General features: G+C 43.1%; 1 protein-coding gene across 1 annotated transcript; it reads right to left on the reverse strand.

The window, feature by feature from the left end:
* Positions 1–39,321: 39,321 nt before the first annotated feature.
* Positions 39,322–56,449, reverse strand: SLC22A17 (solute carrier family 22 member 17). Its single transcript, XM_033924276.1, has 10 exons — positions 56,190–56,449; positions 54,923–55,427; positions 54,152–54,255; positions 48,870–49,024; positions 48,527–48,692; positions 47,244–47,398; positions 43,646–43,751; positions 42,987–43,210; positions 41,994–42,105; positions 39,322–40,166 (listed from the first exon to the last, which is right to left on the reverse strand). The coding sequence occupies exons 1-10, from the start codon at positions 56,261–56,263 to the stop codon at positions 39,881–39,883; spliced, it is 1,887 nt and encodes a 628-aa protein (XP_033780167.1). The 5' UTR covers positions 56,264–56,449; the 3' UTR covers positions 39,322–39,880.
* Positions 56,450–60,948: the final 4,499 nt, after the last annotated feature.

A 60,948-nucleotide genomic window follows, 5' to 3' on the forward strand; every position in this document is an offset into this window, starting at 1 on the left:
GTAGCCCATTCTCATGGTAGCCAATCCAGGACACTAATACCTGGTCAAAACCCAAAGAGTAGCAACATTCCATGCTACCGATTCAGGGCAAGCAGACACTTCCCCCATGTCTTAATAACAGATTATGGACTTTTCCTCCAGGAATTTGTCCAAATCTTTCTTAAAACCAGCTACACTATCTGCTTTTACCATAACTTCTGGCCACTTCATTTTTAAGTTTAGATCTTTCCTTTCAAACAGAGACCTTGCTAGATGTCAAATACAGCACAAGGTAACTTCACATGGACTTAGCTGTGCAGGAAATGTGAATCTCCTCATACACCCACCATATAGTGCAAAAATGTGCAAAGGTCTGTTTTTTTCTTTCGATCACTACATAGCCTAATGCCACACAAGCAGCGCTGTTACAAACATATTCTGTAGGTCAATGCTAAGGATAACAAAGTTTCCTTCCTTGGACCAGAAGGAGATAAACCACTGGAAGAGATCCCAAAACAACACCCAAAGACCCACTCAGTGTGTGAATCAGTTGAGTGGAGTGGACTAACTGGGGGGTGGAAATGGGCCCGGAGTTTGCTCAGCAGAATTTCCCAGACCACCTCTTCCTCTCAACACATTGACACGCTGCCACCATCACCACTAGAAACACCTCACTGGGTAGGCCAGCTATGCTATAAACTTTATAAAACACATTATTATATTTTCTTATAAAGCACATATTTTAACTGACCTCTCTGACATCCTCAGCCTTTCCATTCACAAAAATAGAAGGAAGAAAAGTTCCCATTTCCTGCTGTCTCATGTCCCCGGCCTATACAATATTTTTTTTCTGCAGACCCTTCAAAAGTCTGACCAAATCCTCGTTTCACTTGCATTATAAAGTACTGAGGATGCCATCTCTCCCCAATCCCAGGTCCTAAAGTCTAAGACAGTAGCGCAAACTAATGCTGCCAGATACAGGAAAAAAAAATTTTGATTCGATTCAGCCCTATTGAATTGGTTTTTCAATTCGATTTTCCTGCCCAGTTGGGTGATTTTTTTCAAAACTCCTGGTGGGTTTTATAGCTTTTTCACCCCCTTTGGCTTCTCCTAACCACACTGGCGCTGTGGTGTAAATAAAATAAAGAAACAAAAAGGACTTTTCCTCTTTCTGTTAAATCCTAGCTCACGTTTGCAGTCCAACACCAGCTCTGGCAGGATACACATTTCAAATCTGACATGTTATAATCACAAAACAGAAAATAAAATTAATTTTTCTACCTTTTGTTGTCTGGTTATATTTCAAATCTTGTTGGTCCAAGGCTCTGGTTTTCTTCTGATAACTTGCTTGCCAGGGTCTCCTTCTTTCTGCATGCTAACCATCCATCTGCCAACTCTGTCCTCCCTTTCCATTTCCCTTCCCTTCCCAGGAAGTCTGGTATCTTTCCTTTTTTTCATCTCCCTCCACAGATCCACCTTTTCTTAAATACCCTTTCATCCGGCATCTCTCCCTCCTTCCCCACCATCCCAGAGTCCACCATCTCTCCGTTTCTTTTCCTAATTACCCTCCTATCCAGTATCTCTATCCCTCCTCCACACCATCCCTTGTGTCCAATTTCTCTCCCTTTCTGTTCCTTCCCTCCCTAAATCCCATGGTCCATCATCTCCCTCCCTCTCCTCTATTTTCAGACCCATTTTTTCTTCCCCCCCCCAAAGTTTGGCATATGCATGTCTCTTTGAACACCCCTTCCCTCCGTGTACTTCTAAATCATGGTCCCCCCCCAAAGGCCTGTCCCCCCTTAAAGGTCTGCCTGTCCCACCTTGAAGGCCTGCACCCCCCTTGAAGGCCTGTCCCTTCCACTTGTAGGCCTGTCCCCCCCCTTGAAGGCCTGCCTGCCTGTCCCCCCCCTTGAAGGTCTGCACCCCCCGAAGGCCTGCACCCCCCCAAAGGCCTGCCCCCCACTTGAAGGCCTGTCCCACCCCCTTGTAGCTTCTCCCCCCCCCTTGTAGGCCTGTCCCTCCTTGAAGGCCTGCCTGCCTGCCTTTCCCCCCTTGAAGGCCTGTCCCCCCTTGAAGGCCTGCACCACCCCCCTCGAAGGCCTGCACTCCCTTGAAGGTCTGCACCCCCCCCCGAAGGCCTGTCTCCCACTTGAAGGCTTGTACCACCCCCTTGTAGCTTCTCCCCCCCCTTGTAGGCCTGTCCCCCCCTTGAAGGCCTGCCTGCCTGCCTTTCCCCCCCTTGAAGGCCTGCACCCCCTTGAAAGACTGCACCCCCCCGAAGGCCTGCCCTCCCTTGAAGGTCTGCACCCCCCCGAAGGCCTATCCCCCCCTTGAAGGCCTGTCCCACCCCCTTGTAGGCCTGTCCCCCCCTTGTAGGCCTGTCCCCCCTTTAAGGCCTGCCTGCCTGCCTTTCCCCCCCTTGAAGGCCTGTCTCCCCCTTGAAGGCCTGCACCCCCCTTGAAGGCCTGCACCCCCCCTTGAAGGCCTGTCCCCCCCCTTGTAGGCCTGTCCCCCCCCTTGTAGGCCTGTCCCCCCCCCTTGTAGGCCTGTCCCCCCCTTGAAGGCCTGCCTGCCTTTCCCCCCTTGAAGGCCTGTTCCCCCCCTTGAAGGCCTGCACCCCCTTGAAGGCCTGCACCCCCCCAAAGGCCTACACCCCCCCCGAAGGCCTGCACCCCCCTGAAGGCCTGCCTGCCCCCCCCTTGAAGGTCTGCACCCCCCCCCCGAAGGCCTGTCCCCCCCTTGAAGGCCTGCCTGCCTGCCTGTCACCCCCTCCCCCTTGAAAGCCTGCTTGCCTGCCCGCCCGCCCCACCCTGAAGGCCTGATGCCCCGACCCACCCCGAAGGACCGCTCGCCCCCCTGGCCTCCCCGCACCACCTATGAACAGCCGCAGCAGGATCGCGAAGTCAGCGTCAGCGATCCCTGCGCTGCTTCCTGCGCCACGGTCCCGCCCCTCCTCTGACGTCAGAGGAGGGGCGGGATCGCGGCGCAGGAAGCAGCGCAGGGATGCTGACGCTGACTTCGCGATCCTGCTGCGGGCTGCTTCACAGGTGGTGCAGGAAGGTCAGTGGGGCGGGCGGTCCTTCGGGGGTGGCGGGGTACTGAACGGCAAGGCCGGGAACACCCCCTTAGGGCTGGTACCCGGGGCGGTCCGCCCCCCCGCCCCCCCCCTAGGTACGCCACTGACTGGGGGGACCCACAACCCTAATGAAGAGATTATGATCACCTGGGTCATCCCCATTCTGACCAGTAAAAAGCTGGTGGCAGGGCAGGCGACTCATTCAGATACGGAGGAGGCTCACAGATGTGGTTTAAAGCATTGAAGGAGGAGTTGATTGGGGTCCACGTCGATGTTAAAGCGTAGAACTCACTCTGATGTTAGTGAGTTGGGTGCATGAGTTTCCACCTCTGAAGACCACATGGAAACCCTTTCTACATCGGTGTCTGGGATTAAAGAATCTACCGATCGTATATCTACTGAACTGCAAGACCTATAAGCAAAGGCGGAGGATCTTGAAAATCGATCCCGGCACAGTAATCTGCATTTTAAAGGCATACCAGAGGTGGAGGCCTATCAGGACTGCAAAATGGTGGTGCAGGAGTATTACGAACAATTGTTGTGGGCTGATGGAGCAGACGTGCTGGATCTCATGCTTTTACTAAGGGCACATCGTAGCCTGGGGCCAACTAGAGGTCTGGGCACTAAGGATATTATCGCTTGCTTTGGCAATTACAATTTAAAGGAGCGTGTTTTGCAGGCGACTTTTCATTGGCAAGATCTGGCTGTGGGAGTATTTCAGGATCTAGCATGGTCTACGCTACAGAAACGCAAGGTCTTTAAAGAAGTCACCCAGGCTTCTTTGCGTGCAGGTGGACATAGATTTCGCTGGCTATTTCCCTTTGGGGTGTGGTTGACTGTGAATGGAAGATCTAAGCGAGTGAGCACCATTGCAGAAGCGTGGTCGGAGATGCAAGATCTGGGCTGCTCGAACCTTCCTGAGATAGCAGTGACGTCTAGGCCGAGCGGGACATGGACTACAGTGTTGAGATCTGGAAAGAAACCTGTCAGATCTGCCACTTGATTTTTTTTTTTGGGGGGGGAGGGGTGCTGTTCATGGGCTTTTCTAGCTATTTGTGAGCCAGCAAAGCCACTGTGTGGTTGTCTGTTGCCTTTGGCTCTCATCTTTTGTTCTAATATTAGACGATTTTATAGAATGTCTGTACTTTTAACCTGTTTGGCTTGAAGGGGGATGTTTATGTTGCTGACAGTCTGTTGGGGATTCTGGGGTGCAGTTTGTTTTCCATCAGTTTGGGAAGGGTTGGACTTCCCCGGGATTTGTTGCTCTCCTCTACACTACCTTGGGTAGGTAGAGGGCTGGGTACAGGTGCTGGGAGGGGAGTAACCCTGGTGTGTTTTTGAAGGGTTTTGGGAAGCATTTGGTTGTACAATTTTAGAGAGTGCCCTCTCGTTCTCCCTACCTTGGAGAGGGTGAACTACCTGTCCTATATACTAAGTCTATTCCCTTCAGTATCTTGAATGTTTCGATCATGTCCCCTCTCAATCTCATCTTTTCAAGGGAGAAGAGGCCCAGTTTCGCCAATCTCTCACTGTAAGGCAACTCCTCCAGCCCCTTAACCATTTTAGCCACTCTTCTCTGGACTAGAGAGTTGCACGGGGAAAGAAATCCCATCCGTCCCCGCCCATCCCTATAAACTTCAGAATTAGTTATTTCATTTAATTATGCTAGTGAATTAAAGGCTCTGGTAGAGACCCATTTACAAATAAGCAAAGACACTTTATTAATTTGGAAATATTAATTGGGAAGAATACATACTTTGTAAATGGTTTCTACCAGAGCCTCTAATGTAAATATAAAATATAAATACTCAGCTTATGAGGACCACCCAAGCTATGTCAGCTGAGGACTTCCTCTGAAGGTGGCCAAGACTCCCTTTTACCAAGCTTGGCAGGCAGCAGTAGCGTCCCTGAGTCACAGATGCTGGCACCTCAGTGTCTCATGGATGCTGCCAGTGGCTGCTGTGCTTGGTGGAAGGGAGTTCTGGCTGTCTCTAGAAGAGGTCCTCTGCTTGCAGTGCTTGGGGATCATCAGCAGCCACAGCCAGGGGTCAGCAAGTACTTCAACTACACTGTAGAAATAAAACCAGAAATGCATTTCCTTTTCTTTTGAACACAATACAAAGACATCTGCTATATACATTTCCCAAAGCTAACATATTTTAGTCAATAAATTCTGTTTTTTACCTTTGTTGTCTGGAGACTTATTTTTCCATCAAGTTGGTCCCAGTTTCTTTTTTTCTGCTTTCCCGTCTTCTGTAAATTCTTCTGTTGCTGTCCATTGGTTCCTCCTGCCACGGTCCAGCATTTATCCCTCTCTCATGTCTCATCCCCCGGACCATGTGCAGCATATTTTGCCCCTGCCCACCAGCCCCATGCCCAACATTTCTCCTTCTATCACCCCTCTCCAGCACCATGTCACATCTCTCCCTCCATTCCCTTCACCACTATGTCCAACATTCCTCCCTTTCAATCTGTCCCACTATTCCCTTTCCACCACATTTCTCCCTCTCATCTTTCACTTCCCTATCTGTACCTCCCTCACTCCCTCCCTATGACTAAAAATTCACCACTTGCTTCCATTCCCCGTGTACACCATTTTTCTTTCCCTCTCACTGACACACATATGGCGTGCTATACTATAATAAAATACATTTTAAAAGGTAGGGTAACTCCTTATTGGAGGCAGTTGTTTTCTAAACATAGCTGTTGAATGAAATTTAGTCCTTCAGTTGTTTTCTTTCAGATTTCCATTGCCGGATATTGACCCTCATTTAGCTCCTTATTAACTCTTATATGAAAAAAAACACAATTCTAATCACACAATTATTCTATAGTGCTGTGGTCATCCCTCAACCCTTTAAATATGGTACCTCTTTCTTAACAGAAATGATAGGAAAGGGCAGCTGAGACTTGACTAGTATACTCCTGCTAGCTTGACAGTAACCTACACAAGCAAAACCGAGATAATAGGACCAGTATAGAAATACTAAGAGGTACTATATTAAGAGACCATAGTTTCTACATAAACACTCGAAAACCCCAGCTAAAAGTAACTAGTCTTTAACAACTTTCAAAAAGCATTAACGATTTAAAACATAAATAAAAAGGCACAGAAGACTGGCTATGCAGCAACGGAAGTTACCTTCTGAACTACAGAACCTAGTTAATTTAAAAATAGATAGCAAGCAGAAGAACAGCATGGTCAATATACAACTCAGAAACGATCAATTACTTCTCTTCAACAATGCTTTTGTTCCCACCTTCATTTGCTCCTTTTTTTTTTTTTTTGTATTTTTAAACCACGCTAATCTGCCCACTGTGATCAGTTCTAACCAGGATATACTACGGCAACTAATCCCTCAGGGTCCCACCAATTTAAAGATGCCGCCATCCACACCCACCTTCTCCCCTTTAATCAGTTCAAATGGATAAGGGAAGCTAAGTAGCAAGAGCTCAACCTACCTTATTAGGTGGGCTAGTTACGTCTTCAAAGAATGGCAGACAGCCAATCTGGTTCCTCTCTAAGGGAAGAGGCGGTGCCTTTCCGGTTTGAATGGACAGAATGATGCAATAGGGTGCCAGTGGGTGGATACTCGCTGAGTAACTAAGCTGCTGTGGCTGGGAGCATTGTAGAAAACAAGAGACTCTATTACCATTTCAAGGCTGGAATAGGCAAGAACAAATTAGCAGGAGTATCGGTTTCTTCCTAGTGCGCACGCAGTAAGTTCTTTTTATCAGGAGGGCAGAAAAAGAAGACGAGAGCCACTCAGCTCGAGCTGCCTCCATCCCCATGGGATCCCCGCAACCCTGAGGGACATCCTCCCAAAAGAGTACAGAATGGGTTACAAATCAGCATACATAGTATAATTAAATAACTGCATAGCACACACAGATACTCTTACAAAGAATGATGTTAATTTTCCTGGTAACAGTATTTTATGATGATGATTATTGAGAGCTTCTATACCGCTACTAATGACAGTGGAGTCAATTCAGAGCGGTCTACATGAGCTTCTGTAAAGGTGTTATGATACATTAGTTTCTCTTCATTGTCTTAATACTTATTACATTTAGAACATTTAAATGGTTTCTCTTCAGTGTCTTTATACTTATCACATTTAGAACATTTAAGTGTTTCTCTTCAGTGTCTTTATACTTTATAGGTTCAGTAACTACAGTGAAAGCAAGAAATCTAGTAGACATTTTAAGCTACTTTTTACTATGAACTAAATTTCAGTAAAACTGAAACTTGAACCTTCAACCTCTTCCCTTCACATCTTACTACCCTCTTTGCAAGAGCCACCAGCAGCAGCAGCTGGGGATTATGCAACTTTTCACTATGAAAAATGGACTAGATTTGAGTAAAACTACCCCCTTGTCTTCACATGGAGTAGTTTCAGCCCTGTTATTAATCCAGCACTCACCCCTTGAGCCAGCCAGGCATGCACATCTAGACCCTTTTGGAACTTATATTTATCCATTTCTAGGTTCAAAATAATCCTAGTAGTAGACACAAAATGACTTGAAGCCTCAACTTCAGGTTACTACCCTCTTCTCTTGGGACAGTATCATCCCTACTCCTTAGCTGAGGCTTGAACCCTCAGTCTCCTGTTACTAATCCAGCACTCCTTAGCTGAGATTTGAACCCTCAGTCTCCAGTTACTAACCCAGCACTCAACCATTGAGCCAGCCAGACTTTCACATCTAGACCTTTTTGGAACTTATATTTATCCATTTCTAGGTTCAAATCCTAGTTGTAGGCACAAAAAGATTTCAGGTTACTACCCTCTTCTCTTGGCACAGTATCATCTCTACTCCTTAGCTGAGGCTTGAACCCTCAATTCCCTGTTACTAACCCAGCACTCAACCCTTGAGCCAGCCAGGTTTTCACATTTAGACCTTTTCGGAACTTATATTTATCCATTTCTAGGTTCAAAACCTAGTAGTAAAAACAAAAAGACTTGAACCTTCAACATCAGGTTACTACCCTTTTCTCTTGAGGAAGTATTATCCCTACTCCTTAACTGAGACTTGAACCCTCAGCCTCCTGTTACTAACCCAGCACTCAACCTTTGAGCCAGCCAGGCTTTCACAGCTAGAGTTTTTTGGAACTTATATTTATCCATTTCTGGGTTAAAATCCTAGTAGTTGACACATTCATTCACGCTCTATAAATGAATCATTTAATTTAAATGGTCCTTTTCCTTAGATAATTCTTGGCCAGAAACCCAGAGCTCTGCCTGGTAATGTGCTCAGGCTCTGTCTACTGGAGTCTCTGTCAAAACTCACTCCAGTCCATCTAAACCATCCCAGCCATTGAAGCCCATCCTCAACCTTGCAAGTCTGCCCAGTACTGGCCTTAGTTCTTCAATATATAGCATTATTTTCTGATTCTAGATCCTCTGTGTTCATCCCATGCTTGTTTGAACTCTGCCATGCATGCATCAATTACCCTCTCTGTAAAGAAGAATTTCCTAACATTACTCTACCACCCCTCAACCTTAAATTTTGCCCTCTGTTTTTACCATTTTCCTTTCTCTGGAAAAGATTTTGCTCTATGTAAATACCTTTCAAGTAACATAGTAGATGACGACAGATAAAGACCTAAATTGTCCATCCGGTTTGCCCAACCTGATTCAATCTAAAAATTTGTTGTTGAGTTTTTTTTTTTCTTCTTAGCTATTTCTGGGCAAGAATACAAAGCTCTGCCCGGGACTGTTCTTAGGTTCCAACTACTGAAGTCCCTGCCAAAGCCCACTCCAGCCCACATACACCATCGCATCCACTACCCTGTCCGTAAAGTAGAATTTCCTAACATTGCTCTTGAATCTACCACCCCTCAACCTCAAATTATGTCCTCTGGTTTTACCATTTTCCTTTCTCTGGAAAAGATTTTGTTCTACGTTAATACTTTCAAGTATTTAAACTTCTGAACATATCTCCCCTGTCCCTCTTTTCTTCTAGGGCAGGGGTGTCCAACCTGTGGCCCGAGGGCCGCATGCGACACCGTGAAGTATTTTGTGCAGCCTCGGTCGAGGGCGATGCAGTGTTTTCCTCTGCTGCCCCCGGGTTTTTACCGTCTTGCTAGCTCCCTCCTTTGTCTTGCTGCAACATTTGCGCGGCCCCAGAAAAATTTTTGGGGGCCAATGCGGCCCAGGGAAGCCAAAAGGTTGGACACGTCTGCTCTAGGGTATACATATTCAGGGCTTCCAGTCTCTCCTCATACGTCTTTTGGTGCAAACCTCTTATCATTTTCGTCGCCCTCCTTTGGACCGCCTCAAGTCTTCTTATGTCCTTCGCCAGATACGATCTCCAAAACTGAACACAATACTCCAAGTGGGGCCTTACCAATGACTTGTACAGGGGCATCAACACCTTCTCTTTATACAGCCCAGCATCCTTCTGGCAGCAGCCACCGCCTTGTCACACTGTTTTTTCGTCTTTAGATCTTCGGACACTATCACCCCAAGTTCCCTCTCCACATCTGTGCATATCAGCCTCTCATCTCCCAGCATATACAGCTCCTTCCAATTATTAATCCCCAAATGCATTACTCTACATTGAATTTTAGTTGCCAGATATTAGACCATTCCTCTAACTTTTGCAGACCCTTTTTCATGTTTTCCACTCCCTCCTCGGTGTCTACTCTGTTACAAATCTTGGTATCATCCGCAAAAAGGCGAACCTTCTAACCCTTCGGCAATGTCACTCATAAACATATTGAACAGGATTGGCCCCAGCACCGATCCTTGAGGGACTCCATTACTCACCTTTCCCTCCTCCAAGCGAATTCCATTAACCACCACCCTCTGGCGTCTGTCCGTCAACGAGTTTCTAATCCAGTTCACCGTTTTAGGTCTTAACTTCAGCCCATCAGGTTTGTTCAAGGGCTTTGCTGAAATCTAAGTAAATTACATCTAGCATATGTCCTTGGTCCAATTCTCTTGTCACCTATTCAAAAAAATTCAACCAGATTTGTTTGGCACGATTTACCTTTAGTAAAGCCATGTTGCCTTGGATCCTGTAACCCATATGATTCTAGGAATTTCACTATCCTTTCTTTCAGTAACACTTCCATTATTTTTCCAATAACCGCAGTTTCCTGCTTCATCTCTTGTGACTACTTTTGTGAATTGGCACCACATCCGCTCTTCTCCAATCCCTAGGAACCACTCCCATCTCCAAAGATTTATTGACCAAATCTTTAATAGGACCACTAGAACCTCTCTGAGCTCCCTCAATATCCTGGGATGGATCCCATTCGCTTCCATTGCTTTGTCCACCTTCAATTTTTCAAGTAGTTACATACAGGTTCTGTACCCAGGGCAATGATGGATGAAAAGTCTTGTCCAAGATTGCTATTGGGGTCAGTGGGATTTAAACCCTGTCTTTCCTGGTTTGATCCTGCTGTTGTAACTCTGGGCTTTGCAGGGAACTCCCCTGGGCAAGTCCTGAACTGTTTGGTACTATTTATTTGCTGTGGCTTGTGTGTGCACACTCGTGTATGTGTAAATGCACAAAATCAGGAACAAAGGCCCAAATTCACTAAGCAAACCGATCGTGTACCGATGGGTTTGCGAGCCCTTTGCTTCCAAATTTCTCTACAACCCCATTCACTAAAGCCTGTAACGATCCTCCCATGCAAATTAGCAAAACCCCATGCAAAATAGCCAAGCGATTGATTCACTAACAATCGCTTGGCTATTTCGAATCGGGTTTTACTATTGGCAAACCCGACTGCTGCAGACCTGTCGGTAACTGAGTTACTGAAAACAAAAGAAAAAAATCCAAAAACAAAAACCAAAAAGGACTGCAGAGAAAATGTACAAGATGCAGACTATGTTTATTATATCAAATATAAATGCGGTCAGTGTTACCACCCTTCAAACAAACCTAAGGACCCGACATTGACCGTGTTTCAGTAAACACACCTTCCTCTGGGGTCTGAACAAATATAAATAAAGATTGCTAAGAATATAGAAACATAGAAACATAGAAGATGACGGCAGAAAAGGGCTACAGCCCATCAAGTCTGCCCACTCTGCTTACCCACAATTACAGATGTATAAAGACATGAAAAATGGACATATGGTGTGATGTTAAATGAATAAAAACAATGACATAAGTAATGTGATAGAGTGACAATGGGATGTGACGTAAGACTCCATGTGATATACATAAATCAAACATATAAATAGAGGCTTGCACTGCAGGGAACGGCGGCAGAGAGCAGGAGAGTCCATGAGCAGGAGAGTCCATGAGCAGGAGTCCAGGAGAGATCGGGGCTGAGCCCTGACAGCAGTGACAGGAGGTTGCTTCTCTTGTCACTGTCATCAGGGTGTGCGCAAGAGCAGGGATCGCTCTGGCCGTGGGTAGGGGGGCGTGTTAACGATCGTCCCATTTGCATGCAGGCCTTTAGTGAATTCGTCGGCTGGCATGCAAATGGAAATGGATCGCACACTGTTTGGAGGTTTAGTGAATTTGGGCCAAAATGCCTGGAGCTCAGAGGAGGAGGGGCTATGGGAGAGACCGTCACAGTGAACCATCCAGATGAGTGGCTGCCAGTGGAGAGAAAACTGACTCCCTAACTTTATCTACATAGTGGTGTGAATATCGCCGCTATCTCGATCGTGCAGCCTCCTGTTGCTCCTTCTGGATATCGGTTTTTCACTACCACAGGTGGTGGTGGTTGGAAAAACCAACCAACTGCAGCAGCTGGCCATTAGCCCAGTCACTTTTGAGTTTGTGTCAGCTTCTGTTCAATTTAGAATTCAGAGAAACATAACTTGGCCGGGATGTCTAAACTAAACTTGCATTTTTAATACTCACAATGCCACTTCTCTTCATCTCAGAGAGATCTGTGCAGGAAACTTCCTCTGCTCTCTCTCCCTTTCCCCATCTCTCAATCAGCAGCTAGATAACTAGAAGAAACTTACTGGAATGACCACTTTACTTGGCATGTTAATCTGGGAGTCTGTACGACTTGTGAGGTGTTACAATGCATGGGCTCTATACTGAAATACACAGAGCTCTGTGTTGATGTTACCAAGTTATTAATGCCGGCATGGTTATGCCAATAATCCATCATCCTACTTATATGCACATATTTATACCAAATCAGTTGCCCTATGTATGCACACATGTAATACCAGGTTTACTATTGCAGCTAAATACAGACTTGTTCAGGTAACAATTTAGAAGTCAGAGTCTATAATTTCAGTCCAGTTCATGTGAAAATAAAAGTTGTTACTGCTTTTCTAAAGTCTGATAATTTATAAAGAGTTACCTGGCGTATGTAGTGCCAAGATAAGAAAAACAGAAATCAAGGAGAGCCTGGGGAAGCCCAGTTCGGTGATACGCAACCACCAACTCCTATGATGGGAGAATGTTGGGGGGTGTTCTTAACAGCAGGTTAGAGAAGCATCTATCTGGGAAATTTTACATAAAGGGATCCTGCATGGAGGCAAGGGAGTACAGTAGATGAATACCCAAGGTCTCTCCCAGCCCCATCTTTAACCATCCGATTCTAGAATAATTATCCTGGAACCATAACCCTCAGAATTTTGTGATTCTGGACATGTTATGTTATGTCAGGCCTGTATTGCTATATACTGACGCTTATACATAAAAAAGATTTTGAAAAAAGTGACCAAAACATGATTTTGTATGTATGAAAACGAATGAAACAGTGACTCATATATATGTTTACGGAGTTTTTTTATAAACCCGTGATGATGAGTGGAGGGCTGGGTACTTGTGTAGTCCCAACCTCCCTCAATTGAGGTTTATTTTTTCTCCGTTTCAATTTTTGGTTTATGTGCTGTCAGCTTTGTTTCTGGTATACATGTCCTGGATGTTTCCCTGCTAATAACTGGATTTTACAAACACGTATTTTTCATATATTTATTAATTATTTGGACATTTTGACCTTAATAAATTGCTAGGCATCTTGGTTTAATGGGTTTGATATTATTATTACACCAGTTCATTCATCTGCCACTCTTGGGGAGGGTGGTGGATAGGAGATGATGCACTTATACTCCCCTTTTTCACCCCAAATATTCTGTGGCATGCTTCTTCTCAGGAAGCACCAGCCCAAGTTCCTATGCCTGGATAAGCTCCCTTCTTAATAATTACCAATGCAAACAGAAACAGGTCAGGTGTAGTGGAAAATACACAGCAAACGCCTCATCAGGACAGACTTGGCTCATTAGAGTTCCCTATATCGATTTATCTTTTATTTTTGAAATCCATTTAATCAAGGACAGCAAGATGTTCTTCAGAGGAACTGTACTCTTCTCCAAACTCCAGGAGTGTCGATTCACATTCACATTCCTTCTGCTTAGGTACCCATCGCCCTGAAGACCTGGTGCCACTGCTGTCTAGCTCAGGGAAGCTTTTAAACTCATTAGCTAAGAGACATTGATGCCCTGTATGACCCATTTCAAAAGCAGTGGAAACACAGGAATATTTGAAGTCTCCATCCCTCTCTGGATTAGTTAGTGAATGGATCCAGTCCACCTTTAATCCCCACTGAAAGCCAGGCTGATTGTCTCAGTGGACAATTAGAACAAGTCTCTGCATGGAGTAGGGTAAAATTCAGGACTGGATCAGATTAGTCGACCTGGGATGGTGTAGCAAATCCAAGGTCACATTTGAGACTTACTAGACCAGCCTTCAGGATGGCTACTGAAACAGCCTGTGCTATGCAGAAGCTGTAGAGTTTTCCCTAAAGGCTGGTAAGCAAACAAACCAGGGCTACCAAGTTGCCCAGTTCCAGGCTACCCACTGAACTTTGTGCTGAAAATCAAAGGAATCAAGAATAAGGCTGTCAGAAACCCAGAACTGACCTATGATCTCCCTTCTAAATCTTGCTTTTCTTAGGGAATGCAATGGGGAACTCAGAAGTCCAAGTCCTTACCTGCAAAGGAGTAAACCCAGCACTGGATCCAGTTGGAAGCCTTATTTCGCTGATTGTACAGCTCTTTTTAGTGTAAACCACCTAGCACTTTTGGTTATGGTGGTATAAAAGAATAAAGTTATTATTATATTTAAAAGGAGAGGAGCTTCAGCTGCACAGCCAGTTTGAGGAGGGCAGAGCAGGCAGTTGCTCTGCACAGTTGGGAAAGTCTCTATTATTAACAGATTTAAGCAATTCAATGTGCAATCTGAGGAATGACCATAGGAGGACAGCACTGAGCTATTAAAAATAGCCATCTCTATTAGGCAATGGCGCCCTCGTGTGGCACTATCTAGAATAGCACCTATAAAACTAAGATTTGAAATTCAGCATAAAATTTCTTTATATGCATTTTTTAAAAAAAATATTTATTTGGTTGCTTAGCCCATCTTCCCAAAAGAGTACAGAATGGGTTACAAATCAGCATACATAGTATAATTAAATAACTGCATAGTGCACACAGATACTCTTACAAAGAATGATTTTTTTTAAGTTCAAAAAAGTTTTATTTATTTTCAAGCATAGAATAAACAACGAGTAATGGTCATGTCACAACAGAGCATACTTCTAAATGTACTGACAGTATCATTATTACTCGCTGATAGCTTACAGCTTGTTTATGACATATTGATGCATAATCCTTTAAGCTGCTCTATATACAAAGAATGATGTTAATTTTCCTGGTAACAATATTTTATGATTATGATTATTGAGAGCTTCTATACCACTACTAATAACAGTGGAGTCAATTCAGAGCGGTCTATATGAGCTTCTGTAAAGGTGTTATGATACATTAGTTTCTTTTCCTTGTCTTAATTACATTTAGAACATTTAAATGGTTTCTGTTCAGTGTCTTTATACTTATCACATTCAGAACATTTAAATCGTTTCTCTTCAGTGTGTTTATACTTATTACATTTAGAACATTTAAAATATTTCTCTTCAGTGATAAGTTTAAAAAAATTGAGAGAAACGTTTTAAATGTTCTAAATGTGATAAGTATAAAGACATTGAAGAGATACCTTTTAAATGTGTTCTATAGTTGGGGAAGAGGGCATTCTCTAAATATAATGTGATAGAATATGAACCTAATCCATCGGGAGTGATGCTTAAACTCTGATCAGGTAGGGGGGATAAATGGTTCAGCCTTTATGCTAGACATTTGCCACAGGAGGGTAGCACTGAGCATCTCTGCAGTACTGATTCCTAAAACTGTTCAGGTAGGGGGATAAAAGGTTCAGCCTTTATGCTATATATTTGCCACAGGAGGGCAGCACTAAGCATCTCTGCAGTATAAAGACACTGAAGAGACACCGTTTAAATGTTCTGAATGTCATATGTATAAAAATAACGTACTGAACAGATACATTTTAAATGTTCTAAATGTGATAAGTTTAAAGACATTGAAGAGAAACATTTTAAATGTTCTAAATGTGGTAAGTATAAAGACACTGAAGAGAAACCGTTTAAACATTCTGAATGTGATATGTATTTTAAGCATGATTTGTCTCTAATAAAATATAAAACACATACTGAACAAATACCATGTATATGTTCTGAATGTGATATGTATTATAGGTATGCTTTGTCTCTGCACTATCATATAAAGACACATACTGAAGAAATCCATTTAAATATTCTGCATGTCATAAGTATAAAGACACTGAAGAGAAACCATTTAAATGTTCTGAATATGATATGTATTATAGGTATGCTTTTTCTCTGCAATATCATATAGACACATACTGAGAGATACCTTTTAAATGTTATAAATGTGATGTTTACAAACACTTAAGAGAAACATTTAAATGTTCTGAATGTGATAAGCATAAAACACATACTGAGCAAATACATTTTAAATGTTTTGAATGTGATAAGCATAACAACAATGAAGAGATACAATTTGAATGTTCTGAATGTGATAAGTAAAAAACAATAAAGAGATACCTTAAAGATATTCTGAATGTGATAAGCATAGAAACAATGAAAAGATACCTTTTAAATGTTCTGAACGTGATAATCATAAAATCAGTAAAGAGATACCTTTTAAATGTTCTGAATGTGATAATCATAAAAACAATAAAGAGATACTTTTTAAATGTTTTGAACGTGATAATCATAAGAACAATAAATAGATAACTTTTAAATGTTCTGACTGTGATAAGCATAAAACAATGAAAAGATACCTTTTAAATGATCCAAATATTGTAAGTATAAAGACACATATTGAACAGATACTTTTAAAATGTTCTAAATGTGATGTGTTTTTATAGTTATCATATTCAGAACATTTAAAAGGTATCTTTTCATTGTTTTATGCTTATCACATTTAGAACATTTAGAAGGTATCTCTTCAGTGTTTTTATACTTATCACATTTAGAACATTTAAAAGGTATCTTTATTGTTTCTATGCTTGTGACATTCAGAACATTTTAAAGGTATCCCTTCAGTATGTTACTGAATACTTATCACATTCGGGACATTTAAAAGGTATCTTTTCATTATTTTTATGCTTATCACATTCAGAACATTTAAAAGGTCTTTATACTCATCACATTTAGAACATTGAAAAGGTATCTCTTTGTTGTTTATATGTGACATTCAGAATATTTAAAAGGTATCTCTTCAGTATGTGTCTGTATACTTATCACATTCGAGACATTTAAAAAGTATCTTTTCATTGTTTTTATGATTATCACATTCAGAACATTTAAAAGGTATCACTTTATTGATTTTATACTTATCACATTTAGAACATTGAAAAGGTATCTCTTCAGTATATGTCTTTATACTTATCATATTCAGAACATTTAAAAGATATCTCTTCATTGTTTTTATGCTTATCACATTAAGAACATTTAAAAGGTATCCCTTTAGTATGTTACTGTATACTACTGTATACTTATCACATTCGGGACTTTTAAAAGGTATCTTTTCATTATTTTTATGCTTATCACATTCAGAACATTTAAAAGGTATCTCTTTATTTTTTATACTTGTGACATTCAGAACGTTTAGAAGGTATCTCCTCAGTGTCTTTATACTTATCACATTTAGAACGTTTAAAAGGTATATCTTCAGTATTTTTATACTTATCACATTTAGAATATTTAAAAGGTATCCCTTCAGTATTTGTCTGTATACTTATCACATTCGAGACATTTAAAAGGTATCTTTTCATTGTTTTTATGATTATCACATTCAGAACATTTAAAAGGTATCACTTTATTGATTTTATACTTATCACATTTAGAACATTGAAAAGGTATCTCTTCAGTATATGTCTTTATACTTATCATATTCAGAACATTTAAAAGATATCTCTTCATTGTTTTTATGCTTATCACATTAAGAACATTTAAAAGGTATCCCTTTAGTATGTTACTGTATACTACTGTATACTTATCACATTCGGGACTTTTAAAAGGTATCTTTTCATTATTTTTATGCTTATCACATTCAGAACATTTAAAAGGTATCTCTTTATTTTTTATACTTGTGACATTCAGAACGTTTAGAAGGTATCTCCTCAGTGTCTTTATACTTATCACATTTAGAACATTTAAAATGTATCTGTTCAGTGTCTTTATACTTATCACATTTAGAACGTTTAAAAGGTATCTCTTCAGTATATGTCTTTATACTTATCATATTCAGAACATTTAAAAGATATCTCTTCATTGTTTTTATGCTTATCACATTAAGAACATTTAGAAGGTATCTTCTCATTGTTTGTATACTTATCACATTTAGAACATTGAAAAGGTATCTCTTTATTGTTTATATGCGACATTCAGAATATTTAAAAGGTATCTCTTCAGTATGTGTCTGTATACTTATCACATTCAGGACATTTAAAAGGTATCTATTCAGTGTCTTTATACTTATCACATTTAGAACATTGAAAATGTTTCTCTTTATTGGTTTTATACTTGTCACATTCAGAACATTTAAAAAGGTATCTCTTCAGTGTCTTTATACTTATCACATTTAGAACATTGAAAATGTATCTTTATTGTTTCTAAGCTTGTGACATTCAGAACATTTATAAGGTATCCCTTCAGTATGTTACTGTGTACTTATCACATTCGGGACATTTAAAAGGTATCTTTTCATTATTTTTATGCTTATCACATTCAGAACATTTAAAAGGTCTTTATACTCATCACATTTAGAACATTGAAAAGGTATCTCTTTGTTGTTTATATGTGACATTCAGAATATTTAAAAGGTATCTCTTCAGTATGTGTCTGTATACTTATCACATTCGAGACATTTAAAAAGTATCTTTTCATTGTTTTTATGATTATCACATTCAGAACATTTAAAAGGTATCTCTTTATTTTTTTATAGTTGCTACATTCAGAACGTTTAGAAGGTATTTCCTCAGTGTCTTTATACTTATCACATTTAGAACATTTAAAATGTATCTGTTCAGTGTCTTTATACTTATCACATTCAGAACTTTTAAAAGGTATTTCTTCAGTATCTTTATACTTATCACATTTAGAATATTTAAAAGGTATCTCTTTATTGTTTCTATGCTTGTGACATTCAGAACATTTAAAAGGTCTTTATACTTATCACATTTAGAACATTGAAAATGGTATCTCTTTATTGTTTATATGTGACATTCAGAATATTTAAAAGGTATCTCTTCAGTATGTGTCTGTATACTTATCACATTCGAGACATTTAAAAAGTATCTTTTCATTGTTTTTATGATTATCACATTCAGAACTTTTAAAAGGTATCTCTTTATTTTTTTATACTTGTGACATTCAGAACGTTTAGAAGGTATCTCCTCAGTGTCTTTATACTTATCACATTTAGAACTTTTAAAATATATCTGTTCAGTGTCTTTATACTTATCACATTCAGAACTTTTATAAGGTATTTCTTCAGTATCTTTATACTTATCACATTTAGAATATTTAAAAGGTATCTCTTTATTGGTTTTATACTTATCACATTTAGAACATTGAAAAGGTATCTCTTCAGTATATGTCTTTATACTTATCATATTCAGAACATTTAAAAGATATCTCTTCATTATTTTTATGCTTATCACATTAAGAACATTTAAAAGGTATCCCTTCAGTATGTTACTGTATACTTATCACATTCGGGACTTTTAAGAGGTATCTTTTCATTATTTTTATGCTTATCACATTCAGGACATTTAAAAGGTATCTATTCAGTGTCTTTATATTTATCACATTTAGAACATTGAAAATGTATCTCTTTATTGGTTTTATACTTGTGACATTCAGAACATTGAAAAGGTATCTCTATAGTGTCTTTATACTTATCACATTTAGAACATTTAAAAGGTATCTCTTTATTGTTTCTATGTTTGTGACATTCAGAACATTGAAAAGGTATCTATTCAGTGTCTTTATACTTATCACATTTACAACATTGAAATAGTATCTCTTCATTGATTTTATGCGTATTACATTTAGAACTTTGAAAACGTATCTCTTCATTATGTCTTTATACTTATCACATTCAGAACATTAAATCTGTTTCTCTAAAGTATCTCAGAGATGCTCAGTGCTGCCCTCCTGTGGCAAATGTATAGCATAAAGGCTGAACCTTTTTTTTTTTTAAGTTCAAAAAAGTTTTATTTATTTTCAAGCTTAGAATAAACAACCAGTAATGGTCAGGAAAGGAGAACTGAATCCAAAGGATAAGAAATTGGAAATTGCAACCCAGGACAGTGCATTATGAGAGATACGGATCGCAGCAAATACAGGAGTTAGAAAATGGAAAACCAGAAATGTAACTGGTAGGAATAGTTACCCTATTTTTAGACGCCTGCAAGGTGCTGAGGGTAGTAATTTTCAATGTAGAAAGATGCAATGAAATAACATCTCAAATCCACTGGGAAATTTGTAAACACTTTAGCATCATTGGACTGGAAGAGCACTGGGGGGACCCACAACCCTAAGAGAATGAAGAGATTATGATCACCTGGGTCATCCCCATTCTGACCAGTAAAAAGCTGGATGCAAGGAAACTGGACACATTGGTGAAAGAGAAAACTCCAGATGGGCATTAATCAGCAAAGTGCCTGCTCTTAGCGGTAACTCTATAAGATGCAGGAAAAGAAAAAAGATCCGGTCAGCGTAGTTGCCAGATTTTTACATCCCGGTGAATGGCTGCCTAAATCGAGAGCTCCATAGGGGCTGATGAGAATTGTGGAGTTAAAAGCCTCCAGCGCATAGCAATCTCTGACTCTTGGGAGGTCGAGGGTCAGTAAGGTTATGGCAAAGGGGGTGAGAAGTCCTCTGCAGACCTGCCTGGAGGTTCTCTGGAGAAAAATAAGATGGCGGCAGGGCAGGCGACTCATTCAGAGTTGGAGGATGAGGGTATCCCTGCTCAACAGTTGGAGGACGGCGAGGAGGCTCACAGATGTGGTTTAAAGCATTGAAGGAGGAGATGATTGGGGTCCACGTCGATGTTAAAGCGTAGAACTCCGCTCTGATGTTAGTGAGTTGGATGCATGAGTTTCCATCTCTGAAGACCACATTGAAACCCTTTCTACATCGGTGTCTGGGATTAAAGAATCTACCGATCGTATATCTACTGAACTACAACACCTACAAGCGCAGGCAGAGTATCTTGAAAATTAATCCCGGCGCTATAATCTGCATTTTAAAGGCATACCAGAGGTGCAGGCCTATCGGGACTGCAAAATAGTGGTGCGGGAGTTTTGTGAACAATTGCTGCAGGCTGATGGAGCAGACGTGCCAGATCTCATGCTTTTACTATGGGCACATCATAGACTGTTGCCAACTAGAGGTCCTGGCACTAAGGATATTATCACTTGCTTTGGCGATTATAATTTAAAGGAGCGTGTTTTGAAGGTGACTTTTCATTGGCAAGATCTGGCTGTGGGAGTATTTCAAGATCTAGCATGGTCTACGCTACAGAAACGCAAGACCTTTAAAGAAGTTACCCAGGCTTTGCTTGCAGGTGGACATAGGTTTCGCTGGCTATTTCCCTTTGGGGTGTGGTTGACTGTGAATGGAAGATCTAAGCGAGTGAGCACCGTTGCAGAAGCGTGGTCGGAGATGCAAGATCTGGGCTGCTCGAACCTTCCTGAGATAGCAGTGACGTCTAGGCCGAGCGGGACATGGACTACAGTGTTGAGATCTGGAAAGAAACCTGTCAGATCTGCAACTTGATTTTTTTTTTGGGGGGGGGGGGTGCTGTTCGTGGGCTTTTCTAGCTATTTGTGAGCCAGCAAAGCCACTGTGTGGTTGTCTGTTGCCTTTGGCTCTCATCTTTTGTTCTAATATTAGACGATTTTATAGAATGTCTGTACTTTTAACCTGTTTGGCTCGAAGTGGGATGTTTATGTTGCTGGCAGTCTGTTGGGGATTCTGGGGTGCAGTTTGTTTTCCATCGGTTTGGGAAGGGTTGGACTTCCCCGGGGTTTGTTGCTCTCCTCTACACTACCTTGGGTAGGTAGAGAGTGCCCTCTTGTTCTCCCTACCTTGGAGAGGGTGAACAACCTGTCCTATCCACTAAGTCTATTCCCTTTAGTACCTTGAATGTTTCGATCATATCCCCTCTCAATCTCCTCTTTTCAAGGGAGAAGAGGCCCAGTTTCTTCAATCTCTAACTGTACGGCAACTCCTCCAGCCCCTTAACCATTTTAGTCACTCTTCTCTGGACTAGAGAGTTGCACGGGGGACAGAAATCCAACCTGTCCCCGTGAGGAATCCCTCCATCCCCGCCCATCCATGTGAAGAATCCCATCCATCACCGCGAGAAATCCCTCCATCCACGTCCGTCCCTGTGAAGAATCCCATCCGTTCCTGCCCATCCCTATAAACTTCAGATTAGTCATTTCATTTAATTATGCTACTGAATTAAATACTCTGGTAGAGACCCTTTATTAATTTGGAAATATTAATTGGGAAGAATACATACTTTGTAAATGGTTTCTACCAGAGCCTCTAATGTAAATATAAAATATAAATACTCAGCTTATGAGGACCCCCCAAGGTATGTCAGCTGAGGACTTCCTCTGAAGGAGGCCAAGGCTCTCTTTTGCCAAGCTTGGCAGGCAGCAGCAGTGTCCCTGAGTCACAGATGCTGGCAACTCAGTGTCTCATGGATGCTGCCAGTGGCTGCTGCGCTTGGTGGAAGGGAGTTCTGGCTGTCTCTAGAAGAGGTCCTCTGCTTGCAGTGCTTGGGGATCATCAGCAACCACAGCCAGGGGTTAGCAAGTACTTCAACTTCACTGTAGAAATAAAACCAGAAATGCATTTCCTTTTCTTTTGAACACAATACAAAGACATCTGCTATATACATTTCCCAAAGCTAACATATTTTAGTCAATAAATTCTGTTTTTACCTTTGTTGTCTGGAGACTTATTTTTCCATCAAGTTGGTCCCAGTTTCTTTTTTTCTGCTTTACCGTCTTCTGTAAATTCTTCTGTTGCTGTCCATTGGTTCCTCCTACCAGGGTCCAGCATTTATCCCTCTCTCATGTCTCATTCCCCGGACCATGTGCAGCATCTTTTGCCCCTGCCCATCAGCCCCATGCCCAACATTTCTCTTTCTATCACCCCTCTCCAGCACCATGCCACATCTCTCCCTCCATTCCCTTCACCACTATGTCCAACATTCCTCCCTCTTGCATCCCTTTCAATCTTTCCAACTGTTCCCTTTCCACCACATTTCTCCCTCTCATCTTTCACTTCCCTATCTGTACCTCCTTCTCTCCCAATGACCAAAAATTCTCCACTTTCTTCCATTCCCCATGTACACCATCTTTCTTTCCCTCTCACTGACACACATATGGCGTGCTATACTATAATAAAAGACATTTTAAAAGGTAGGGTAACTCCTTATTGGGGCCAGTTGTTTTCTAAACATAGCTGTTGAATGAAATTTAGTCCTACAGTTATTTTCTTTCAGATTTCCATTGCCGGGTATTGACTTTCATTTAGCTCCTTATTATCTCATATGAAAAAACAACAATTCTAATCACACAATAATTCTATAGTGCTGCGGTCATCCCTCAACCCTTTAAATATGATACCTCTTTATTAACAGAAATGATAGGAAAGAGTAAAAGAGACTTGACTAGTATACTTGTTTCCCTTTCCTGTTAGCTTGACAGTAAACTACACAAGAAAACACTATATACATTTCTTTATCAGGCACAGCAACAAACGGTTCAGCATGCACAACTGAGATAATAGGACCAGTATAGAAATACAAAGATGTACTATATTAAGAGACCATAGTTTCTACATAAACACTCGAAAACCCCAGCTAAAAGTAACTAGTCTTTAACAACTTTCAAAAAGCATTAACGATTTAAAACGTAAATAAAAAGGCACAGAATACTAGCCATGCAGCAACGGAAGTTACCATCTGAACTACAGAATCTAGTTAATTTAAAAATAGGTAGCAAGCATAACAACAGTACGTTCACTATACAATGCAGAAACGATCAATTACTTCTCTTCAACAATGCTTTTGTTCCCACCTCCGTTTGCTCCTTTTTTTTTTTGTATTTTTAAAGCCACGCTAATCTGCCAACTGTGATCAGTTCTAACCAGGATATACTATGGCAACTAATCCCTTGGGGTCCCACCAATTAAAGATGCCTCCATCCACGCCCACCTTCTCCCCTTTAATCAGTTCAAATGGATAAGGGAAGCTAAGTAGCAAGAGCTCAACCTACCTTATTAGGTGGGCTAGTTACGTCTTTAAAGAATGGCAGACAGCCAATCTGGTTCCTCTCTAAGGGAAGAGGCGGTACCTTTCTGGTTTGAATGGACAGAATGATGCAATAGGGCACCAGTGGGTGGATACTCGCTGAGTAACTAAGCTGCTGTGGCTGGGAGCATTGTAGAAAACAAGAGACTGTATTACTATTTAAAAGCTGGAATGTGCAAGAACAAATTAGCAGGAGGATCGGTTTCTTCCTAGTGCGCATGCAGTAAGTTCTTTTTAGCAGGAGGGCAGAAAAAGAAGACGAGAGCCACTCGGCTTGAGCTGCCTCCAAAACGTGGGATCCCCACAACCCTGAGGGGCATCTTCCCAAAAGAAACCAGAATGGGTTACAAATCAGCATTCATAGTATAATGAAATAATTGCATAACACACACAGATACTCTTACAAGGAATGGTGTTAATTTTCCTGGTAACAGTATTTTATGATGATGATTATTGAGAGCTTCTATACCACAACTAATGACAGTGGAGTCAATTCAGAGCGGTCTACATGAGCTTCTGTAAAGGTGTTATGATACATTAGTTTCTCTTCATTGTCTTAATACTTATTACATTTAGAACATTTAAATGATTTCTCTTCAGTGTCTTTATACTTATCACATTCAGAACATTTAAAAGGTATCTCTTCATTGTCTTTATATTATCACATTCAGAACATTTAAAAGGTATCTCTTCAGTATATCTGTATACTTATCACATTCGGGATATTTAAAAGGTATCTTTTCATTGTTTTTATAAATATCACATTCAGAACAATTAGAAGGTATCTCTTCAGTGTCTTTATACTTATCACATTTAGCATATTTAAAAAGTATCTCTTCAGAATGTGTCTGTATATGATATTGCTGAGACAAAGAATGCCTAAAATACATATCACAATCGGTAGATTTAGAAGGTACCTCGTCGGTCTCTTTATACTTATCACATTTAGAACATTTAAAAGGTATCTGTTCAGTATATGTCTTTATACCTATGACACACAGACTATTTAAAGATTTCTCTTCAGTGTCTTTCTTCTTTTGACATTCAGAACATTTAAAAGGTATCTCTTCAGTATATCTGTATACTTATCATATTCGGGACATTTAAAAGGTATCTTTTCATTGTTTTTCTGCTTATCACATTCAGAACATTTAGAAGGTATTTTTTCAATGTCTTTATATTTATCACATTTAGAACATTTAAAAGGTATCTTTTTATTGTTTCTATACTTTTGACATTCAGAACATTGAGAAGGTATCTCTTCAGTGGTTTTATGATTATCACATTTAGAACTTTGAAAAGGTATCTCTTCAGTATGTCTTTATACTTATCACATTCAGAACATTTAAACCGTTTCACTTTAGTATCTTTATTCTGCAGAGATGCTCAGTGCTGCCCTCCTGTGGCAAATGTATAGCATAAAGGCTGAACCATTTTCCCCCTACCTGAGCAGAGTTTCAAAATTACCCCCACCAGCATGAAAAGAAACAGGTGGTTAATGTGGAAACAGAGTGGGAAATGTAAATCAAACAAAACTGGACACATTTAAGGAAAGGAGAACTGAAACCAAAGGATAAGAAATTGTAAATTGCAACCCAGGACAGTGCATTACGGGAGATAGGGATCGCAGCAAATACAGGAGTTAGAAAATGGAAAACCAGAAATGTAACTGCTAGGAACAGTTACCCTATTTTTAGACGCCTGCAAGGTGCTGAGGGTAGTAATTTTCAATGTAGAAAGATGCCATGAAATAACATCTCAGATCCTATGGGAACTTTGTAAACACTTTAGCATCATTAGATTGGAAGAGCCCTGGGGGGACCCACATCCCTAAGAGAATGAAGAGATTATGATCACCTGGGTCATCCCCATTCTGACCAGTAAAAAGCTGGATGCCGGGAAACTGGACACAATGGTGAAAGAGAAAAACTCCAGATGTGCATTAATCAGCAAAGTGTCTGCCCTTAGTGGTAACTCTATAAGCTGCAGGAAAAGAAAGAAGATCCTCAAGTACCAAGAGATAAGGGCAGAATAGTTGCCAGATTTTACTCTGTAGACCTGTAGACCCCCCCCCCCTCCCAGTTCCACCCAACAATTTCTGATTTTTTCATTGCTGTTGACAGTGTGTAGCCTTCTGCAAGAAAGCGCACAAGCAACGATACTGGACTACGTATCCTATGCAAAAGTGACCCATTTGGAGACACTGCTCCTGAGAGAAATTGACTTATCTGTGTGTCCTGTAACCAGAGCATTTTTTAAAAAAAATTCTAATCACAAAAACACTCTACTTTTCTATGCTCTTGGATTAAGGGCGGTTGTCACTTATTATTGCATCCCCCCACCCCATTTCTCTGTTCAGCTGTTTGATATGTATTCTTTAGTTGGGTGTCTGTTTCATCACTTAGTTTTTCCTCCAGCCATCCGTGCTGTATTCATATGGCCTCAGACTACAGGGATCTGAAATTTACAATAGCAAGGCAGTTGTGTTCTATTGGTCCTTTTTTTCATATTCCAGAAAGACGGGAAAAGTTAAAACACACCTGTCATCTAACTATAAATACTTTCTGGAATCACTATGAAATTTCCCTCCCCTGATTTTTAGGGCATCCGCTAAAAATCAGGGGAGGGAAATTTCATAGTGATTCCAGAAAGTATTTCTTCACAGAACGGGTGGTCGATTGCTGGAACGAACTCCCACTGCAGGTGATTGAGGCCAACAGTGTGTCAGAGTTTAAAAGTGAATGGGATTTTCACGTAGGATCTCTAAAGATGTAAAGGGGGTGGGTCTGTAAAATCAAAGGGGTGGGTCATGAGAGTGGGCAGAATTGATGGGCTATGGCCCTTTTCTGCTGTCATCTTCTATGTTTCTATGTTTCTAAGTATAAAATACAAATACACCTTGAATTTCTGGAAAGAATATACAAGCAATTTTAAAATTAGAGAACCTTTACCAGAACCAGAAGTATAGATGGAGCTAGGAAAACACAGTAGAAAGTGTGAATGATAAAGTGTAGGGTTACCCTATGGCTCCAGAAAAAGGAGGATGGATTAAGGCATCTGGGTTTTACTTCCAGTGAAAACAATGGAAGTAAAACTCAGATGACTCAATCTGTCCTCCTTTTTCTGGAGCCATAGGGTAACCCTAATAAAGTGTCCTAATCCCCTGAGTTTATATTGTACCCCCAAGTCTCTCTATTCTTTCCCTCCCTCACATGAAATCCTCCATAGTATCCTGATCTCTATTCACTTCCTGAACTCACTTCAAGTTTGTTTTCAGAACTATGCTGTCCAGTCAAACTCATTAGCTGGAGTCTCAGTCCCAGGTACTGAAAAGATGAGAGATTTACAGTAGAGGGGCTGGAATTAAAAGCGAGGAAATGCATTTCCTGATTCCTACCCTTACAACAGAGCTGTATCGTTACCCAGTTCCAGCAAGTCCTGGTTTTGAATTTATGTCCCAAGGTATTGTGGGACTTGTAGTCCCTGATCCTAAATCAGTACTGCAGATCCCATTGGGTCAGAAATCTAGGCCAGGCCCAAAATTTCCCTCCTGGAAATGGATATCTCAGAAACTCTGTTATAAGGAGTTTGGTTGGCTAGGGGTGGCAAACTGCAATACTGGAGGGCTGTGAACCTGTCAGGGTTTCAGGATATCCTTAGTAAATACGCTTGATTATATTTGCATATAAAAATAAGATATGCTAGTTACCAACATCATTATGAATATCCTGGAATCCTGGATACTTTGCTGCATTCCAGGACTGCAGTTTGACACCCCTAAAATCTCACCTTGGCTTCTGGGGCCAGGTTAACTGTTAATCAGCTTGGGCAATCAGGGCTGCTGAAAGCTTCACAGGAGACACATGGGGCAGGATAGGAAGGAAGTGCTTCTGTCCTAGTACTGCTCCCGCCTCCCTTTATAGCCTATTGGCTGGAATATCTGACCACTATGCTACAGGAGGAAGAGAGAGCTACTAGAAACAAGGATAAGCCACATCCTGACTGCAGCTGTCAATGGGGGTAAGTGAATCGCAAGAGGTTATTTCCCAGGACAGAGAATTCTGCAAAAAAGAAGAGTGATGAAGGGAGAGGGATAGATGGATTAGGAAGAGGCCAAAAGAGACTATGAGGAAAAAATAAACCAAGGAGGTGAAGAACTTCAAGCTGTTCTTTTGATATATTAAGGGGAAACGACCCGCGAAGGAAGCGGTGGGACCGTTGGATGACCATGGAATAAAGGGAGCGCTAAAGGAGGACAAAGCAATCGCCGACAAACTGAACACATTTTTTGCGTCTGTATTTACCGAAGAAGATGTATACAGCATACTGGAACCCACCAGGCTATATGCTGGAAATGAAGACGAACAGCTGACAGGATTGACGGTCAGTCTACAGGAGGTATGTAGGCAGCTTGATAGGCTTAAGAGCGATAAATTTCCGAGACCGGGGATCCATCTGAGACCGGCATCCATCCGAGAGTCATGAAGGAAGTGAAAGGGACCATAGCTGAACTGCTTCAACTAATAGCCAATCTGTCGATCAAATCGGGAAAGATATCGGAAGACTGGAAGGTGGCAAATGTTATGCCGATCTTCAAGAAAGGTTCGAGGGGAGATCTGAGAAACTACAGATTGGTGAGTCTGACCTCGGTACCGGGAAAGATGGTAGAGTCGCTAATAAAGGATCGCATCATTGATCACCTTGATGGACAGGGGCTGATGAGGAGCAGTCAGCACGTTTTTAGCAAAGGCAGATCGTGTTTGATGAACTTGCTGCACTTCTTTGAGGGAGTAAACAGACAGATAGACAAGGGTGACCCGGTCGACATTGTATATCTGGATTTTCAGAAGGCGTAAACGACTACTTCGGAAAATTACGAGCCATAGAATTGAGGGTGAAATACTCATGTAGATTAAAAACTGGCTGGATCATAGGAAACAGAGAGTGGGGGTAAATGGACAATACTCGGACTGGAAGGGCGTCACCAGTGGGGTGCCGCAGGGCTCGGTGCTTGGACCCGTGCTTCTCAACATCTTTATAAATGATCTAGACATTGGTGTGACGAGTGAGGTGATTAAATTTGCGAATGATACAAAGTTATTCAGAATAGTGAAGACACAGGGAGATTGCGAAGATCTGCAACGTGACATAATCAGACTTGAGGAATGGGCGTCAACATGGCAGATGAGGTTCAACGTGGATAAGTGTAAAGTGATGCATGTCAGTAACAAAAATCTCATGCACAGATACAGGATGTCCGGGTCGGTACTTGGAGAGACCTCCCAGGAAAGAGACTTGGGAGTTCTGATCGACAAGTGGATGAAGCCGTCCACGCAATGTGCGACTGCGGCAAAAAGGGTGAACAGAATGCTAGGAATGATAAAGAAGGGGATCAGAAACAGATCGGAGAAGGTTATCATGCCGCTGTACCGGGCCATGGTGTGCCCTCACCTAGAGTACTGTGTCCAGCACTGGTCACCGTATATGAAGACGGACACGGTACTACTCGAAAGGGTCCAGAAAAGAACAACTAAGATGGTTAAACGGCAGGAAGAGTTGCCGACTTGCCGTACAGTGAAAGATTAGAGAAACTGGGCCTTTTCTCCCTCGAACAGAGGAGATTGAGAGGGGACATGATTGAAACATTCAAGGTACTGAAGGGAATAGACTTAGTAGATAAAGACAGGTTGTTCCAAATCATGGAATTAGAAGTATAAGGATGAGAAAAAGTAAACCAACTTTCATGAGTCCAGTGGTGGACTAGAGGAATGCTTTGTTACCTTGCACCAAAGAGTCCTGGGTTTGACTCCCAGGATAGGATATTTGAATTTTTAAAAAATCCAAATCAAGGAATTAGAAGTATAAGGAAGAGAAAAAGTAAACCAACTTTCATGAGTCCAGTGGTGGACTAGAGGAATGCTTTGTTACTTTGCACCGAAGAGTCCTGGGTTTGACTCCCAGGACAGCATATTTGAATTTTAAAAAATCCAAATCAAGGAATTAGAAGTATAAGGAAGAGAAAAAGTAAACCAACTTTCATGAGTCCAGTGGTGGACTAGAGGAATGCTTTGTTACCTTGCACCAAAGAGTCCTGGGTTCGACTCCCAGGACAGGATGTTTGAATTTTAATCCAAATCAAAGCATGAAAGGAATAAAGGGAAGAAACCGAAAACACCTAGTACCTGCCTGACTGGTGGCTCAGTGGCTAAAGGGCTTTCCCTCAATAGAGGAGGTCACAGGTTTGAATCTAGCTTAGTCCAAAGCTAGATGGGACAATAGCAGGTAAGTGAAGGAATTAGATAGACTGGAAGAGGTGGGTGTATGGGGGGAGGAGGAAGAAGGGGCAGAGGAGGTTCAGTAACTACAGTGAAAGCAAGAAATCTAGTAGACATTTTAAGCTACTTTTTACTATGGACTAAATTTCAGTAAAACTGAGACTTGAACCTTCAACCTCTTCCCTTCACATCTTACTACCCTCTTTACAAGAGCCACCAGCAGCAGCTGGGGATTATGCTACTTTTCACTATGAAAAATGGACTAAATTTGAGTAAAACTACCCCCTTGTCTTCACATGGATTAATTTCAGCCCTGTTATTAACCCAGCACTGAACCCTTGAGCCAGCCAGGGATGCACATCTAGATCTTTTGGAACTTATATTTATCCATTTCTAGGTTCAAAATAATCCTAGTAGGATTATTAGTAGTAGACACAAAATAACTTGAACCCTCAACTTCAGGTTACTACCCTCTTCTCTTGGCACAGTATCATCACTACTCCTTAGCTGAGATTCAAACCCTCATTCTCCAGTTACTAACCCAGCACTCAACCATTGAGCCAGCCAGACTTTCACATCTAGATCTTTTCAGAACTTATATTTATCCATTTCTAGGTTCAAATCTTAGTAGTAGGCACAAAAGACTTGAACCCTCAAAATCAGGTTACTACCCTTTTCCTTAACTGAGACTTGAACCCTCAGCCTCCTGTTACTAACCCAGCACTCAACCTTTGAGCCAGCCAGGCTTTCACAGCTAAAGTTTTTCGGAACTTATATTTATCCATTTCTGGGTTAAAATCCTAGTAGTTGACACATTCATTCACGCTCTATAAATTAATCATTTAATTTAAATGGTCCTTTTCCTTAGATATTTCTTGGCCAGAAACCCAGAGCTCTGCCTGGTAATGTGCTTAGGCTCTGTCTACTGGAGTCTCTGTCAAAACTCACTCCAGTCCATCTAAACCATCCCAGCCATTGAAGCCCATCCTCAACCTTGCAAGTCTGCCCAGTACTGGCCTTAGTTCTTCAATATATACCATTATTTTCTGATTCTAGATCCTCTGTCTTCATCCCATGCTTGTTTGAACTCTGCCATGCATGCATCAATTACCCTCTCTGTAAAGAAGAATTTCCTAACATTACTCTACCACCCCTCAACCTTAAATTTTGCCCTCTGGTTTTACCATTTTCCTTTCTCTGGAAAAGATTTTGCTCTATGTTAATACCTTTCAAGTAACATAGTAGATGACGGCAGATAAAGACCTGAATTGTCCATCCGGTCTGCCCAACCTGATTCAATCTAAAAATTTGTTGTTGGGGTTTTTTTTTTCTTCTTAGCTATTTCTGGTCAAGAATCCAAAGCTCTGCCCGGGACTGTTCTTAGGTTCCAACTACTGAAGTCCCTGCCAAAGCCCACTCCAGCCCACATACACCATCCCAGCCACTGAAGTCCTCCCCAACCCATCCAGCACCAAACGGTCATATACAGACACAGACTGTGCAAGTCTGCCCAGTACTGGCCTTAGTTCTTTAATATTTACTATTATTTTCTGATTCTAGATCCTCTGTGTTCACCCCACACTTCTTTGAACTCCGTCACCGTTTTCCTCTCCACCACCTCTCTCGCGAGCGCATTCCAGGCATCCACTACCCTCTCCGTAAAGTAGAATTTCCTAACATTGCTCTTGAATCTACCACCCCTCAACCTCAAATTATGTCCTCTGGTTTTACCATTTTCCTTTCTCTGGAAAAGATTTTGTTCTACGTTAATACCTTCAAGTATTTAAACGTCTGAACATATCTCCCCTGTCCCTCTTTTCTTCTAGGGCAAGGGTGTCCAACCTGTGGCCCGAGGGCTGCATGCGACACCGTGAAATATTTTGTGCAGCCCCGGTCGAGGGCGATGCAGTGTTTTCCTCTGCTGCCCCCGGGTGTTTACCGTCTTGCCAGCTCCCTCCTCTGTCTTGCTGCAACATTTGCGCGGCCCCAGAAAAAATTTTGGGGGCCAATGCGGCCCAGGGAAGCCAAAAGGTTGGACACTTCTGCTCTAGGGTATACATATTCAGGGCTTCCAGTCTCTCCTCATACGTCTTTTGGTGCAAACCTCTTATCATTTCCATCGTCCTTCTTTGGACCGCCTCAAGTCTTCTTACGTCCTTCGCCAGATACGGTCTCCAAAACTGAACACAATACTCCAAGTGGGGCCTTACCAATGACTTGTACAGGGGCATCAACACCTTCTCTTTATGCAGCCCAGCATCCTTCTGGCAGCAGCCACCCCCTTGTCACACTGTTTTTTCGTCTTTAGATCTTCGGACACTATCACCCCAAGTTCCCTCTCCACATCTGTGCATATCAGCCTCTCATCTCCCAGCATATACAGCTCCTTCCGATTATTAATCCCCAAATGCATTACTCTGCATTGAATTTTAGTTGCCAGATATTAGACCATTCCTCTAACTTTTGCAGACCCTTTTTCATGTTTTCCACTCCCTCCTCGGTGTCTACTCTGTTACAAATCTTGGTATCATCCGCAAAAAGGCGAACCTTCTAACCCTTCGGCAATGTCACTCATAAACATATTGAACACGATTGGCCCCAGCACCGATCCTTGAGGGACTCCATTACTCACCTTTCCCTCCTCCAAGCGAATTCCATTAACCACCATCCTCTGGCGTCTGTCCGTCAACGAGTTTCTAATCCAGTTCACCGTTTTAGGTCTTAACTTCAGCCCATCAGGTTTGTTCAAGGGCTTTGCTGAAATCTAAGTAAATTACATCTAGCATATATGTCCTTGGTCCAATTCTCTTGTCACCTAATCAAAAAATTCAATCAGATTTGTTTGGCACGATTTACCTTTAGTAAAGCCATGTTGCCTTGGATCCTGTAACCCATATGATTCTAGGAATTTCACTATCCTTTCTTTCAGTAACGCTTCCATTATTTTTCCAATAACCGCAGTTTCCTGCTTCATCTCTTGTGACTACTTTTGTGAATTGGCACCACATCCGCTCTTCTCCAATCCCTAGGAACCACTCCCGTCTCCAAAGATTTATTGACCAAATCTTTAATAGGACCACTAGAACCTCTCTGAGCTCCCTCAATATCCTGGGATGGATCCCATTCGCTTCCATTGCTTTGTCCACCTTCAATTTTTCAAGTAGGTACAAACAGGTTCTGTACCCAGGGCAATGATGGATGAAAAGACTTGTCCAAGATTGCTATTGGGGTCAGTGGGATTTAAACCCTGTCTTTCCTGGTTTGATCCTGCTGTTGTAACTCTGGGCTTTGCAGGGAACTCCCCTGGGCAAGTCCTGAACTGTTTGGTACTATTTATTTGCTGTGGCTTGTGTGTGCACACTCGTGTATGTGTACATGCACAAAATCAGGAACAAAGGCCCAAATTCACTAAGCAAACCGATCGTGTACCGATGGGTTTGCGAGCCCTTTGCTTCCAAATTTCTCTACAACCCCATTCACTAAAGCCTGTAGCGATCCTCCCATGCAAATTAACAAAACCCCATGCAAAATAGCCAAGCGATTGATTCACTAACAATTGCTTGGCTATTTCGAATCGTGTTTTACTATTGGCAAACCCGACTGCTGCAGACCTGTCGGTAACTGAGTTACTGAAAAGAAAAGAAAAAATCCAACAAACAAAAACCAAAAAGGACTGCAGAGAAAATGTTACAAGATGCAGACTATGTTTATTATATCAAATATAAATGCGGTCAGTGTTACCACCCTTCAAACAAACCTAAGGACCCGACCCTGTCCGTGTTTCAGTAAGCACACCTTCCTCTGGGGTCTGAACAAATATAAATAAAGATTGCTAAGAATATACAATTACAGATGTATAAAGACATGAAAAATGGACATATGGTGTGATGTTAAATGAATAAAAACAATGACATAAGTAATGTGATAGAGTGACAATGGGATGTGACGTAAGACTCCATGTGATATACATAAATCAAACATATAAATAGAGGCTTGCACTGCAGGGAACGGCGGCAGAGAGCAGGAGAGTCCATGAGCAGGAGAGTCCATGAGCAGGAGTCCAGGAGAGATCGGGGCTGAGCCCTGACAGAAGTGACAGGAGGTTGCTTCTCTTGTCACTGTCATCAGGGTGTGCGCAAGAGCAGGGATTGCTCTGGCCGTGGGTAGGGGGGCGTGTTAACGATCGTCCCATTTGCATGCAGGCCTTTAGTGAATTCGTCGGCCGGCATGCAAATGGAAATGGATCGCACACTGTTTGGAGGTTTAGTGAATTTGGGCCAAAATGCCTGGAGCTCAGAGGAGGAGGGGCTATGGGAATGTGCTCCACGTCTTGTGGTAGGTTCATCCTCTCAACATTCATGCGGACAGGGCTAAGGAACACAGGTCGTCGTGGAGGGTAGAGCTCCCGTGTTGTGTTATGAGATCTGCGCTGATCGGGAGGTGGAGAGGTGGGTGAACCGCTATCCGTTGCCGGAACAAGAATCATGGTTGCCGAGAGGTGTTGGCGGGTAAGCGTATAAAAGTCCGTGGTTCCAACTCACCGTCTGGGTTCAGACGGGGATGGGTCGGTCTCTTTGAGCAGAAGGTCGTGCATTTTGAGTTCAGTTCTGTTGCAAACAGGTCGATGCTCAGTGTGCCCCTGGTGCTGAAGATCTTCTTCGTCACCACTTGTTCAGATCCAGCTGGCAGCTGAGGCTGTCTGCCAGGTTGTTGTGCTCCACCGGGAGGTAAGTTGCCTGGATGGGGCATTGATTGGAGTTGGCGAATTCCAATATGCGTCTCGCTTCCTGCAGATCGAGGCTGACCCTGTTCCTCCCTTCTTGTTGATGTAGTACATGGCCACCTGGTTGTCTGTTTGGATAAGGACTGTCCTGCCTGTCACCCATTGTTGTTTTGAGGGCATTCCCTATGGCCCTGAGCTCCAGTAGGTTGATATGGAGTGAGGACGCCTGGGCAGACTATATGTCCCCTGTGCAAAGATGGAGAAGGTGTGCCCCCCCCCCTCCATGTTTGGAGGCATCCGTGGTGACCACCAGCTGGTGAAATGGTGGTCTGAATGGTTTCCCCTTCGCTAAGTTATTTCAGGTCATCCATCAGTGAAGCGTCTTGTGTATGGGTTGGCGAATGGGTATCTGGGTGGTCAGTGGTTGGGTATGCTGGTTCCAGTGACGTCTGAGGTGCCATTGCAGGGGTCTCATGTGTAGTCTGGTGTGCTGGACAACAAAGACCGCAGCCGCCATGTGGCCCATGAGATGCAGGAGGGAGCGTGTTGACGATGAGCTGCTGACAGAGATGCGCTGGGCCAGGGATGTCATGGCGTCGATCCGGCAATCTGGTAGAAAGGCCTTGGTCCATGTGGTGTTGATGACTGCCTCGATGAACGATATCCTCTGGTGGGTACGAGGTGGGATTTTTTTTTATGAGGCACCCCAGTTCTTGGAGGGTTATGGTGGTTGTCAGGGCCGGCTGTGCTTCCCTTGGAGATTGGGCTACTATCAGCCAGTCGTCGAGATAAGGGAGGATGCACACCCCCCTGAAGGCAAAGATGTACTGCTGCCATGGCCACACACTTTGTGAACACTCTTGGATCCGTTGAGGGTCCAAAGGGTAGGACCTTGTACTGGAAGTGTCTGTCTTGGCTTTTGAAACGACGATGCCTCCTGTGGGCTGGGTGCATGGGCACGTGAGTGTATGCATCCTGTAAGTCCAGGAATACTAGCAAACCTTTGGGCTGCCCCCCCCCCCTTGAAGGCCTGCCTGTCTCCCTTGAAGGCCTGTCCCCCCTTGAAGGCATATCCCTCCCTTGAAAGCCTGCCTGCCTGCTTGTCCCCCCCTTGAAGGCCTGCCTACCTGTCCCCCCCTTGAAGGCCTATCCCCCCCTTGAAGGCCTGTCCCCACCTTGAAGGCCTGCCTGTCTGTCCCCCTTGAAGGCCTGTCCCTCCCTTGAAAGCCTGCCTGCCTGTCCCCCCACCTGATGTCAGAGGAGGGGCGGGACCGCGGCGAAGGAAGAAGCACCGAAGCAGCACAGGGATCGCTGGCATCACAATCCCGCTGCAGGCTGCTTCTCCACCGCAAACAGGGTGGGGGGGGGGGAAATCCGGACATCGGGGGAGGGGAGAACTGGACGCCAAGGCCGGGAGCACCCCCTCAGGGCTTGCACCTGGGGCGGACCATCCCCCCTTGGTACACCACTGGATCTCATGCATATTCATTGGGGAAATCCTGAAAACCCGATGATTCCGGCCCTCGAGGACCGGTTACCCATCCCTGGGTTAGACACTAATATCTGTCTATTTCCAGACGATAACCCAGGTGGTGGCTTAGGGAGAAAAAAAGGAAAGACAGAAAGGAAGAACAGGGAGACAGAAAGAATGAAAGGGGGGGGGGTATGGAGACAGAAAGAATGAAAGGGGGGGCATGGAGTTAGAAACAATGAAGAGGGCATGGAGACAGAAAGAAAGGGGGCAGAAAGACAGAAAGAAAGACAGCAGAGAGAAAGTAAGAAAGGGAGGCAGGGAGACAAAAGAAAAAAGGGAAGGGGGCAGGGAGAGAGGAAGGAAAAGGGGGAGGGAATGGAGTGTGTCAGGGGCAGGCAGGGAGAGAAGAAGAAAAAGTTGGACTCATGGAAGGACAGAGATGTTGGTTGGGGAATGGAATGAGGTGTGGAGGAGACGAAGCATGCAGGAGGCAGAAAGGAGGGAAGAAATATTGGTGCACAGTCAGAAGAAGAAAGTGCAACCAGAGACTCATGAAATCACCAAACAAAGATAGGAAAAATGATTTTATTTTCAATTTAGTGATCAAAATGTGTCCATTTTGAGAATTTATATCTGCTGTCTATATTTTGCACTACGGCCCCCTTTTACTAATCCGCAGTAGTGGATTTTAGCACAGGGAGCCTATGAGCGTCGAGAGCAGCGCTAAAAACTGCTATCGTGGTTTAGTAAAAAGGGAGGGGGTATATTTGTCTATTTTTGTATAGTTGTTACTGAGGTGACATTGCATATTTTAAAGTCATATGCCTTGACCTCTTTGAAAAACCCCCCAAATATAAATGATAATTAACATTTTCTGTGCGTACAGTGTGCTTTGTGTTTTTTAAAATTTTGTTGTTGGTAGATCATTTTGACTTGGTCATTTTAAAAGTAGCTCGCAAGCCAAAAAAATGTGGGCATCCCTGGCTTAGATGATGTGACATGGGGAGTGTTTCAACTGCTCGATATTCTGCCAGTGACAAATTTGCTGATCTTAGAACAATAAATCAGCTCTTCTCTGTTCCTCTAGACCAGGGATAGGCAATTCCGGTCCTCGAGAGCCACTGGCAGGTCAGATTTTCAGGATATCCACAATGGATATATATGAGATGGATTTGCATGCACTCCCTCCTTGAGAGGCAAATCTATCTCATGCATATTTATTGTGGATATCCTGAAAACCTGACCTGGCTCCGGCTCTCGAGGACTGGAATTGCCTACCCCTGCAAGTCTAGACAGAGATTATCTGACATTTGTCCCACACCGGAGGCTCTGCCTCTGAATATTCTGTAGTCTCTTGGAGATAAACAGGGCTAAGCTATTAGGAGCTTCCCCCAGTCAGGTCTTCTGACCTCCACCGTGCTTTCTTCAAGTACCAATTCCTCCAGCATGTATTATCACAATAACCAACTGGCTGAAGATCCTTGGGACAGGTTGAGAGAGGAGAGATGGAGATGCAACACAACATTACCCTACTATGGAATAAGCCTAGAGGCCCACCAGCCAGTTGTGAATATGTATCTCTCTTATTTACATAAAGTGGAAGTGACAGGCAAATCTATTTCATGCATCTTCATTAAAGCTCTCCTGAAAAGCTGACTGGCTGGTGGTCTCCTAGGACAGGTTTGAGACCCACTGGTCTAAGTTTCTGCCTGTGTTAACACCTTTGGAGGTTGTTATTGTATGTTTTATTTTTATTCTATTGTAAACTGCCTTGCTGTGCTGAAGGGAGGTGATGTAATAAGTAATTAGACTAGATGGTATTTGTAATTCACTTGAAAACCTTGAAATGGAAAGAAAGTTCTAGAATAAGTGGTCATGATATGACATGCCAAAGGGGTAGAGTCGGAGATATGTGACCTCTTATGCTCCTGAAATATTCCTTACATGATGTGATGGTGGTTCATTCTCCTGAAGACCAAGATGCATGTGAGGGTCCAATGAACAGCTTGGGGGAGGGGGAAAGAAATCCTTGTAGTTTAAACCCCTGACTCTAGGCATAGCACTAGGTTGGTTTTATTTCCGAGCCCAGACTATCAGAAATAGAAGTTCTGAAGTGGTCTTAGTGTGAAACCTTGCTGGCCCAGAGATTGGGTTAGTAACAGATGAGCTCTGGGTCCAAAGCCCCTTGTCTCCAGCTGAAGAGGAAGTGGTAGTTTTACCAGGAAAAAGCAGCATAACCCTGGCTGCTCCTCCTTAGATCTCTCTTTCCTGGATGTTGTTGCCAAAAAAGGCAGCAACAGTTCACCCCGAGCTTGAATTTCTGTCAACCTGCCCTCATTGCCACATTTTCTTGCTGGGATCTCTCCTTTGTATTTTCCAACAGCATTTGGGCATATTAGTTGTTACTCCTGTTTGGAGTCTTGTTTATTTATGTTTCAAGTTCTCAGTTCTGTTTGGCTATTCGGCAGACTGCTAGGAATAGGGAAAAGCACCTATTATGTACTATTCCACAGTTTTGTTTGTCTCCACCTGCTGGTCATGATGAGATATATACCCATTTGTAAGATCCTACACCGGTCTGGAGAGGCTATAAGAAAGTAAATTAGCAAGTAAGAACCTAATTTCTCCATACCTTATACTACCAGGTGCTGGTCAGTCTGTTGCCTCTATTCAGGAGAGAGAGAAACTTTTTGGCTGGTACTGATTTCTGTCAACCTCATTTTGGTGCATTATGGGACCTGCAGCCCTCATTGCAATAGATAGAATAATGGACTACAAATACTGCTTTGGGATGTAAGTTTAAAACCAGGATAAGCCACAAAGTCTCCCTTCTGGCATGGATAATTTGGCAGCTTTGCAGAAATATAAATACAGAATTTTTACAGAACTGTTTTTCACTGGGGGAGGTGATATTGGATGCTTATGGTGCTTGAATCATGTTAAGTGTCAAAATCTTGGGTAGAGGAATTAGGAGATAATCGAGGTGGGGTGGGGTGACAGAAGCCTGAAAGACTGATTCCCTCCTCCAGGACAGAAGACTATGATAAGTAGCAAGATGCCTGACCAGGAGGGATATCACCTAGGCAGAGAAGACACTACACCATTTTATTCCATATTAATACAAATTAAAACAAGCTAAATTATAATTTCCACCACCCGCCTCCCTATACTATGGTCCTAATTTGGTTTTCAGGGTTTCATAGGTGGATCCAGGTTCAGAAGTTCTCATGGGGTTTTAAGTTTATGCCAAGGCTAATGTCACTGAGCTCTTATCTGATCAAACGCAGAGAGTTCCCCAAAATTGTCATTTTCTATGATCATCCCAGGCTTCCACCTCCTTTACCATGTAATAAAATGCTATTTGGGGAGCAAGGCAGTAAGGTTTTTCCCACCCTTCATTGTCCTTGAGGTATCTTCTACATACTCCGACATCCCCATTGGATGGGAGGGGGCTCACACCCTTGAAGATCAAAATGCAGATGCCCAATCTCACTCTTCATCAAGTGGTAGTGACTCGTGCTGGGTCTCAGCTCTTCTGTACGGTGGGGCATATCTAGGGCTTCCCCCTTAGGCTAGAGCTCCCCAAAGACTGTTCATTCTGACCCCTCCTGAAGGAGGGTTTGGTAGGATGGGACAAAGGCGGGGTCAGATGGGAGGGTTAGGCGTAGACAGCAGTGGCATGTGGTCCTGACGTGGGCGGCAGTGCAGCAGTAGTGAGGGGCGGCAGTACAGTTCTCCGTCTCCCAGAGTTTCCGGAAGGGGCTTGCGTTTGCTCTCAGGCAGCAAAAGGATACTGAGAATGCAGAGGATTGCCATCGAGGTGAGCACCACATGCTGCAGGAAGTAGCCATGCCGGTCCTGTAGGTCCATAAGCGGAGAACTCAGCTTGCCCAGTGAGGCCAGAGCCAGGATCAGCCCCACACCCTCACCCCTAGGAAACGGTGGGGAGGGGAGGAGAGACCGACAGATACCATCCTTTATTATTTAACAGATTTCGATCCTGTATTATCTGTAAAAACCTAAACAAGTTACATTTGAAACATACAAAATGCAGTAACAAACTAAAAAGAAGACAACAGCATTCGTTTTTAAAATTGTAAATTGTTTTGATAATTAATGACAATATATTGGGAATAATGAACATTTGTTTAAATCACAGAACAGGCCCAGGAGAGGCTGTAAGCAGTGGCATAGCGAGGGTGAGAGCTCCCCCCCTCACCCTCCCTCCCTCCCCCTCCCCCCCGATTCCCCTTGCCATGTGCATCCCCACTTCCTGTCCCCCATACTTCTAGTTGTTCACCGCCAAGAGGAACAACTTCAACGTGCTCCTCGTGACCCTGGCGGCTCTCCCTCTGACATCACTTCCTATGGGTGGCACCCGGAAGAGACGTCAGCAGGAAAGCTGACGTGGTCACAAGGAACACATTGACGTTGTCGCTTGTGTGGTGAACTAGAGGCAAAGGGAAAGGGGGGTGCGCACATGGAGAGGAGTGTGTGTATGGCACGCCAGGAATAGCCTCTGGGATCTGTAGAAATAAAGGTCTCGCAGCAGAGAAGGCAGCATTCACCTAAAGCAGGGGTGTCGAAGTCGGTCCTCGAGGGCCGCAATCCAGTCGGGTTTTCAAGATTTCCCCAATGAATATGCATGAGATCTATGTGCATGCACTGCTTTCAATGCATATTCATTGGGGAAATTCTGAAAACCTGACTGGATTGCGGCCCTCGAGGACCGACTTCGACACCTGTGACCTAAAGTGAAAGAGACGACAGGGGATGACAATTTCAAAGAGATTCCACAAAGCCATCTAAATAGGGTTTATGGCGCTGAGCAGGACCCTCCCTTACTTATCATCTGATCTTTATCTGTAAATTGTTAACAACAAAACCTTGATTGAAGAAGATGAAGTTATAGCTTGCATTTAAGCCTGACTCAGAAGATAAGAATGCAAGAGTTGCTGTACTGGGTCTAGCCCAGTGACCCATTTCCAACAGAAGCCAGACTGGATTGCAAATTTCTGGTAGAGTGCCGAAAGGTAGCAAGATTCTATGCTAGTTAACCCCAAGGATAAGCAGTGGCTTTCCCTAGGCCTGGCTTAATATGGTTTATGGACTTTTCTTCCAGGAACAAAGCTAGTACAAAGCTTTTTTCAAACAGCTACATTAACTGCTGTTACCACATCCTCTGGCAATAAGTTCAAGAGCTTAGCTATATACATTAAGGGAAAATATTATTCTCTCCTATTTGTTTTAAATGTGTTACTATGTAACTTCATGGATCATCCCATGAAAGAGCAAATAATTGATTCACTTTTATTTGCTCCAGTCAAGTTCAAATAGACTATCATATCCCCCTCTGCTGTCTCTTCTCTAAACTGAAGAGCCTTTTCTCATTTTTTTCAGTGGCATAGCCATTTTGGAGCCTGAGCTCCCCCCCCCCCCCCAACTTTCTCTCAGGTTCCCTCCACAACTGGAGTAGATATCGAGTAGTAGACAGGGATGGTTAATCCCCATCAGCGGCCAAAATCTGCCACCCGACCTGCTCAAACAGGAAGAAATCAGTGGCCTCCTTTCTAGCTGCCAATATCAGCACTCATATAGAATTATACGTCTGGCTACACTTTTTGGGTGTGATTATCACACGAGTAAGCATCTCCCGCAGCCAGATTTTCCATTTTACTCTAGCAAATGGCTAATTATTAGCAGAACACATGCAACATGTGTGTGTGTTTGTGCTCAAGGAAGCCCTTCGGACTCTCACCTGATGACTGTAGGCGTCAGCTCTGCTGTGAAGATGATACTAAGAGAGGAAGCAGCATGGGAGGAGAACAGGCCCAGCACACAAAATATCAGAATTGCAGCCTCGTTCAAATCTGAGAAGACAAGACGTCACCTGTGAGGAAATTACATGTGTGTGTGTTGAGGGGAGGTGGTGGGTGTTGTTATACTGAGGGCTTCCAACTGTAGGATTTAACAAATAAACACTGATCAAATACTTCTAATGCTTAACAAAAATAGATGTTTATTGTTTAAACGGTGGAAACCAGTCCTTCCCCTAGAGTTGTCCCATCCCACCCACCACAGATTGGAAAATCCGGATGCATAGACCTGCCCAGTTCCATCCCTAGCCCCGCCCCCCGCAATTTGAGGAGGCTTTTCAAAACTCGGGCAAAGTGCCGGGTTCTGAAAAGCCGTCTGGGGAAATCCGGACGTCTGGTAACCCCTACCATGGAATCTCTACTCGGGCTTTGTGCTTTTCCTTGACCTGCGACTCCTGAGCTATAAAAATCTTTGCATTTGACTCGGCCAGAAAAAAGTACCTAAACAACAGGAACCCTGATAAGCAATAATTTTATAAGTAGGATTACAAGATGTCCGGGGAAAACTGGACACGTCCTTTTTTTTAAGACGACTGTTCGGGTTGTGGAAGGCCCTGAGCTCGGAGCTGTAGGGTCTCTTTGTCTGTGTGGACATCGACATGATGATGTCACGCATGCGCACATGCGTGTGACGTCATACTGTCAACATCTCTGCATGTACAGAGGCCCTACAGATGTGGCCCTGAGCTTGGGGAAGGAGACAGGTTCATGTGGGGGCGGAATGGGGTCAGGCTGAGGATGGAACAGGGCGGGGCCAGGGGTCCTCTGGTATCCCCATTTATAAGCCCTCACCAAACCCCTAATTAGCTGAAAAATAAACACTCACAATTGGCCAGCAGTCTAACCCAAGTACAGGTGTATATTTAGGTCCTTACACTCAATAAGCCCCAGCAAGATGAGGGAGGAGATCCCAGTCAGGGTCATAGACAGAAGCAGGACACCTCTGCGCCCAAAACGATCCACCGTCATGCAAAGAAAGATACACGCCAGCACTCCCGTGCCTGCAGACAACAGATAGGAGAAGTACAGCCCAGACCTGGTGCCCTGGATGTTCTTCCGGAAGGTTCCGTAGCAGTGATGGATCCCGTTAGAAATTAAGCTGGGGGGAGCAGCAAATTCAGGACACACACGGTTACTTTTGGTCATGCTAGAATATCAGTGGCCTTCACAATGAGTAATGTCAAGGGCCACCAAACAACTCCAGTTTATGTTGATCAGCTGACTCCATTTTTTTCACACTAATGCATTACAGGGCAATTCCTCCCCAGAAAAACTGAAATGAGTTCATAAATGGAATGTGCTTGAAAAGCAAACTACGAGTCCCAGCATGCAATGTGTCCACAGAAGCAACAGGACAAAACAGAACTGGCCCGGCTGCTCTCAAAGGCTTGGAGCTGGCTACTTGAGTCGTCTCATGCCCCCATGCTGTACAGAAAGTGATGTTTCAGTTTTAAGTCAAGCCTCTCCAACTTCTCTGCCCAGCCTGTCACAGTTACACATCATGGCCAACCCCTACATGCTTGTGGATACTCACGTGGTGAATCCCAAGATTACCAGGTTCTTCCAGATGTTTCGGCAGCTGAAGAGTTTAGCTGTGGAGGGTTGGGTAAAGTGGGAAGAGTGAAAAGTGTTCTCTATCTCTGTAAAGATGGAGGGAAAAGGCAGGGTTTAAAAAAACCAAATACATCCATAAAACATTAATTTAGAAATGCTATTTGGGCACAGCGACACAACAAAGAAATCACAGATAATGTGACTTTTTGAAGGAGACAGTAAAAGAGATGTTATAGGATGGTGGATTTCTGAGTATCCAAACGGTCTTGTGTCAGCAGTAGGACTGGAAGCTAGGGCTCGGGACCCCCATAGGCTCAAAACTCACTGTGCATTTAACGATCAATAGTAAACCAGTTTTAACCTGTTTAACATTGAAATATTTCAGCCATCAATGCCCAAAACGGCAAATTGTGGTCTTTTCATGGTTTGTAGCAGCCTCCAATAATCATATGTAAATAGATTACAATGAGCTCATTGGTATTAAAATTAGCACTCCGATCGATGCTCACACGATGGACAGAACAAAGCACTGGCCTTTAACGACCCAAATTTAGCGACAGGTCAGGAGGTGTTGGTCAGGTCTGGACTGTTAATTGCGTGTGGAAAGTCATAAAAATACTTTTTAATATATGGGTGTCTAAAGAACGCGTCTTGTGCATGTGTGTTAAAGGCATGTCTCGTGTGCGCTGGTTAAAGCTGCTGTGAGAATTCAAAAAGAAAAATCACCCAAGTCACAGCAAAGCCTGACTTTTCGTTTTTCCAGCTGCCGCTATTAGCCCAGAAAAATCACATTTACAACCAACCACAGCACGAACGATAAGGAAAAGTCATCGCTTTTGCGACACGAGCCCCTTTCGGCTATAAATGCACGCGACACATGTTATAATAAAGCACACCTATGATTGTGGCTCTCGCGTAAGTACGATATGATTTTTCTGGGGCAAATGCACGTTGTTGCATCTCGAGTTCATGAGCGCTATATATATATATTTTTTTCTGTTTCATTTTTGAATTTTGAATGAATTCCTTGACCTGCCCCATCTTTTGGGCTTAAGGGCATTCGGGTTTCCTACATACATTTTCTAGTTTTAATTGGTGATATTCTTTAGTGTTTCACATAGTTTACATTTAATTTTTAGATGAATTCCGTTTTTATTGGTGTGCTTAGTATATGTCCTTTCGGCCAGGAAAGGCAGGTCTCATTTTAATCTATTTTGAACAAATAAAATTGACTTTTAACCTAAAATAACCTTTTTTTTATGATAACACGGGCTTTTATATATGTTCTTATTTGTTTATATATTTCTTACATTTGTCTCCTCTGCATTAATTAGTTTTTCCACGCATTCATCATCATAGGGTACGTATGTTGTCCTACATTGTTCTTTTCTGGTTTTCTTCTTTCCCCTTTTTTACTTTTCTTTTCCTGTGTTGTTGTAAATTTATTTCACTATATAGCCTTTGCACATATATATTATATTTATGGTCATGGTATATGGTCACGTATTGAAAAGAATGGTCACCTATGGCTTTATTTCTCACCTTGTGTTCTGTATCGATTTGCACTGATTCACTCACTGTGTTGATACTTTTCAGTAGTCCCTCGCCCTTTTTTCTCATTCTTTTTTATGTTTTAAATTTAACCATCTCATTTTTTCTTTGCACCATTTCAATTTTCATCATTCTATTCTTTCTGCATGCCGCACACACTCTTTCATTCGCTTTACAGTTTACATATCACTCCATTGTAATTTATTATTCATCTTGTCGAAACGTGGACCGTGTTGGATCCTGCGCCATTAGCGGACTAGGTCCTTGTGATCTGCATGTGGATTATTTTATTGTATATTTGGAACTTTGCTTCTTTCATTAAAGTCCATTTCAGGATCGTCGTCATTCCACACTGTTTTCTTTGGGGCTTTTTTTGTAGTGGACAATATGCCAGCTGTCAATTTTCAGTAAAATAGGAGAAGGCAGAAAGTTGTATTGTTGCAGGGATAGTTTTTATGATTTTATTTGTGTCGGGAATTTTGTCCTCTTGTATTTTGGATGTCTCTTGTAATCTGCACAGAATTGTAGGATATGCGGAATATAAATTTTTAAATATTTTTATTTACAAATTTATATACCGCATAATACTATGCGGTTAACATATTGGTTACACACATGATATACTGATCATCCTTTAGTCGCATGGATATGAACAAACAATAGACAAACATCATATCAATAAAACATTCTGCAATATAATTATAAAAAGTTTAAAACCCAGATATTCGTTGGCATTATATTTTACAGGATGAACAAAATTAGCAACATTTCATAGGAAAGCATTAACAAAGAGCTGCATTTTCAACATTTTCTTAAAGTTGATCTTTCCAACACAGAATCGCAGTAGGCCTGGCATAGCGTTCCAAAGTTTGACACCCGCCACTGACATCATTGATGCTCCAATTAAGAACATAAGAAGTGCCTCTGCTGGGTCAGACCAGAGGTCCATCGTGCCCAGCAGTCCTCTCGCGCGGTGGCCCAACAGGTCCAGGACCTGTGTAGTAGTCCTCTGTCTATACCCCTCTATCCCCTTTTCCTTCAGAAAATTGTCCAATCCCTTCTTGAACCTTAATACCGTACTCTGTCCTATCACACCCTCTGGAGCGCATTCCAGGTGAAGAAAAACTTCCTAGCATTGGTTTTGAATCTGTCCCCTTTCAACTTTTCCGAATGGCCTCTCGTTCTTGTAGTTTTCAAAAGTTTGAAGAATCTGTCCCTCTCCACTCTCTCTATGCCCTTCATGATCTTGTAAGTCTCTATCATATCCCCTCTAATTCTCCTCTTCTCCAAGGAAAAGAGCCCCAGTTTTTCCAGTCTCTCAGTGTATGAAAGGTTTTTCATACCTTTTATCAAACGTGTCGCCCTCCTCTGAACCCTCTCAAGTTTTGCCATATCCTTCTTAAGGTACGACGACCAATATTGGACGCTGTATTCCAGTTGCGGATGCACCATCGCCCAATACAACGGCAGGATAACTTCTTTCGTTGTGGTTGTAATACCCTTCTTGATTATACCTAGCTTTCTATTCGCTCTCTTAGCGGCCCCTGTGCACTGTGCCGGTTTCATTGTCTTGTCCACTATTACCCCCAAGTCCCTTTCTTGGGTACTCTCAGTCAATAACATCCCTCCCATCGTATAGCTGTACCTTGGGTTTCTGCTTCCCACATGCAATACTTTACATTTCTCTACATTGAACTTCATCTGCCATCTCGTCGCCCACTCCCCTCGAAACTCAATTTCATAGTTTTTTCAGACCTTAGATTTCTTCTAGGAGGGTAAATTTCAAACAATTATTTTAGTACCCTTGGAGCAATATGGTACAACATTTGATGGATAATTGCAACTGTTTCAATGTAGGAGGTATGTGTGAGCTCCTAGGAATCCCTGTAAATAACTAAATAAATAAATTTTAACTGCAATTACAGAGCATCCGGGCCTGGTGTTTGCATACACATCCTCGGTAACATCTCTACTTTGCAAACACTGCTTCCTATTCCCGAGGGCACCCCCCTCCCTAGCAACTGTACCTGCAAAGACCTCTTCGACGTCACTTCTGTCTGGTATATTGTCAAACCTGTGGTGGCCCTTTCGCTCCACCAGGACCTTCAGCACCTTTTTAGCCTCAGCAACTCGCAGGGAGGCCAGAAGCCAACGTGGGGACTCCAGGAACAGGTCTGGGTAGCTGCAGAGGGATGTAAAGGACCCAGAGAGCGGGGGCACAGGGAGAAAAGCAGAATTAGTTCTGTGCATTTGTAAGCTAAAATGTGACAGCACTCAGGTGTTAGGGACGGAGAACTTCCAGCCTGCAAGCTGAAAAGGGATGCCAGAGTCCCAGACCCAAGATTCCTGGAGCCGATAATTTACAAAAACAGATAGAGAAGCAGCTGAGGCAGATTTTTAACTGTAGAAGTGCCACAAATTTGTTTATAATTTAAGGGAAAATCTAGTAGTCAAATTAATTTCATGTTCATTAAAAAAAAGACCCCTTTTCTGTGGGAGGCTTGTTGTCCCTCCCCTCCCATCCTGTGTGTCTGTCTTGGCTGCTTAGATTGTCAGCTCTTTCGAGAAGGGACCGTTTTCTTCTTTGTGACTCTGTGCAGCGCTGCGTGCGTCTGGTAGCGCTATAGACATAATGAATAGTAGTCGTAGCTCACACTGAGAAACACACAGTTATTTGGTATAAGGGAACTTTCAGCTCTGACAAATTTATAGGGTTACCATATGGCTCCAGAAAAAGGAGGACATCCGGGTTTTACTTGCATTGCTTCCATTAGTGATTTCTATTCTGCCATTACCTTGCGGTTCAAGGTGGATTACAAAAGACGATTTCTGGCAATTTCCAGGGGAGACAGAGAAGAGATCAGGTTGCTTTGGGGAAATAGGAAGGTGCTTGCGGTATTAAGTCGATTTCAGGAATTTTTTGAAAAGTAGAGTCTTTATTTCTTTTCTGAACGTTGCTATCAGTAGATTGGAGATCTGGTTGTCTAGTTTTGCTGCTTTTGTGGCTAAAACCCGGATGTCTCAATCCGTCCTCCTATTTCTGGAGCCATATGGTGATGGTGTGATGATACTGAGGTGCCTGATGAGTTGCTGTTCTTGGGCCCTCCTTGACAGCTTGTTACAATTAAAATATGATTGAGCTTTGATGGAGACTCCAGTAGATGGAACCTAAGCACACTACCGGCCCACAAAAAGGACCATTTATGGAGCATGTATGATTGGGCAGACTGGATGGACCATTCGGGCCTTTATCTGCCGTCATTTACTATGCTACTATGTAAAGGTAAAGCAGTAGGAAGAGTCACCTAACCTGTACAAGAGGAAGAGAGCAAAGGGGGCTGTGATCACCCCCTGCATCACCCGCCAGTCTTGACACCCCACGGCGATACCCAGCAAAAGGAACTGGCCCCCCAGTACAAAGAAATATCCCAACATGGTCGCAGTGAGACGCTGAGAGGGGTCACAGAGCTCCAGTCCTGGGAAGACAAAGAGACAACACAACAGGACTGAATTTGCACTCTGGCACTATTCCAATACTCCATGACAGAACAGCTGAGCCTCATTCAGAAGTCATAATGACACAAGATATCACCATGAGGCACTTCAAAGCCATAATGGGCTTTCCTGACCAAAACCACAGGTAGGAGACTTACGGAGGATATAGAGGGAGAGGAAGAGACCTGCCAGCAGAGACCCCAGAAGGAATCGTATCAAAATGAAGACGGCTGAAGAATTCGCAACAGCTCCCAGAATCCCACAGAGCAGTGCCGATACCAGAGACACTAGGAAGGTCCTACGCCTGCCCATCCTGTGAGAGAAAAACACACAGGGAGAACTGCAATTCAGCAGCCCTACAGGTAACCAGGATGCCCAAATTAGGCATTTTCTAGGTGAGTAATTCAGGCCCAATGCCTGTTCCAGTTTTGCTTAAATAACCAGGAGGGTATACTCTGGCCTAGGGTTACCATATGGCTCCAGAAAAAGGAGGACGGATTGAGACATCTGGGTTATATTTCCACCAAAAGCAATGGAAGTAAGTAGGACACATCTGGGTTTTACTTCTATTGGAACCAATGGCAGTAAAACCCGGATGTCTCAATCCATTCTCTTTTGTTCTGGAGCCATATGACAACAATGCAGATCCATGGTGTCACAATATTGCAAAAAGATTTTGCCATTAACATCAAGTTTCATCATGCTTTACTACCACAATTTAAACACCTCTGTGGCAGTGATATTTTCTTTGTGAAGGCGGTGCGGTCAGTGCTTGGAGGGGGAGGGGGAGGTGGGTGGCAACTTCAAAAGTCAATGTGCATCCCCACAGGTTGTTAATACCTCTGTAGAGATGTGATGAAATTTCCAGAATCGCTGTTAACACGCGTTACTGTAATCCGTGCTAATCTGTGCTCCCCCCCGTCCCTTCCTGCTGTTAATATAAAATTTCAATTAGGCACACGAATTAGGCATTCAGGATTTTTAAATGCACGTTAAATCTACCTATCAATATAAATAGATGGAAGTGGGTAAATAAATAGCAGTAAATATATCATAAAATTGCTCCACTTGTTAGGCTTTTTCTTCCGTTGGAATAATACGCTCGGCCTAACAAGTGGAACAATTTTATGATATTTATTGTTGTTAAATCTACCTGATCTAAGTGGGCAGCTTCTCAGAGCCTTAAGCTGACATGAAAGAACTGTATGAGAAAATCTCCCCCCCCCCCCAATAAAACTACTATGAAATGATTTTATAGCAGCATTCATTCTATGGGGCGGAGGAGGTCTGTCGTCAATAGGACCCTGTGAAGAATGGGAAAGAGGTGTCGAAACCAAATGACCTTCAAACAGTGAAAAAGTGGTATAGATCAGTGTTCTTCAACCACCGGTCCATGGACCAGTGCCGGTCCACAGAAATTTCCTGCCGGTCCACAGGGCCAGCACGTGCATCAGGCCCAAAACAGTGTTCTTCAACCGCCGGTCCACGGTGCGATCGATGCGGCATTATCTTTGAGCCAGCTCCCTCTTCCTAACTGATTCAGTGCACAAAGCCAAGGGCAGGGGCTCTTACGGGCATCCTGCGCCTGAACTGGATGCCTTCTCTCTGACGTTGCAACGTCAGAGGGAAGGCTTCCAGATGAGGCACGGGACGTGCAAGGTGCAATTAGTACTATTATGGGGGCGGGGTCTGGGGTGGAGATTGAGTAGAGTTGGGCGGGGTCTGGCCCATGACTTAGCCAGTGTTCTTCAACTGCCAGTCCACGGTGCGATCGATGTGGCGTTATTTTCGAGCCAGCTCCCTTTTCCTAACTGATTCAGTGCACAAAGCCACGGGCAGGGGCTCCTACGGGCATCCTGTGCCTGAACCGGAAGCCTTCTCTCTGACGTTGCAACGTCAGAGGGAAGGCTTCCAGATGAGGCACGGGACGTGCAAGGTGCAATTAGTACTATTATGGGGGCGGGGTCTGGGGTGGAGATTGAGTAGAGTTGGGCGGGGTCTGGCCCATGACTTAGCCAGTGTTCTTCAACTGCCGGTCCACGGTGCGATCGATGCGGCGTTATTTTCGAGCCAGCTCCCTTTTCCTAACTGATTCAGTGCACAAAGCCACGGGCAGGGGCTCCTACGGGCATCCTGTGCCTGAACCGGAAGCCTTCTCTCTGACGTTGCAACGTCAGAGGGAAGGCTTCCAGATGAGGCACGGGACGTACAAGGTGCAATTAGTACTATTATGGGGGCGGGGTCTGGGATGGAGATTGGATAGAGATGATTGGGGTCTGGCCCATGACTTAGCCCATTGTTCTTCAACCGCCGGTCCACAGACAGATGCTGGTCCACAGAATAATTCTTTTATTTCTGCCGGTCCATAGGTGTAAAAAGGTTGAAAAACAATGGTATAGATGACAAGTCTTTGTTCACAGGGATAATTAATAAGGAGGACTTGACACGGCCATGTTTCGACAAGGAAGCCTAAACCTTGTGAATAAAGACTTTTCATCTACATGACTTTACCACTGTTTGGAGGTCATTTGGTTTCTATACCTCATTTTGATTGACATTTTACTGTATTTCGCCATGAGGATTCTTCTCCTGATTTTACTATGAAGAATGGTACAGAAACCGGATAAAACCTCTACAACCCCAACGCTACAGATATCCCGTGCTCACTGAAACTGCCCCAGTAAGGGGTACAGAGCAGATCAGCATACAATTAAGAATATTCAAATTATGGTGTCACCTCAGTAATAAAGCCCTGCAAAAATCACAGCAAAACCTGCCACACTGTAATAACACTAACTGCCAAGACTCACACAGCTACAACCCAACCTAAGAAAAGGCTAACCCTCTCATTCTAGAAAGTCAAGTATCCAAATTTGCAACTAGAATGCCATTTGGACATGCAAGTTATAGAATTAGGTCAATTGCATGCGTAGACAATACCATGAAACCTTCCGCCCAATGTGTGGCAGCAACCAAAAAGCAAACAGGATGCTAGGAAAGGGATGGTTAATAAGACTAAGAATGTTATAAGTCCCCTGTATCGCTCCATGGTGCGACCTCACCTGAAGTATTGCGTTCATTTCTGGTCTCCTTATCTCGAGAAAGATATAGCGGCACTAGAAAAGGTTCAAAGAAGAGCAACCAAGATGATAACTGGGATGGAACTCCTCTCGTTTGAGCAAAAACTCTTCATCTCGGAAAAGAGATGGCTGAGGGGAGATATGATTGAAGTCTACAATATCCTAAGTTGTGTAGAACGGGTACAAGTGGATCGATTTTTCACTCTGTCAAAAGTGGACACTCGATGACGTTACAGGGAAATACTTTTAAAACCAATAGGAGGAAATTTTTTTCCACTCGGAGAATAGTTAAGCTCTGGAACACATTGCCAGAGATTGCGTAGCTGGTTTTAAGAAAGTTTTGGACAATTTCCTGGAGGAAGTCTGTTATTGAGAAAGACATGGGGGAAGCAACTGCTTTCTCTGGATTGGCAGCATGGACTGTTGCTACTCCTTGGGTTTTGACCAGGTACTAGTGACCTGGATTGGCCACTGTGAGAATGGGCTACTGGGCTTGATGGACCATTGGTCTGACCCAGGAAGGCTATTCTTATATTGAAGGAACTAAGGCCAGTACTGGGCAGACTTACATGGTCTGTGTCCCGTATATGGCCATTCAGTTGAGGACAGTCAGGGGAGGACTTTGATGGCTGGGATGGTTAAGATGGTCTGGAGTGAGCTTTGATGGAGACTCCAGTAGATGGAACCTAAGCACACTACTGGGCAGGGCTGTGGGTTTCTGACCCAGAAATATCTAAGAAAAAGGAACATTTAAACTAAATAATGAATTTCTGGAGCATTTATGGTTGGGCAGACTGGATGGACCACTCAGGTCTTTATCTGTCATCATTAACTATGTTACTTATGATCATATGTAACTTAATAATGAACAAACAAACACAGCGGAGATGACCATAGGTGCAGAATAATTTTTTATTAAAATGCTGTCAATATGACGTGACATGGCTGTGTTTCGGCCTCTTGGCCTGCATCAGGAATCCTATAAAATTCTATCAGGGTCCAATTTGTCGGAATATGCTGCCTTTGTAATTCAGGCAAGCTGCAAGCGTTTTACAATTTAGGAAGATGTTCAAAACCGTACTGTTTGAACGGACATTGGCGACATGAGTGGGAGTACTTAGCCATCTATTTGTTTGGTGTCAGGGTTCTTAATGCAGTACAGTGATTTGATTTTCAGTTTTCATTATGATTTTTAGTGATTTTGTTGAAAGTTTTTACTTTTTCAGTGTAGGAAAGAGTTTAGTGACATTGTAAAGTAAGCCACACATTATGGCTGTCAATGATGGTACTACATAAATAGATTCAGATTTCCTAGACTGGGAACTGGCGACCAGATCATTGACGATGTTTATTTTTCCTTAGTTGCTGAAGTTTTGTTGATATTCATGAATATATGTTATTTAATTGTAACAAATAAGATAAATAATTTTTTTTAAAAAAGCACATATGGCCAAACAGATTAATAGCTACGAACCACGTTTATGAAGCAATATCCCCACCCCTATTGTTCTCTCCCTTTTAATTGATTTTATCTCGATTCACTTTACTTCTCTTTACCCATGGACCCCTTTGTTACCATGTGTCTTTGTCTGATAGTTTTGACTATGAATGCCTCCCTTTTTTTTAATTTTTAAAATTTAGTATTGTAAACCATCTAGGTAACCATTGAGATATCAAGTATGAAATAAACTTGGAAACTCATTTGATACGGTACACTGATAGAACTTTATAAGACTCCTGATGCAGGCCAAGGGGCCGAAACACGGCCATGTCAAGTCGTACTGACAGCATTTTAATAAAAGATTATTCTGCGCCCATGGGCTTCTCCGCTGTGTTTGTTTGTTCATAATTAAGTAACACATGCAACCAACTTCATTCAATAACTTGCATGTCCAAATTGGAATTTTAGTTGCAAATTTGGATACACTACTTTCTAGAATTAGAGGGGCACTGACTATAGGACTCTCTCAGTGTGGCCAGAAAAACTGTGTCTAAGCCCGGGGAAAGAGGAGAAACGGCAGATAGAACATTACAATCAGTGGAATCCTGACCCAAGTTAGAAGCAAGTGCTTTTCCTCCTGTACTGTATAAGATTCAAAGAGAGAGAAAATTAAAAACTTCCCAGAAAAGAATAAGCAAGAAAACGGTGTCTAATCCTGGGGACTCTGTGGAATTACTCTTCTCTGTTTTAGTATTTTAAAAAATTTTTGGCAACACATATATACAGTGTCAGTCTGAGAAAGTTTCTGACTCTGGAGAAGGCATGCAAGACAGAGTAGATAGGGAGGGAGCCAAGAACCAATAAGGAAGGCAGATTGTCAGGGAGAAGCAGAATTAGATGGCAGATGGGAGCGTCCTACCTGTCTGAAGCATAACCCAGCAGGAGATATCCAACGAGAAAACCAAGGATGAAACAGACTTCCTCCACAGGCACTTCCCAGTATTGGCTGCAGACCAGATCCCACTGCAGAGACAAGCCCAGGACATTAATGCCAGCTTTCTGTCAGCGGGAGACCCAGCAGAGCATGAAGCAAGATCAAGGGCTGTGGAGAAGGGGGAAGAGGGAATGGGGCAAGCTCTAAGGTTTGGTGGTGGTGGTGGTGGTGGGTGCTAACGGTGGGGGTGGGGCTACAGGAGGTGGTAGAGAGTGCTGGCTGTGGGGAATAATTGGGGAATTCTTTCTTTGGAGGAGCTGAAGAGAATGGTGAGGGGGGTGCTGGCTGTGGGAGAGAGAGAGCTGTAGGGAATAATGGAGGAGGTGAAGGGAATGGTGAGGGAATGCTGGCTATGTGTGTGTGGGGGGGGCTGTAGGGAATAGTAGAAGAGTGCTGGCTGGGGGAGAGCTATAGAGAGTAGTGGGGGAGTGATAGCTTTTTGGAGAACTGTTGAGAATGGTGGAGTGATGGCTGTCAGTGAGGCAATTGTAGAGAATAGGGGGGAGAGTGCTGTCTATGTGTGTGGGGGGAGTTCTGGTTGAGGGGGAGCTGTAGGGAATAATGGGAGAAGTGGTGGCTTTTGGGAGAGCTGTAGAGAATGCTGGGGGACTGCTGGCTGCGAGGAGGGAGTTGTCGAGAATGGTGGAGGAATGCCAGTTCTTGCAAAGTTGTGTTGGGGGGGGAAGGCTCTTGTACCTCAGTGACCATGTTCTTCCTCAGCCCCTGGTGCTCACTGTACTCCCAGCCTCCCCTGCAGGGCTCCGTCTCTCTTCGGGACTCGTTGTCACGGTAACGGTAGCGCTGGCATTGACTGTGGACCATTCTGCCCTCAGCATTTCTCTCCAGCGGGATGCTGACATTCAGCAGTCTCTCCCCCGAGAGATTTTGTAGGGCCAAGGGCAGGCCCTTGGCGTCCACGTGGCAGTGATGGGCCGGAGTCAATGTGATGAAGACATCTGAGAAGAGTGCTAAGGCCACAAAAACATTGGGCAGCCAGCTGAGGACCAGCTGTAGGCGCTGAGCTGGCCCCAAGCCCCCAATCCTGGCCACCAAGTTCTCAAAGGAGACAGACTCCCTGCTCAGCTGCAGCATGCTGGGACTGGACAAGTCTCTCTGCAGGGACCCCAGCTCTGCTTCCCTCTCACCCCCCTCCATTGCGGTGGTGCAGGTGGTCCCAGGAGGTGTGAAGACCTTGAAGCCTCTGAAAGAAAACCGAGAATGTGGAACATGTAAAAAGCACAAGGGACCCATGGGATGCCAAAGAGAGAAAATTGAAGCTTGCGACAGGACATCCCACCCAACAGTCCATAAGAGACACCCTGCACCAGAAACAAATTCCTATGTGTGTCCCTTTATTTCACCCATCTGCCAACACTCTACCTGCCTCTGCTTCTCTGCCTCATTCTTGCCTGTGCTGCTGTCCAATTGTTCCTTTCTCTCTGGCTCTCTTCTCTCTGTGCCTCTCTCTTTTTCTATGGATCTTCCCTTGACTCTCTCTGTCTCTTTCTTTCTTTCTGTGTATTTCTCTGAGATGTCTCTGGCTCTCTCATGCACTTCTGTGACAAGAGCTGGGTTGGATACAAATAACCATTACAAGCACATCTGAGGGTTGATATTATTTGCCTCTCCATCTATATATAGAAAATATATACACAAACACATGTACATGCAGAGAAAGAGAGAGAGGGGGGGGAGAGAGACACACACAGAAAGAGAGAGAGAGACACACACACATAAAGAAAAAGAGAGAGAGAACGACACACACGGAGAAAAAGAAAGAGACACACACACATACAGAAAAAAGAGAGAGGGAAAGATAGACACACACAGAAAAGAAGACAGAGACACAGAGAGAGAGAGAGAGAGAGACTCAGGCTCTGAGCAGCTTTGTCCCTCAAAAATAGCCTAATGGGAAACTCAAGGTTCTCCGCCAGAAAGAGGGGGCCACAACTTCTTCACTCACCTGCCCTCTTCAGCCCTGGGGCAGCACAGGAGGCCCCGGTGAGGAGGCAGCAGCTGGGCCCAGGGCCCTTCCATCAGGGAAGAGGAACTGGAGTGCGGTAGGAAGCAGGGTACCAGACTTCAGAGCTGGTGGAAGATCGCCGGCCCCCCATTACAAAGAGATCTAGCCAGCCATAGCCTGAGAGGTGCATCCGGGAAGCTGCCGATACTCAAGCTTATTGTTTGACCTGTAGAGAAAGGATCTGAGGGGAAAAAAAAGCAGGGAGGAGACAGAGGAGGAGACTCTGTGGCATCGATGGACGCAAGCACTGCAACAGGAACCACTTCAGTATTCACACCCAGCACTTATGTATCACTAACCGGCAGGACTCACACAAAAGCTACATACCAGCAGAATCCCTCACCTCAAATATACAGAACACATACAGACCCTTTACTCAGTACAGAATGAGAAACTACCCACTAGCAGAATTCCTGACCCGAGTCACACACGTGGAACACGGACAGACCCTCACCCAATAATAAAGGTAAAACCACACACAAGCAGAATTCCTGACTTAGGTCACACATGTAGGACACGGACAGATCCTCACCCGATACAGAAGCTACATACCAGTAAAATCCCTCATCTCAAATATTCAGAACACATACAGACCCTTTACTCAATACAGAATACACACAAGCAGAATTCCTGACCCGAGTCACACACGTAGAACACGGACAGACCCAATACAGAATAATCTGATGGAGAACCACAATTAGAAATGTCCTAATTCTACTCTGCCACTGCTGTCGGGAGAGTTTTTGTACACATGGAGGGGATTCTGCTCCATTCTGTACCTTTATAGGTTAACGATTTATTCCAGGCCAAATTCCCATATGAGAGGACTTGTTGCTGCTAATTAGCCCCGAATGTATGTTTTTATTACACAAAAGGTTCAGGGATATATTTTTTATTCCAGTTTATTTTATAAACAATTTAAAACTTGCAGATTTATTTAAGGTGAGGTATGAATTCCCTATGAGGAAAGACTAAAGGGGCTCAGGGGCGATATGATACATGTCCATAAAATATTGAATGGAGTGGAAAGGGTAGATGTGAATCACTTCTTTACTCTTTCCAAAAATATTAGGACTAAAGGGCAGGCAATGAAAGTACGAAATAATAGATTTAAAACAAACCCCACAATATTTCTTTATTCACCATATGGTCTTTTATCTGCCTTCATTTTTCTATGAGTAATTAAATTCTGGAATTCATTGCCAATGCAGTAAAAATAGTTAGCTTTGCAGGGTTTAAAAAAGGGGTTGATACTTTCCTAAAAGCAAAGTCCGTAAGCCATTATTTCTAGGATAAGTAGCATAAAATCTGTTTTATTTCTTGGGCTCTTGCCCCAGTATAACAACTCTTATGTTCTTATGTAGTGTTGGAGCTTGTTTTTTTTTTTAATGGGATGGGGGAAATTATATTGTGCCTCTTTTCCTAAATTCCCCACTGATGTTCTCTCGCACATTCTCTGGAATAGAGGAGACCTTGAGTGGATTGCCTGCATACAGCTGGCATTTAATCTCTGCGTCATTCATTTTAGCCCTGGAGCAGGAAATTTCTCTGCTTCTACTAAGGGGTAAGAAGTCGGAGAGCAGGAAGGAGATGGCTCTCTGTGCCAGACTCCTCCTGAAACTGTCTGTCAAAAGGGAAGCCCCACCTCCATTCCATCCCTCCTATATTCCAGCCTTCCTGTTCCGGATCTTTTCTCATCCCTGCTCTGTGCTTTCCTTCCTGTTCCGTGTCTTTTATTCATTTCCTGTCCCATATCTTTCCTCATCGTTCCATCCCCAACCCAGTCATTTTCCCCGGTTCCATATATTTTCTCATTCCTTTATCCCTGCTCCATTCCAGCTTTCCTGTTCTATATCTTTCCTCATCCCAGCTTCAGCTTTCTTCTGTTTCATGTTTTTTCATCCCTCCCTCCTCCATTCCTTCCTTCCTGTTTCAGGTCTTTTCTCATCCCTCTTCCCCTCCTGTGTGGCTCATAACTTCCCTCACCTCAGTCCACTCTCCTTCTCTCTCTGTCACTTCACTGTGGTCTTTTCCTGCCTCTCTGATGCTATCTTTTCCTGCTCTCCATTTTCCCCCCCTTCTTCCTGCTTGAAGTTCTTTTTTTTTTTTCCTCCCGTTTGTTCTTTAGTGTCCAGTCAAAGAGATTGGACTCTAGAAGCAGAAAATAACATGAGACAAGGAGTCCACATGCAAAGTCAAAGAGATACCATATACACTTGTAAATATTAAGATGAGAAACGGAGATGGCATCCAACTTTCTCCAGGTTAAGGGTAGAGTTCATTTCTGTTGTTTGGACATGACAAAGGGGAAAGTTTGGTGCTGTAGTTACAGCTACAGACTCAGCACCCTGAGGTTGTGGGTTCAAATCCACACTACTTCTTGTGATTTTGGGCAAGTCACTTATAGACAGGGAAAAATGATTAATTACCTAACTAAATTCATGTAAACCACTCTGAGCTCCCTTGGGAGAACAGTTTAGAAAATTAAATAAATGCTTTGGTTTGTGATTGAAAATCCACCTCCCAAAAAATCAGAATCCTGTTCCTATCTACATGGGACAGACAAAGAGGCAGAAGAACACCTCACCTTGGGGTATAGACTGTCAAACAGATAAGGCAAGGGAGGTATCTTTTCAACCAATGATATAATCTTTATTGAGAAAATAATGGTCCCAAAAGGGACCATTATTTTCTCAATAAAGATTACAGTATATCATTGGTTGAAAAGACACCTCCGTTGCCTTTTCTGTTTCCCGATCTATGTGGGAGCCATTCTGGAACTCATTAATTCCTGCGGCTCGCAGTCAATTGCTTAATGTGTAACTTTCCAATCTCTTAGTTCGATTAAGATATCTATTGATGGGGGAGGGAATCTTGGATCAACAGGATTGTTTGTTAACAGACAATAATGCTCTTTTTCTTTACTATTGTCTGCATTACACTTAACTGTTTCAAAATAAAGTATTAAAAAATCTGAATCCTGAGCGGAGTAGAACAAGTAAACCTGAATCAATTGTTTGAGTAGGAGGCACTCTGTGACGTTACATGGTGATATTTTTGGATGAAAATATCTTTTCACTTAACAAATAGTTAAGCTGGAGAACTGGTAAAGCATTAAAAAATGGTTTGGACATGCTCTTAAGAGTTAAAATTCATAAACTGCTTATAAGACAGGCATGGGGAAACAACTATTTATCCTTGGGGTTCGTAGCTTGGATTCTCCAAGGACAAGCAGTTATATTGTCTCACGTATGGGTGACATCATACCGGGTTCTGTGGATGACATCACCCATGTGAATATAGGGTCTGCTGTCCTCAGAGAAACCCTGCTACAGGTAACTAACTTTACTATCTTGCTATTCTTTGGGATTTTGCTATTTTTTTGGATACTATCAGGTACTTGTGACCTGGATTGGCAGGAGTCTGGGCTCAATGGTCATCAGTCGGCCCCAGTATGACTAGTTTTATGTTCTTAACAAGATTTTATGAAGACGATTTTATAAAAATGTTTGTGTGTGTAATGCGCTTTTCCTGTATGTGAATTCAAGTTAGCATGGGACAGGCATATGGGATCTCGTAGGGAGAAGAGAAGATAGTGAATGATGTGGAAGGGCGGACTGGATGGGCCATTCGGCTTTAATCTGACATCAAGTTTCTATATAATTGTGTGGGGTATATATGAGTATAAAGCAGTGGGGAATTACACGCCAGTAAGTCTAACTTCTGTGGTAAGCCAATTAATGGAAACACTTTTAAAACAGAGAATGATGAAGTTTCTGGAATCCTGTGGATTACAGGACCAGAGGCAACATGGATTCACCAGACAAATCGGATCAATTTCTTTGCTTGGGTGACCAGAGAACTGGATAGAGGGAGTGCGCTAGATGTGGTGTATTTAGATTTTAGCAACGCTACACAGATGTCTAATAAACAAACTGAGTGCCCTCAGGATGGGCCACAAAGTGACAGGCTGGGTCAAGAACTGGTTGAGTGAAAGATGAGGAAAGGAATGTTACCAGTGGTGCGCCTCAAGGTTCGGTTCTTAGGCCTGTTCTTTTTAACATTTTTATAAGCGATATTGATGAAGGGATGCCAGGTAAGATTTGCCTCTTTGCGGATGATACCAAAATCCGCAATAGAGTAGACACCCCGGATGGTGTGAATAACATGAAGAAAGACCTAGCAAAGCTTGAATGGTCTGAAATGTGGCAGCTAAAACTTAATGGTACAAAATGCAAGGCCATGCATTTGGGCTGCAAAAACCCAAAGGAACTACAGTTTAGGGCAGTGGTCTCAAGCTGGCGGCCCGGGGGCCACATGCGGCCCACCAGGTACTATTTTGAGGCCCTCAGTATGTTTATCATAATCACACAAGAAAAATAAAACAATTTCTTGATCAGATGTCTCTTTAGCTATAAATGACAATATTATTATTAAGACTTAGTCAAAAGGAAAGGTTTATAAACTAGAGTTTTATCTCATTTCTTTAATAAGACATTAACTATTTTTTTCTGAGGCCCTCCAAGTTCCTAAAAATCCAAAATGTGGCCCTGCAAAGGGTTGGAGTCCACTGGTTTAGGGGGTGAAGAACTTTTGTGCATAACACAAGAGCGGGACTTGGGTGGGATTGTATGGGATGATCTTAAGGTGGCCAAACAGGTTGAAAAGGTGACGGCGACAGCTAAAAGGATACTTCGGT

Source organism: Geotrypetes seraphini, chromosome 16 (genome assembly GCF_902459505.1).
Source record: "Geotrypetes seraphini chromosome 16, aGeoSer1.1, whole genome shotgun sequence".
NCBI lineage: Eukaryota > Metazoa > Chordata > Amphibia > Gymnophiona > Dermophiidae > Geotrypetes > Geotrypetes seraphini.

Bases quoted from the DNA above. Each gene is read 5' to 3' on its own strand.
- SLC22A17 (XM_033924276.1), bottom strand. From the start codon at position 56,263: ATGGAAGGGCCCTGGGCCCAGCTGCTGCCTCCTCACCGGGGCCTCCTG. The intron at 55,428-56,189 runs GTGAGTGAAGAA...GTTTTCTTTCAG, and splicing joins CCCAGGGCTGAAGAGGGCAG to AGGCTTCAAGGTCTTCACAC. The intron at 43,211-43,645 runs GTGAGTATCCAC...TGCTCCCCCCAG, and splicing joins GTAATCTTGGGATTCACCAC to CTTAATTTCTAACGGGATCC.